Consider the following 72,089-nt stretch of genomic DNA (forward strand, 5'->3'; position numbering starts at 1 on the left):
TCATCGGATGGAAGACTTCTTCAGCGCCGCTTGGAGGATCACTTCATCGGATGGAAGACTTCTTCAGTGCCCCTTGGAGGATCACTTCTGCCGCTCCGGATCTCCTCTTCAGTTCCATCGGTGGCTCGGCTGAGTGAAGACGACTCAAGGTAGGATGATCTTCATGGGGGTAGTGTTAGGTTTATTTAAGGGGGGTTTGGGTTAGATTAGGGGTATGTGGGTGGTGGGTTTTAACGTTGGGGGGGTTGTATTTTTCTTTTACAGGCAAAAGAGCTGAATTCTTTGGGACATGCCCTGCAAAAGGCCCTTTTAAGGGCTGGTAAGGTAAAAGAGCTTTGAACTTTTTTAATTTAGAATAGGGTAGGGCATTTTTTTATTTTGGGGGGCTTTGTTATTTTATTAGGGGGCTTAGATAAGGTGTAATTAGCTTAAAATTGTTGTAATATGTTTGAAATGTTTGTAACTTATATTTTTTATTTTTTGTAACTTAGCTTTTTTATTTTTTGTACTTTAGTTAGTTTATGTAATTGTATTTAATTGTAGTTATTTTTAGCTAATTTATTTAATTAATTTAATGATAGTGTAGTGTTTAATTGTAACTTAGGTTAGGATTTATTTTACAGGTAATTTTGTATTTCTTTTAGCTAGGTAGTTATTAAATAGTTAATAACTATTTAATAACTATTCTAACTAGCTAAAATAAATACAAAGTTACCTGTAAAATAAATATAAATCCTAAAATAGCTACAATGTAATTATTAATTACATTGCAGCTATCTTAGGGTTTATTTTACAGGTAAGTATTTAGTTTTAAATAGGAATAATTTATTAAAGTATAGTGTAGTGTTAGGTGTAATTGTAACTTAGGTTAGGATTTATTTTACAGGTAAATTTCTCTTTATTTTAGCTATGTAAGCTATTAAATAGTTAATAACTATTTAATAGCTATTGTACCTAGTTAAAATAAATTGATAGATGCCTGTAAAATAAATATAAATCCTAAGATTATTATTTATATTGTAGCTATATTAGGGTTTATTTTATAGGTAAGTATTTAGTTTTAAATAGGATTCAATTAGTTAATAAGAGAAATATTATTTAGATTTATTTAATTAATATTTAAGTTAGGGGGGTGTTAGGGTTAGTGTTAGACTTAGGTTTAGGGGTTAATAAATTTATTACAGTGGCGGCGGTGTAGGGGGGGGCAGGATAGCGGTTAATACATTTATTATAGGTGGCGACGGTGTAGGGGGGGGCAGGATAGGGGTTACTAGGTATAATGTAGGTGGCGGCGGTGTCCGGGAGCGGCGGTTTAGGGGTTAATACATTTATAAAAGTTGCGGCGGGGTCTAGGAGCGGCGGTTTAGGGGTTACTAACTTTATTTAGTTGCGGGGGGCTCCGGGGGTGCCTGTATAGGGGGTTAACATATTTATTATATTGGCGGCGGGTCCGGGAGCGGCGGTTTAGGGGTTAATCAGTTTATTATAGTTGCGGTGGGCTCTGGTGGCGGCGGTTTAGGGGTTAATCAGTTTATTATAGTTGCGGTGGGCTCCGGGAGCGGCGGTTTAGGGGTTAACATATTTATTATAGTGGCGGTGGGCTCCGGGAGCGGCGGTTTAGGGGGTAATAACTTTATTTAGTTGCGGCGGTGTAGGGGGGGCAGATTAGAGGTGTTTAGACTCGGGGTACATGTTAGGGTGTTAGGTGTAGACAGCTCCCATAGGAATGAATGGGATGTCTGGCAGCAGCGAACATGAACTTTCGCTATGGTCAGACTCCCATTGATTCCTATGGGATCCGCCACCTCCAGGGCGGCGGATTGAAAACCAGGTACGCTGGGCCGGAAAAGTGCCGAGCGTACCTGCTAGTTTTTTTATAACTAGCAAAAATAGTCAGATTGTGCCACACTTGTAGTGACGTAAGAATCGATCTGTGTCGGACTGAGTCCGGCGGATCGAAGCTTACGTCACTAAATTCTACTTTTGCCGGTCTCTAGCCTTTGATAACTAAGGCGAATCAGCCTCGCCACAAATATGCTGCGCAATTCCAGCGTATTTGAGGTTGACGGCTTGATAACTACCCCCCAATATGTGAAATATCAGCATTTTATATAATGCCTAAAACTGTTAGGCAATGTTTGAAATAAAGTAATCTTTCTCTTGGATTTCATACTTTGTATAGGCAATTTATATAATGCCTTGGCATTATACATAATGACAGAAGCTTTGAAGGCAAAGTATTAAAAAAATGTTTATATTATTAAAAAAAAGTACATAAGTAAATATTTATTTACTTTTTTTATAATTTAATTTTTTTTTTTAATACTTTGCCTACAAAGCTTCTACATCAAACAAAGGCATTATTAGCATGCATATTAAAACATGGACAATTAGACATTGCACAAGAGCAGTATAGGATTCAAGGCAATATATAATGGATGGTTTCATAATTTAAACCAGGCAAAAAGAAACAAGTGCCATTTGTTTTAGAACATTTAGTTTTGTGCATGTACTACTGTCGTTACATTACAAGTGGGGGCTAATTGTTCTTTGGAAATAAGCAAATCCATTCCATTTCCTGTGGAAAAGTGGTAATGTCCCCTAAGACTAAAGTAAACCGATGGACCCTTAAGCACCCCAGTACTATGGCTATTAACTGCCATAGTACTCATCTGCATTAACCACTTTACCACAACTCAAAAGAACAAATAACAATATACAGTATAAACTTGCTTAAATTACAATATAAGGAATAATAAAATACAAAAACAAATGTGATGGTGCACAAAAAAGGATAAAAGTCCCAGGTTATCACGGTGTTAATGCTCAGCAGGTGAACCTCAGGGAAAAAAAACATAGTTGTAATAGCAGCGGACGTTAAAAAGCAGCGTTAGGACCTCTTAACGCTGCTTTTTTTACCTTAACGCACAACTCGTAATCTAGCCGATAGTGTTTATATTGTAGACAACACAGCTGTAAAATGTCCAAGTCTAATGTTTTTTTCTTTTATTATACTGCACAGATACACACAATAGATTTGATATTAATGATAATCTGAGTGCCAAAGAGATATCTGAAGGGTAAGTGTAGAAGAAACATTATAACAAAGTCTGTGGGGTAGATTTATTAAAGTGCGGACAGACATGATACGATGTAGCGCTGTCGGCATTTATCATTGCTGTCGGCATTTATCATTGCACCAGCAGTTCTTGTGAACTGCTGGTGCAATGCCACCCCCTGCAGATTTGCGGCCAATAGACTGCTAACAGGGGATGTCAATCAACTCGATCGTATTCGATCAGTTGAATTCTGTCCGCCACTTCAGAGACGGCAGACAGGTTATGGAGCAGCGGTCTTTAGATCAAATTGGAACAGCCAATAGGATTTTAGCAGCTCTAATCCTATTGGCTGATTGGAACCTTTCAGCCAATAGGAATGCAAGGGACGCCATCTTGGATGACATCACTTGCATTCAAGTTCCAGTTTACGGCGGCGACCGTATTGAAGAGGAGCTCCATGCTGGATGTTTTCAGGATGGACCCACTCTGCACCGAATGGATGAAGATAGAAGAGGCCGCATGGATGAAGAATTTGCCAGATGGATTAAGATGGAAGAGCCCGTCCGGATGAAGACTTCTTGTCTGCTGGATGGATCCTTCAAGCGGAACTTCAAAAACTGTAAGTGGATCGTCGGGGGTTAGTGTTAGGTTTATTCAAGGGTTTTTTGTGTGGGCTTTATTTTTAGAGTAGGGTCTGGGCAGGTAAAAGAGCTAAATGCCCTTTTAAAGGGAAATGCCCATACAAATGCCCTTTTCAGGGCAATTAGAAGCTTAGCTTTTTTAGATAGGCTTTTTATTTGGGGGGTGTTGGTTGGTTGGGTGGTGGGTTTTACTGTTGGGGGTGTTTGTATTTTTTTTTACAGGTAAAAGAGCTGATTTCTTTGGGGCAATGCCCCGCAAAAGGCCCTTTTAAGGGACATTGGTAGTTTATTGTAGGATAGGGTTTTTTTATTTTGAGGGGGCTTTTTTATTTTGATAGGACTATTAGATTAGGTGTAATTCTTTTTTATTTTTGATACTGTTGGTTTTTTTTTTGGTAATTTAGTGGGGGGGTTGTAACTTAGCGTTTTTTTTTTTAATTTAGTAGTTTTTAAAAGTTGTCAGGGTGCCAGGAATCAGACTAGGACGAGAAGTGCAAAAATAATCACACCTTTATTAATAGAAAAAAAATAATAAAAAAGTCCACAAGTCAAATAACAAGCCAGGAGTCAAAACCAGAGCTGGTAGTCAGACGAGCCGAGTCAGGAGCCAAAGCGAATAGTCAGACGAGTCGCAATCAGGAACAAGGAAAACAGCAGAGTCAGGAACAAGCCAGAGATCAGGAACCAGGAAGGACGTCAGGCAGCCAGGTAATACACAGGAACTCTCACAAACAGGTTTGAGACAAAGCAAAGGCAAAGCATACTGAACAGAGGCCTTTTAAATAATAAGTGATGACATCACAATTCTGAGACTGCATCCTGTCACACATGGATGATGCACACCAGTCTGGCCATAAAAGGAAGTGCAGGAATTGAGCAGCATCCCCCACAATGCACCATAATCAGGAAGAGAGGTGAGTAAAATGGCTGCCAGCAGCACATGGCAAACACAACAGGGAAAAACCCCTGACAATAGTAGATTTAAATAATTTGAGTAGGATTAGGTTTTTTTAATATGTAATATAGTTAATTTAATTGCTAGTTTAATAAAATTTTAGTATAATAGTTAGGGTAGGTTAATTAATAGTTTAGTATAGTTTATTTTAATTCTACAGGTAAGCTTACATTTATTATAAGATAGGGATGTTGTAATTTTAAAGTAAAGTTAGCGGGTTGTTATGTTTAGGGGTTAATAGCTTAATTTAGTATATGGCGATGTGGGGGGCTGGCGGTTTAGGGGTTAATAGGTTTAGTTAATCGTAGTGATGTGGGAGGCCAGAGGTTTAGGAGTTAATAACTTTATTTAGTGGTGGCGGGGTCCAAGAGCGACAGGATAGGGGTTAATACATTTATTTAGTGGCGATGGGGTCCAGGAGCGGCCGTATAGGGGTTACACATTTTAGTATAGTGGCGGCGTTTAGTGACAGGGTATAAATAAAGTTGGTATAAAGCCGAATAGCAGCGAGATCGATGACTGTTAGTTAACAACAGTCCGATGCTCATCGCCCCGTACTTGGTGTGCGGCTTTTTGACAGTTTTTTTTAATAAATATGGAGATCGTATTCAGGTCCGCGGCCGCGATGTTAGGCCATAATAGGCGAGCGTATTGGTGCCAGCAAATGCAGTATAGTTGAGGCTTTGATAAATATCCCCATAAGGGTTTTAGGGTAGGGGTCCTTAGGGTAAGGAGTTCCCCTTTAGAATTGGGGTGAATAGAGATAGGGTAGTGGCAGAATGGGGTTAATGCATTTGGGGGTTATATTGACTTGATTTAATGAGATAGGGGTTCCATTGTTATAGGGTATAATGTGATTAAGGACAATGAGGGAGATTTAATAAGCAACAGATGCTGCTTTCTCTACCCGTTTTCGGCTTGCTGATAACATAAGTTAAGTCATAAGACCGCTGCTCCTTAACTTGTCCGCTGCAATCATCCTGATCCGATACGTTTGAGATGATTGACACCCCTGCTAGTGGCCGATTGGCTGCAAAAGTGCAGGGGGTGGCATTGCACAAGCATTTCACTATAAATGCTTGTGCAATGTTAAATGCTGACAACTTATGCTGTCGGCATTTAGTGATGTCAGGCAGACATGATTCGCTACAGTTTAGGGGTTTATGTGGTAGGCGGTAGTTGTGGTAAAGTACAAAAACAAATGTGATGGTGCACAAAAAAGGATAAAAGTCTCAGGTTATCAGAGTGGTAATACTCAGCAGGTGAACCTCAGGGAAAAAAAAGAAGAAACACCTATAGTGAAGTTATGTGGTTATGTGAAATTTACAGCAGAACCTAGAAAGGTACTCACATTGTCTAGAGCTTCAAAATCATGCTCTAGATATAAAGGCACAGGAAGCTCCTAATAGGAGGCGGGGCAAAGAAGGATATTCCAGCTCCAAAGGATGAATCAGAAATGGTTAAAAAGTATAACAAATTTATTAAAAACAAGTCACAAGGCATATACAATCAGCCAATAGGATTGAAGTTCAATCCCATTGGCAGATCCAATTAGCCAATAGGATTGAGTTTGCATTCTATTGGCTGATTGGAACAGCCAATAGAATGCGAGCTCAATCCTATTGGCTGATTGTATCAGCCAATAAGATTTTTTCTACCTTAATTCCAATTGGCTGATAGAATTCTATCAGCCAATCGGAATCTAAGGGACGCCATCTTGGATGACATCACTTAAAGGTACCTTCATTTGTTGTTAGTCCGTCGGATGAAGAGGATGCTCCACGTCGGATGTCTTGAAGATGGAGCCGCTCCACGTCGGATGGATGAAGATAGAAGATGCCGTCTGGATGAAGACTTCTGCCCGTCTGGAGGACCACTTCGCCCTTCTTGGATGAAGACTTCTCCTGGCTGCGTTGAGGACTTTGACCCGTTTGGATGAAGACTTCTGCCGCTTCCTTGAGGATTGATGTTGGATCTTCAGAACAGTAAGTCGATCTTCAGGGGCTTAGTGTTAGGTTTTTTTAAGGGTGTATTGGGTGGGTTTTATTTTTAGGTTAGGGACCTTGGGCCACAAAAGAGCTAACTGCCCTTTTAAAGGCAATGCCGACCCAAATGCCCTTTTCAGGGAAATGGGGAGCTTAGGTTTTTTTAGTTTGGTTTTTATTTGGGGGGTTGTCTGTTTGGGTGGTGGGTTTAACTGTTGGGGGGGGGTTGTTTGTATTTTTTTTACAGGTAAAAGAGCTGATTACTTTGGGGCAATTCCCCGCAAAAGGCCTTTCTAAGGACTATTGGTAGTTTAGTTTAGGCTAGGTTTTTTTTTTATTTTGGGGGCTTTTTTATTTTGATAGGGCTATAAGGTTAGGTGTAATTAGTTTAAATATCTTGTAATTTGTTTATTATTTTGTGTAATTTAGTGTTTTTTTTTTTTTTTGTACTTAAGCTAATTTAATTTAATTTAGGTTATTGTATTTAATTTAGTTAATTTTAGTTAATTGTAGTGTAGTGTTAGGTGTTATTGTAACTTAGGTTAGGTTTTATTTTACAGGTACTTTTGCATTTATTTTAGCTAGGTAGTTATTAAATAGTTAATAACGATTTAGTAACTTTTCTACCTAGTTAAAATAAATACAAACTTGCCTGTAAAATAAAAATAAACCCTAAGCTAGCTACAATGTAACTATTAGTTATATTGTAGGTAGCTTAGGGTTTATTTTACAGGTAACTATTTCGTTTTAAATAGGAATAATGTAGTTAATGATAAGAATTTTATTTAGACTTATTTAAATTATATTTAAGTTAGAGGGCTGTTAGGGTTAGGGTTAGACTTAGGTTTAGGGGTTAATACATTTAGTATAGTGGCGGGGACGTTGGGGACGGCAGATTAGGGGTTAATAAATGTAGGTAGGTGGCGGGGATATTAGGGATGGCAGATTAGGGGTTAATAATATTTAACTAATGTTTGCGAGGCGGGAGTGTGGCGGTTTAGGGGTTAATATGTTTATTATAGTGGCGGCAACATTGGGGAGGCAGATTAGGGGTTAATAAGTGTAGGTAGGTGGCGGCGACATTGGGGGCGGCAGATTAGGGGTTAATAAATATAATGTAATTGGCGGCAATGTTGGGGGCAGCAGATTAGGGGTTCATAAGTATAATGTAGGTGGCAGCGATATTGGGGGCGGCAGATTAGGGGTTAATAAATATAATGCAGGTGTCGGCGATGTCGGGGGCGGAAGATTAGGGGTTAATAAGTGTAAGATTACAGGTGTTTAGACTCAGGGTTCATGTTAGGGTGTTAGTTGTAGACATACATTTTATTTCCCCATAGGAATCAATGGGGCTGCATTACTGAGGTTTATGCTGCTTTTTGGCAGGTGTTAGACTTTTCTCAGCCGGCTCTCCCTGTTGATTCCTATGGGGAAATCGTGCACGAGCACGTATGACCAGCTCACCTCTGACTTAAGCAGCGCTGGTATTGGAGTGCGGTAATGAGCAAAATTTTGCTCAACGCTCACTTCTTGTCTTTTAACGACGGGTTTTTAAAAACTCGTAATACCAGCGCTGCAGGTAAGTGAGCGGTGAGAGAGAACTGCTCGTTAGCACCACACAGCTCATAACGCAAGACTTTTAATCTAGCCGTATATTAGGCTTGTTTGTAAAAGTAAAAGAAAGAAAATATGGTTTTCAAGAAAAGTAGCACATGCAGTTAAGTCTATAAAAATGTAAAGCACACTGGCTCAAAAGAGGCCAAAAAATGACAATGCAGTTAATCAGAAAGGCTAAAGCTGATGCAGCAGAGGGAATAGCACAATCAGTAAAAAATGGAGACAAAACCTCTTTTAGATATATTAGTGAAAAGAGAGAAAATAGGAGAGGGATAGTAAAACTAAAGACTGAGGATGAGTAGTGGAAGGAGATAAACATATAGCATACTATCTAAATGACTATTTTTGTTCAGTCTTCACAACAGATTGTAAAGATAGTGAAATTCTTTTATAGGATGTTACGTTAAATGATAATGGGCTAGATTACAATCGCGGCACAAATTCTGCTGATATTTTAAGTTTAGCGAAATTGCAATTGTGCTAGTGTAATCGCCTTTTCCTCTTCAATCCTTACCGCAATCTAAGAGCTGTGGTAAACTCGGTTCAGAAAATAAAAAGTTGCACAAAACACAAGAAAAATACATAAAAAAGTACACTTACATAAACTGTTATCCCCAAAACCACCACCCCCCACATCGCAAAGTATCTAAATAAACTGTTAACCCCTAAACCGCCATCCACTCAAATCACAATGTATCTAAATAAACTGTTAACCCCTAAACCATCATCCACCCACTTCGCAAACACTAAATAATACTATGAACCCCTAAGCCACCATCCCCCCACATCGCAATGTATCTAAATATATTTCTCACTAGAGAATAAACTACTTATAATAAAGATTATTCAGACAAGATGGATGCCAAAGACAAAATGGCGCCCAAGAACAAGATGGCGCTACTTACGCTAACAATAATTCCTAATAGGGCTATTGGTAGTTTAGTTTATGCTAGGGTTTTTTATTTTGGGGGGCTTATTTATTTTGATAGGACTATTAAGATTAGGTGTAATTAGTTTAAATATCTTGTAATTTGTTTTTATTTTGTGTAATTTAGTGTTTGTTTGTTTTTTGTAATTTAGGTATTTGTATTTAATTTAGTTAATTGTATTTAATTTAGGTAATGTATTTAATTTTAGTGTAGTAATAGGTGTTAGTGTAACTTAGGTTAGGTTTTATTTTACAGGTAAATTTGTATTTATTTTAGCTAGGTAGTTATTAAATAGTTAATAACTATTTAGTAACTATTCTACCTAGTTAAAATAAATACAAACTTGTCTGTAAAATAAAAATAAACCCTAAGCTAGATACAATGTAAATATTAGTTATATGGTAGCTAGCTTAGGGTTTATTTTATAGGTAAGTATTTAGTTTTAAATAGGAATTATTTAGGTAATGATAGTAGGTTTTATTTAGATTTATTTTAATTATATTTGTTAGGGGGTGTTAGGGTTAGGGTTAGACTTAGGTTTAGGGGTTAATACATTTAGTATAGTGGTGGCAACATTGTGGGAGGCAGATTAGGGGTTAATAAATGTAGGTAGGTGGCGGTGATGTTAGGGGCGGCAGATTGAGGGTTAATAATATTTAACTAGTGTTTGCGAGGCAGGAGTACAGCGGTTTAAGGGTTAATATGTTTTTTCTAGTGGCGGCAATGTCTGGAGCGGCAGATTAGGGGTTAATCATTTTCTTTTAGTGTTTGCGAGGGCCTCGGTTTAGGGGTTAATAGGTAGTTTGTGGGTATTAGTGTACTTTTTAGCACCTTAGTTATGAGTTTTATGCTACAGCTTTGTAGTGTACTACTCATAACTACTGAATTTAAAATGCGTTACGAATCTTGACGGAATAGGGTGTACAGCTCACTTTTTGGTCTCCCAGGAAAAACTTGTAATACCGGCGCTATTGAAAAAAGACTATACGCAATTTGCGTAAGTTGATTGTGGTAATGCCAAAAAAGTGTGCGGTGCCCCTAAATCTGCAAGACTCGTAATACCAGCGGTAGTGAAAAAGCAGAATTATAAATTGATAACGCTGCTTTTTCACTATAACGCAAAACTCGTAATCTAGCTGTAAATGATCAGAAAAAATAAAAATTATTCCTATTCTAATACCCTATTTAAAAAAAAATAAACACCCCAAAATAAAAAAAAAACCCTAATCTATAATAAACTACTGATGGCCCTTAAAGGGGCATTGCCCTAAAGTTAACAGCTCTTTTGCTAAAAAATTGCAACAAACACCCCCTAACATTATAAACCAACACGCCCCAAACCCATAAAATTAAAAAAAAACTAACTAAAAAAAAACTAATCTACCCTTTAAGCTCTTTTTCGGCCCATTAAAATAAAAAAGCTCTAATCTAAAAAAAAAAACACCCCAAAAAAACAAAACAAAAACACTTACCCCAAAATCAGTACTCACAGTTGCTGAAGTCTGGCAAACGATCTTCATCCCAGCGGTGAAGCATCTTCATCCAGGCAGCTCCATATTCATCCATCGTGGGACCAGCATCTTCTTCATCTCTGCGGAGGTGGAGTGGTCGATGCGTGGAGGTCCAGACAGAGGTCCATCAGTCCGACGTGGAGGTCCTCTTCATGCGATCATTCGCCACACACTGAGGATTCAAAGCAAGGTAACCCTTTTATATTTAGGTATCGTTGCATTCCTATTGACTGAAAAATTAAAATCAGTCAATAGGAAATAGAGCTGCTTAAATCCTATTGACTGATTTGAACAGCCAATAGGATTCAAGCAGCTGTCATTCATATTGGCTGATTAAAATCAGCCAATAGGAATGAGAGCTGTATAAATCCTATTGGCTGTTTAAATCAGGGCAATGGGTAGATTAGGGTTTTTTTAATTAGGTTTTTGTTTTGTTTTGTGAGTTTAATTACACCTACACATTAACTAGCTCAGGCAATGTAGTCTCAACAGCTGATTGCTTGCAAGACAGACATGGCCACTACCCACCTTGCAACCTGCACTTCACTGCTCCGAACATATCGATCTTGTGTCAATGTGTCCAAAAGCAAAGTGTAGGCTGCTCCCACTAGCATGCCCAGGGCTAACTCCCCCTGAACTGCTATAACTACGTTATGCCTAACCTACACTCCCCCTGCTCCGCCTTGCTACCTCCCACCAAACGCCTATACCCACATCACAGCCCCCTACACTGTCCAGCTGACCACCTTGACTGCCTAAACTTATGACATGCCTAACCTACAGTCCCCTGCTCCATCTCACTACCTCCCACCAACCGCCTACACCTATGTCACAGCTAACCTACACTCCCCCTACACCGTACAGCTAACTCCCCCTGACTGCATACACCTAGGTCATGCCTAAACTACACACCCCTGGAAGCCCACCTAACTGCCTACTATCAAAAAATAACTTACTATAATAAACTATAAGTTAGATTACGAGTTTTAAGCGCTATAGGGATTTTAACGACCGCCACAAAAGCGGCGTTATTTCACCTCCCTATAGCGCTGGTTTTATGAGTTTTAAAAAAGCAGGCTTGCGCAGGCAAAATGGTTGCGTTGAGCACCATACCGCACCGAAAACAAGCGCTGTTTTGGCGTGGTCGTGCACGATTTCCCCATAGACATCAATGGGGAGAGCCAGCAAAAAAAAAAAAAAGACCTGCGATTGCAGAATGAAAAGCTTCGTAACGCAGCCCCATTGATGTCTATGGAGAAAATAAAACTAATGTTTAAACCTAACACCCTAAGTCTAAACACCCCTAATCTGCTGCCCCTGACATCGCCACCACCTACATACAGTTAATAACCCCTAATCTGCCGCCCCCAACATCGCTGCCACATACATAAAACTATTAACCCTAATCTGCCACTCCCTATGTTGCCGCCACCATACTAAAGTTATTAAGCCTTAAACCTCTGGCCTCCCACATCACTACCACTAAATAAATCCATTAACCTAACCCTAACATAACCCTAACCTTAACCCTAACGTAACCTTAAGCCTAACACCCCATAACTTTAACATAATTAAAATACAGCTAAACTAAAGTTACAATTATTAACTAAATAATACCTATGTAAAACTAAATACATACTTACTAGATATGTGCAGCGGCGAAAAATTTGGTTTGGTTCGGTTCGGATCGATTCGGACCGATTCGAATTTCAGTTCGGATCGATTCGAATTCGGAAGAAATCGAATGAATTTGTTTCGGATTCATTCGGATTCTTTCGGATTCGTAAAAAATTCGGTTAGAATCGATTCGGATTTTCGGTAAGTGTTAAGGGGATATGCTGTGTATTACACTGGTATACTGTACAATACTAGTGTAATACACAGCCATCTGAATCCATCCGAATCTACTGAATAAATTCGAATCGATTCAGATTTATTCGGTAGATTCGGCACTACCGCAATTCTGAAATTCGAATCGATCCGAATCTCCGAATTCGACAAATTTGTCCGAATTTCGATTCGGACCAAATCGAATCGCACATGTCTAATACTTACCTGTTAAATAAAACCTAAGCTAGCTACAATATAACTAATAGTTATATCGTAACTAGCTTAGGTTTTATTTTTATTTCACTGGTAAGTTTGTATTTATTTTAACTAGGTAGACTAGTTAGTAAATAGTTAACTATTTATTAACTACCTAGTTAAAATAAATACAAACCTACCTGTGAAATAAAACCTAACTTGCCTTACACTAAAACCTAACATTACAAAAAAAAAATAAACACTAAAATTACTAAAAAATAAAAATAACTAAATTACATAATGAAACAAACACTAAATTACAAAAAATAAGAAACAAATTATCAAAAAATAAAACAGAATTACACCTAATCTAATAGCCCTATCAAAATAAAAAAGCCCACCCAAAATAAAAAAAAAACCCTAGCCTACAATAAACTACCAATGGCCCTTAAAAGGGCCTTTTGTGGGGCATTGCTCTAAAGATAACAACTCTTTTACATGTAAAAAAAAACCTGTAAAAAAGTACAAAACCCCCCAACAGTAAAACCCATCACCACCACATCCAACCCCCCAAATAGTTTTATGTTTTTTTTAAGGTTTTTTTGGGTGGGTTTTATTTTTAGTTTAGGGTCTGGGCATGTAAAAGAGCTAAATGCCCTTTTAAGGGCAATACCCATACAAATGCCCTTTTCAGGGCAATGGGGAGCTTAGTTTTTTTTAGATAGTTATTTTATTTGGGGGGGTTGGTTGTGGGGGTGGTGGGTTTTACTGTTGTGGGGTGTTTATATTTTTTTTCAGGTTAAAGAGCTGTTATCTTTGGGGCAATGTCCCACAAAAGGCCCTTTTAAGGGCCATTGGTAGATTATTGTAGGCTAAGGTTTTTTTATTATTTTGGGGGGGGGGGGGTTTATTTTGATAGGGCTATTAGATTAGGTGTAATTCTGTTTTATTTTTGATAATTTGTTTCTTATTTTTCGTAATTTAGTGTTTTTTTGTAATTTAGTTTTTTTTTAATTAGATACTTTTTGTAATTTTTAGAGTAGTGTTAGGATTTTTAGTTTAGTTTAATTTAATTGGTAGTTAGTTTAATTGTAATTTAATAATTATCTTAGTTTAATTGTTAGTTTAAAATTAATTAATTTAATTTGACAGTTAAGTTTTAATTTAATTTAAGATAGGTAAATTGTAATTTTAATAAAAAGTTAGGGGGTTGTTAGGTTTAGGGGTTAATAGTTTATTTTAGTATATTTCGTTATGGGGGCTTGTGGTTTAGGAGTTAATAGGTTTATAATAGCGGCGGTGTGGGCGGACGGCAGATTAGGGGTTAATAATATTTAAATAGTGTTTGCTATGTGGGAGGGCGGCAGTTTAGGGGTTAATAGGTTTATTATAGTGGCAACGATGTCGGGGAGCGGCGGAATAGGGGTTAATACATTTTAATAGTGGCGGCGATGTTTGGAGCGGCAGATTAGGGGTTAATAAATTTATTATAGTGTTTGCGATGCGGGAGGGCCTCTATTTAGGGGTTAATAGGTGGTTTATGGGTGTTAGTGTACTTTTTAACACTTTAGTTATGAGTTTTATGCTACAGCTTTGTAATGTAAAACTAATAACTACTGACTTTAGATGGCGGGACGGATCTTGTCAGTATAGGGTGTACCGCTAACTTTTTGGCCTCCCAGGCAAACTCGTAATATCGGCGTTTTAGGAGTCCCATTGAAAAAGGACTTTTTTTTAAAGTGTTGTACTGACGTTGCGTGACAGGCTAAAAGGTGTGCGGTACACCTATACCGACAAGAGCTGTAATAGCAGCGTTTGGGAAAAAGCAGCGTTATGGGCCTTAACGCTGCTTTTTTGCTTATAACGCCAAATTCGTAATCTAGCTGTATATTCACAAGAACTGCTGGTGCAATGCTGAATGCGGAGAGCTGTCCGCATTCAGCAATGTCTGTCGGACATGATCCTCTGATCGGATCATATCGGACAGACATTTGATAAATCGGCCCCTAGGCCTTTGTTGGGTTATTGAATCGGCTAATTTTATTAGTGTAAAAGTTCTTATTATTAATATATTTTTTTAACTTTAATTCATTGAATAGGTAACTTTTGTATCTGTTTGGTGATGTTGCTTCCTAATTTAATCCAATATGTATAGATTTTGGGGAATACAGAAATAAGTAAAAAAAAAAGTGTTGTCTGGGGGTTTACCAAATTAATTTAGCTGTGGAATTGGATAAGTGAAAAATTACCCTGAAAACATTTTGATAATTATCAAAAAAATGATAATAACAAACATGAGTGGCACATTTTTTTCGTAAATTAAAAATGCTGATGATAAACAATGAAAATATATGATTATGGTCTCGTCAACATCAGCAGCTGGTAACGTACAAATGATCAAACAAAAGAATGTGATCAAATCAAATATTCGGTAAAAGCAAATGCTTTTTTTTATTTTTCCACAGTAACACACAACTTTATCTCTCTCAAGCCCTAAGTAATGTTACAATGCCAAATAGTGGAGCGTCTCTAAGGAGATGGTCTGGCAACAAGGATGTCTGATATTGGGCCAATAAGGGTTCCCTGGGGTGTTTAACTCAACACTGTAGTATATGGGGCATTGCTATTGGGTCTAAAAGTAACAAAGAAGCAAGTCCCTTTAAGTAGCTGTGCTGAAAATGTGTGCATGTCTTTTGTATGAGTGAGAGCAGAGGAAGCTGGCTATGGTTTAGCTCTGCAAAAGTGCCCTGGCTGTAGCCCTTCTTACTATACCAGCAGCTAATCCATGCTCCCTGGTGACAATGGACAATAAGACACTGTAAGTATGTATTGGTCACTATCTTTTTCCCCATATATTGCCTTAGAGAGAGGTTATTCTAACATCTAAATGCCAGGCCCCACTTCAAATGTATCATATATTATAAACGATTTTGACTACAATATACTGTATATAGAAGAAGGTGTGAGAAAGTAAAGTATAAAAATATGTATTTCATTGTACAAATATGCAGTATAATATTACAAAAATAAAAATGTATGTTGCTAATGTAAATCCAATGTTGCAGAGTTACAATAGTTTAGTCATGCTTGCATATGAATAAATATTATACTATACCAGACAGCCTTGAAAGCATTTTGGTTCAGATAATCTTTTCTGCCCGCTTATAAGAACAGGGAAGGGGTATTTATACCCTTTTAAACAATCCATTGACATTACACCATGAATAGTTAGCAAATAACAATCCTATAAACTTGAGGTAATACACAAGTAGTATATTGACATCTTGAGAGTGTTCATAAGACATAAATAATTGTATAACCTTGAGTAAAAATACAAATAGTTCATTTAACAGTGACATAATTTTACGTGATTCCTTATTTATTTTATTTAAAACTATTATATATATATTAATGTATATCCTAATAAAACATTACATTAAAATAAATGTATTAATTAAGAAATTCAGTTAAGCATTTCCTCTTTGGAATAACTATTTATTGAAAAACTTCATAATAGCTAAATTATATTGCATTATAAACATGATTAAATGATATTCCTATAACACCCTCTCTTACAATTGAAAGATAAATCATAACATAACTATTTAGTATAATGAGAAAAACTGTACAATGTGACATCCAGGGAGGAATCTCTTGTGGCTGATGATGCTGCACTAAATACAGAGGTGAAGATGTCAGAATTAACAGCTCAACTCTCTGTGGAGAGAAATTTCACAAATATTTTGAGTAGACTTTCTAAAAAAACTGTTATCATGAGGCAAAGAGGAAATAGTTATATAAAATATTATTATACTTTAGTATGTAAAAACAATGTGTATTTTTCTACTCCAGGAAATGGATAATATTAAAGTATATTTTAATGGATGCATGATACATGTGTGATAACTATCTCAGTGCTTAAAGCTGGCAGTTTTGTAACAGATATACTGTACAAGGTATAGGGTAGCATATTATAGTTGCTAATGGAAACAGTAGGGTTTATGCAAAACTGATATGCCATGAAAATATATAAATATGACTTTAATTTTAATAATGTATTAATGTTAATGTCTTATATTTAAAAAACAACTGGTAATGTATTTAATCTATACATATATAAGAAATAATAGTACATTAAATCTTACTGCTAATATTCTTTAGGAAATATGTTTAATCTTAACCTTAATACAGACATATAAGAACTGAGGTATTTATGCAAAGATCGAAGTGGGAAAATCACTGTAATGTAGCTATACTTTCAATAGTTTGGCATAAACCTTTTTAATGCATATGTTAATGATTGGTTAGTAGAAATCCAATGTTATGTTACATTAATGTAATCAGAATGCAGACAAATAAAGTCTTTATCATTTGAATTTTTTTCACCAGTAAATATAATGAAAGTTTTATTGACTATATGTTGTTCATATGAATATGATAAAGTAACATGTTATAATATAGTTAGTAGTACAGCGAGTCCCATACTCATCAGTGGTGTATGCTAAAATATGTTAGCACATATCTAATATCAATAATCAATACACTTAACTGTTGCAAATTATTATTCTCAATATTTTTGATGTGTATAGATGTAGTACCTGTAACAGAACTATATATTTTAGAGTGATTGAAAAAGTTACATTATAGTTTCCTGGTTAGCGGTAATAATAATAACAGTAAACAATTATACCTTTACATTATAAACCCCATATTTGGACATTTCAGATTGCTATTTTGTTAAACTCAGAAATGTCTATAATATTTTAAAAAGTAGAATTAATCTGCCCTATTTACGAAGTGTTTTTGTAGTAGACAAGTAATTAGGTAAGGGCAAAGTTTTGAGTTCTTTATTTAGAAATACCAAAGATGACATGATTTCAGTCTTAATTATTATATAACCTTAATAATATTACACCTCTTTTTTATCAGTACCTATATGTTACATAATAGATATGCTGTTCTGTATAGGTGTTCTGTAATGATAAGAATACAAATGTTAGCCATTTTTTTTCATAAATGTCTGTTCTTTCATTTTCAACATAAAAATAAAAAATGTATTAAGTGTAATATCACTAACCCATATAGATTCACTATTAAGCATATTAATAATACTGTACAAGAAACATATTTATCTGGTACATATCATATGCTAGCTTAACTTTAATTTGTGAACATATGTATCTTATAACTACATATCCATAATGATTTTTACTGTTACTGAGACATTTCTGAAACAGGGAGTATGCTTTAATTTACCTTAAAAAATGTGTTACATATCAGAAATCAGGCAGTGCAGCATAATAAATAATTACTTTCCATCAGATCAGCTTAATATGAATAGACAATACATCCATAACTATCAGCATCTTTTCTTAGGTTTTTTTGTTATTTTTATTTTACGAAGATTGAAAAAAAAACCAATGAAAAAATAGACTGTGCACATAAAGTCCTTGTGTAAATAAAGATAAATAAACTTTTAAGTGTCTCTGTTGTAAGTAGGAAACTTCCAAAAGTTCTTAAAGGAACACTTAACACTAAATAAATGCTACATAAAATGATGCATTCTAAGAAAAGATTAGTCTGAGAATAACAGGAAGTTGTAATTTTTAAAGTTCCATTAGCTGCTTAAATAGTGACAAAATAAGTGTAAAGTTTTACGCCTAGATTTAGAGTTCTGAGTTAGCCGTCAAAACCAGCATTAGGGGGTCCTAATGCTGGTTTTGGCCGGCTGCTGGTATTTAGAGTCTTGTAGGTAAGGGTCTAATGCTCACTTTCCAGCCGCGACTTTTCCATACCGCAGATCCCCTTACGTCAATTGCGTATCCTATCTTTTCAATGGGATCTTCCTAACACCGGTATTTAGAGTCTTGGCTGAAGTGAGCGTTAGAACTCTAACGACAAAACTCCAGCCGCAGAAAAAAGTCAGGAGTTAAGAGCTTTATGGGCTAACGCCGGATCATACAGCTCCTAACTACTGTGCTCTAAAGTACACTAACACCCATAAACTACCTATGTACCCCTAAACCGAGGCCCCACACATCGCCGCCACTCTATTAACATTTTTTAACCCCTAATCTGCTGACCGCACACCGCCGCAACCTACATTATCCCTATGTACCCCTAATCTGCTGCCCCTAACATCGCTGACACCTACATAATATTTATTAACCCCTAATCTGCCCCCCCAACGTTGCTGCTACCTTACCTACACTTATTAACCCCTAATCTGCCAACCGGACCTCACGCTACTATAATAAATGTATTAACCCCTAATCCGCCTCACTCCCGACTCAAAAACCCTATAATAAATAGTATTAACCCCTAATTGGACCTCCCTAACATCGCCGACACCTAACTTCAAGTATTAACCCCTAATCTGCCGACCGGACCTCGCCGCTACTCTAATAAATGTATTAACCCCTAAAGCTAAGTCTAACCCTAACACTAACACCCCCCTAAATTAAATATAATTTAAATCTAACGAAATAAAATAAATCTTATTAAATAAATTAATCCGATTTAAAGCTAAATACTTACCTGTAAAATAAACCCTAATATAGCTACAATATACATAATAATTACATTGTAGCTATTTTAGGATAAATATTTATTTTACAGGCAACTTTGTATTTATTTTAAATAGGTACAATAGCTATTAAATAGTTAATAACTATTTAATAGCTACCTAGTTAAAATAATAACAAAATTACCTGTAAAATAAATCCTAACCTAAGTTACAATTAAACCTAACACTACACTATCAATAAATTAATTAAATAAACAACCTACAATTATCTACAATTAAATCAACTAAACTAAATTACAAAAAAAAACACTAAATTACAAAAAAAAACCCCACTAAATTACAAAAAATAAAAAAAGATTACAAGAATTTTAAACTAATTACACCTACTCTAAGCCCCCTAAAAAAATAACAAAGCCCCCAAAATAAAAAAATGCCCTACCCTATTCTAAAATAAAAATGTAACAGCTCTTTTACCTTACCAGCCCTTAAAAGGGCCTTTTGCGGGGCATGCCCCAAAGAAAACAGCTCTTTTGCATTTAAATAAACATACAATACCCCCCCCAACATTACAACCCACCACCCACATACCCCTAATCTAACCCAAAAAAAAACAAACACTAAGCCCCTGAAGATCTTCCTACCTTATCTTCACCACGCCGGGTAGAATCCGTCCAGAAGAGGGTCCGATGTCTTCATCCTATCCGGCAAGAAGAGGTCCAGAAGAGGGTCCAAAGTCTTCATCCTATCCGGCAAGAAGAGGGCATTCGGACTGGTAGACATCTTTATCCAGGCAGCATCTTCTATCTTCTTCCATCCGGTGAGGAGCGGGACCATCTTGAAGCAGCTGACGCGGATCCATCCTCTTCTTCCGGTGACTCCTGACGAATGAAGGTTCCTTTAAGTGATGTCATCCAAGATGGTGTCCCTCAAATTCCGATTGGCTGATAGGATTCTATCAGCCAATCGGAATTAAGGTAGGAAAAATCTGATTGGCTGATTGAATCAGCCAATCAGATTCAAGTTCAATCGGATTGGCTGATCCAATCAGCCAATCAGATTGAGCTCGCATTCTATTGGCTGATCGGAACAGCCAATAGAATGCAAGCTCAATCTGATTGGCTGATTGGATCAGCCAATCCAATTGAACTTGAATCTGATTGGCTGATTCAATCTTCTTGATTGGCTGATTGGCTGACCTCTTCTTGCCGGTTAGGATGGTCACTTAAAGGAACCTTCATTCGTCGGGAGTCGCCAGAAGAAGAGGATGGATCCGCGTCGGCTGCTTCAAGATGGTCCCGCTCCGCGCCGGATGGAAGAAGATAGAAGATGCCGCCTGGATGAAGATGTCTACCAGTCCGGATGCCCTCTTGTTGCCGGATAGGATGAAGACTTCGACTCTCTTCTGGACGGATCGGTGATACCCGGCGTGGCGAAGATAAGGTAGGGAGATCTTCAGGGGCTTAGTGTTAGGTTTTTTTAAGGGGGGTTTGGGTTAGATTAGGGGTATGTGGGTGGTGGGTTGTAATGTTGGGGGGGGTATTGTATGTTTATTTAAATGCAAAAGAGCTGTTTTCTTTGGGGCATGCCCCGCAAAAGGCCCTTTTAAGGGCTGGTAAGGTAAAAGAGCTGTAAACTTTTTATTTTAGAATAGGGTAGGGCATTTTTTTATTTTGGGGGGGCTTTGTTATTTTTTTAGGGGGCTTAGAGTAGGTGTAATTAGTTTAAAATTCTTGTAATCTTTTTTTATTTTTTGTAATTTAGTGGGGTTTTTTTTTGTAATTTAGTGTTTGTTTGTTTTTTGTAATTTAGTTTAGTTGATTTAATTGTAGATAATTGTAGGTAGTTTATTTAATTAATTTATTGATAGTGTAGTGTTAGGTTTAATTGTAACTTAGGTTAGGATTTATTTTACAGGTAATTTTGTAATTATTTTAACTAGGTAGCTGTTAAAAAGTAACTATTTAATAGCTATTGTACCTAGTTAAAATAAATACAAAGTTGCCTGTAAAATAAATATTAATCCTAAAATAGCTACAATATAATTATTATTTATATTGTAGCTATATTAGGGTTTATTTTACAGGTAAGTATTTAGCTTTAAATAGGATTAATTTATTTAATAAGATTTATTTTTTTTCATTAGATTTAAATTATATTTAACTTAGGGGGTGTTAGTGTTAGGGTTAGACTTAGCTTTAGGGGTTAATACATTTATTAGAGTAGCGGCGAGGTAGGTGTCGGCGATGTTAGGGAGGGCAGATTAGGGGTTAATACTATTTATTATAGGGTTTTTGAGTCGGGAGTGAGGCGGATTAGGGGTTAATACATTTATTAAAGTAGCGGTGAGGTCCGGTCGGCAGATTAGGGGTTTATAAGTGTAGTTAGGTAGCAGAGACGTTGGGGGGGGCAGATTAGGGGGTAATAAATATAATATAGGGGTCGGTGGTGTTAGGGGCAGCAGATTAGGGGTACATAGGGATAACGTAGGTTGCGGCGGTGTACGGAGCGGCAGATTATGGGTTAAAAATAATATGCAGGGGTCAGCGATAACGGGGGCATCAGATTAGGGGTTAATAAGTGTAAGGTTAGGGGTGTTTAGACTCGGGGTACATGTTAGGGTGTTAGGTGCAGACTTAGGAAGTGTTTCCCCATAGGAAACAATGGGGCTGCGTTAGGAGCTGAACGCTGCTTTTTTGCAGGTGTTAGGTTTTTTTCCAGCTCAAACTGCCCCATTGTTTCCTATGGGGGAATCATGCACGAGCACGTTTTTGAAGCTGGCCGCGTCCGTAAGCAACGCTGGTATTGAGAGTTGCAGTTGCCGTAAATTATGCTCTACGCTCCCTTTTTGGAGCCTAACGCAGCCCTTCTGAGAACTCTAAATACCAGCGTTGTCTAAAAGGTGCGGGGGAAAAAAACCACGCGTAGCTAACGCACCCCTTCTAACGCAAAACTCTAAATCTAGGCGTTAGTTTCTATAAAATAATAGCAACTGCCATGTTGTAACTTAGGTTACCTTCTCTGCTGTGCCCAATCAGGAACAGTTATAAATAGCATTGTGAGCGATCAAAAAATTCAGTTTGCTTCGTTTTGTTTCGATACGGGATGTAAAAAAATTTGGTTTGAGACATTCATAATAATTTGGTATGTGTCGGTAAATCGGTTTCGGAATTTATTCGTGTCATTCTGAATTTTGAAATTCGGATGCATTCGAAACCGTTACCGAATTATTATTAATGTCAGACTGAATCTTTATTACAGACCGAATCATTATTACTAGCTAATGTTCTGGCGATAGCCGAAACAAAATTATGTTAAACCGCCAGCGCCACCCATGCCACCACTAAATAAAGTTATTAACCCTTAAATCGCCGTCCCCCCACATCAGTAACACTACCTAAACCTATTAACCCCTAAACCGCAACCCCCCACATGGCCAACACTAACTACCTACTAACCCCTAAACCGCTTTTCCCGAAAAACATCGCAGACACAAACTAAACCTATTAACATCTAAACCGCACCCACCCTACATTGCTGACATGAACTAAAACTATTAACCCCTAAACCGCACTCCCCCCCCACATCACCGACACAAACTAAAGCTATTAAGCCCTAAACCGCTCCCCCCACATCGCCAACATTAACTAAACCTATTAACCCCTAAACCACTCTTTACAAACATCGCCAATGCTAAATAAACATATTAACCCCTACAACAATCTAAATTAAACTATATTAACCACTAAACTTAACACACCCTAACCCTAAACCTAACCCTAACCCTAACACCCCCTAAATTAAACATAATTAAAATATAATAAATTAAAGTTACAATTATTATCTAATAATACCTATTTAAATCTAAATACAAAGTAACTTACCTATATTAACCACTAAACCTAACACCCCCTAACTTTAAAATAATTAAAATATAACTAAATTAAAGTTACAATTATTAACTAATAATACCTATTTAAATCTAAATACAAAGTAACTTATCTATATTAACCCCTAAACCTCCCCCTAACTTTAAACCTAACCCTAAACCTAACACCCCCTAACTTTAACATAATTAAAATATAACTAAATTAAAGTTACAAATATTAACTAATAATACATATTTAAATCTAAATACAAATGGCTAGATTACGAGTTTTGTCGGTAAGGCTGTGCGGTGCTAACGAGCAGTTTTGTCTCACCGCTCACTTGCCGACAGCGCTGGTATTATGGGTCCTTACAAACCCGCGTTAGCCGCAGAAAAGTGAGCGGAGAGCAAAAATTTGCTCCACATCTCACCTCAATACCAGCGCTGCTTACGGTAGCGGTGAGCTGGCAAAACAAGCTCATGCACAATTTCCCCATAGGAATCAATGGGGCAGAGCCGGCTGAAAAAAAAACTAACACCTGCAAAAAAGCAGCGTTCAGCTCTTAATGCAGCCCCATTGATTCCTATGGGGAAATACTTTTTATGTCTACACCTAACATGAACCCCGAGTCTAAACACCCCTAATCTTACACTTATTAACCCCTAATCTGCCGCCCCCAACATCGCCAACACCTGCATTATATTATTAACCCCTAACCTGCCGCTCCGGACACCGTCGCCACCTACATTATACTTATGAACCCCTAATCTGCTGACCCTAACATCGCTGATACCTACATTATATTTATTAACCCCTAATCTGCCACCCCCAATGTCGCCGCAACCTACCTACAATTATTAACCCCTAATCTGCCGCCCCCAACATCGCCGCCACTATATTAAAGTTATTAACCCCTAAAACTAAGTCTAACCCTAACCCCCTTACTTAAATATAATTTAAATAAATCTAAATACAATTACTACAATTAACTAAATTATTCCTATTTAAAACTAAATACTTACCTATAAAAAAAACTAAGCTAGCTGCAATATATTTAATAGTTACATTGTAGCTAGCATAGGATTTATTTTTATTTTACAGGCAACTTTGCATTTATTTTAACTAGGTACAAAAGTCATTAAATAGTTATTAACTATTTAATAACTACCTAGTTAAAATAAATACAAATATACCTGTAAAATAAAACCTAACCTAAGTTACAATTACACCTAACACTACACTATAATTAAATTAATTCCCTAAACTAACTACAATTAAATACAATTAAATACAATTATCCAAAGTACGAAAAACCCCACTAAATTACAGAAAATAATAAAATAATTACAAGTTTTTTTAAACTAAGTACACCTAATCTAATCCCCTTAATAAAAAAGCCCCCCAAAATAATAAAAAGCAATACCCTATACTAAATTACAAATAGCCCTTAAAAGGGCCTTTTGTGGGGCATTGCCCCAAAGTAATCAGCTCTTTTACCTGTAAAAAAAAAAAAGTTAAATACCCCCCCACCAACATTTAAACCCACCACCCACACACCCAACCCTACTCTAAAACCCACCCAATCCCCCCTTAATAAAACCTAACACTAACCCCTTGAAGATCACCCTACCTTGAGAAGTCTTCACCCAACGGGGCCGAAATCCTCAACAAAGCCGGGCAAAGTGGTCCTCCAGATGGGTTAGAAGTCTTCTTCCAAGCCGGGAAGAAGAGCTCCTCCAGACGGGCAGAAGTCTTCATCCAGGCGGCATCTTCTATCTTTATCCATCCGGCGCGGAGCGGGTCCATCTTCAAGACATCCGACGTGGAGCATCCTCTTCAAACGACGTCCAACTGAAGAATGAAGGTTCCTTTAAATGATGTCATCCAAGATGGCGTCCCTTCCATTCCGATTGGCTGAAAGAATTCTATCAGCCAATCGGAAATTAAGGTAGAAAAAATCCTATTGGCTGATGCATTCAGTCAATAGGATTGAGCTTGCATTCTATTGGCTGATTGGATCAGCCAATAGAATGCCAGCTCAATCCTATTGGCTGATTGGATCAGCCAATAGGATTGAAGTTCAATCCTATTGGCTGATTGCATCAGCCAATAGGATTTTTTCTACCTTAATTCCGATTGGCTGATAGAATGCTATCAGCCAATCGGAATTGAAGGGACGCCATCTTGGATGACGTCATTTAAAGGAACCTTCATTCTTCAGTTGGACGTTGTTTGAAGAGGGGGCCTTTTGCAGGGCATTGTCTCAAAGTAATCAGCTCTTTTACCTGTAAACAAAAAAGTACAATACCCCCCCACCCACCAGCAAAAAATTTTTTACTAGTGTTTGCGATGTGGGAGTACGGCGGTTTAGGGGTTAATATATTTATTATAGTGGCGGCAATTTCCGGTTCGGCAGATTAGTGGTTAAAAAATTTATTATAGTGTTTGCGATGTGGGGCGGAGGCTCGGTTTAGGGGTTAATAGGTAGTTTATGGGTGTTAGTGTACTTTTTAGCACTTTAGTAACTACTGACTTTAAAATGCAGTACCAGGCTTGACAGGAGAGGCTGTACCGCTCACTTTTGGTCAGACTCGTAATACCGGCGTTATGCAAATCCCATTGAAAATATAGGATACGCAATTGACGTTAGTGGATTTGCAGTATTTTCGAGTCTGGCCGAAAAAGTGAGCGGTGAGACTGTCATTTCAAGACTCGTAATACCAGCGGGCGTTAAAAAGCAGCGTTGGGACCTCTCAACGCTGCTTTTTAAGGCTAACACAAGACTCGTAATCTAGCAGAAAGTAAATTACCTGTGAAATAAAACCTAAGCTAATAGTTATATTGTAGCTAGCTTAGGTTTTATTTTTATTTCACAGGTAAGTTTGTATTTATTTTAACTACCATTACAAAACATACCATTACAAAATAAAAAAACATAACATTAAAAAAAATAAAAACACTAAAATTACAAAAAATAAAAAAACCTACCATTACAAAAAATAAACAAAATGATTAAAAACAATAAAAATTATTCATATTCTAATACCCTTTTAAAAAAAAATTCCTAATCTATAATAAACTACCAAGGGCCCTTAAAAGGGCCTTTTTAAGGGCATTGCCCTAAAGTTAACAGCTCTTTTGCTATAAAACAAAACAAACACCCCCTAACAGTATACAAACCCCTACCCCCAAACCCACAAAATAAAAATAAAGTAAAACCTAATCTACCCCTTGCCCTGAAAAGGGCATTTGTATGGGCATTGCCCTTAAAAGGGCATTTAGCTCTTTTGCTGCGCAAGCCCTAATCTAAAAATATAAAACCCACCCCAAAACGAAAAAAAAACATTACACAAAATAACAAACAAATTATCAAAAACTATAAAAAGTATTCCTATTCTAATACCCATTTAAAAAAAAAAACTACCCCAAAATAAAAAAACTAATCTAATTGCCCTAAAGATATCAGCTCTTTTTCTGATTTTTTTTTACAAAGATCCACAAACTTTACAAACCCCCCCCCCCCCCAAACCCACAAAATAAAAAAAAAAACTATCTAAAAAACCTAATCTACCCATTGCCCTGAAAAATGCATTTGGTTGGGCATTGCCCTGAAAATGGCATTTAGCTCTTTTACTGCCCAAACCCTATTCTAAAAGAGGGGTTAGTGTTTTTTTAAGGTTTTTTAGGGTGGGGTTTTTATTTTTAGATTAGGGCTTGGGCAGCAAAAGAGCTAAATGCCCTTTTAAGGGCAATGCCAATACAAATGCCCTTTTCGGGGCAATGGGTAGATTAGGTTTTGCTTTATTTTTATTTTGTGGGTTTGGGGGGTGGGGATTTGCATACTTTTAGGGGGTGTTTGTTATGTTTTGTAGCAAAAGAGCTGTTAACTTTAGGGCAAAGCCCTACAAAAGGCCCTTTTAAGGGCCCTTGGTAGTTTATTATAGATTAGGGTTTTTTTTTTATTTTGGGGTGTTTGTTTTCTTTTTTTAAAGGGTATCAGAATAGGAATAATTTTTACTGTTTTGGATAATTTCGTTTATTTTTTTGTAATGGTAGTTTATTTTAATTTTTTGTATTTTTAGTGGTTTTTATTTTTTGCAATGGTAGGTTTTTTATTTTGTAATGGTATGTTTTAGTATAAGGCAGCTTAGGTAAGTTTGTATTTATTTTAACTTAGTAGTTAGTAAATAGTTAATAACTATTTACTAACTAGTCTACCTAGTTAAAATAAATACAAACTTACCTGTGAAATAAAAATAAAACCTAAGCTAGCTACAATATAACTGTTAGTTATATTGTAGCTATCTTAGGTTTTATTTCAGAGGTAAGTTACTTTGTATTTAGATTTAAATAGGTTTTATTAGTTAATAATTGTAACTTTAATTTAGTTATATTTTAATTGTGTTAAAGTTAGGGGGTGTTAGGTTTAGGGTTAGGGATATGTTTAAAGTTAGGGGGTGTTAGGTTTAGGGGTTAATAAAGGTAAGTTACTTTGTATTTAGATTTAAATAGGTATTATTAGTTAGTAAGCATAACTTTAATTTAGTTATATTTTAATTATTTTAAAGTTAGGGGGTGTTAGAGTTAGGTTTAGGGTTAGGTTTAAAGTTAGGGGGTGTTACGTTTAGGGGTTAATATAGGTAAGTTACTTTGTATTTAGATTTAAATAGGTATTATTGTAACTTTAATTGAGTTATATTTTAATTATGTTAAAGTTAGGCGGTGTTAGGTTTAGGGTCAGGGTTAGGTTTAAAGTTAGGGCTGTTAGGTTTATGGGTTAATATAGGTAAGTTACTTTGTATTTAGATTTAAATAGGTATTATTAGTTAATAATTGGAACTTTAATTTAGTTATATTTTAATTTTGTTAAAGTTAGGGGGTGTTAGGTTAAGGGTTAGGTTTAGGGTTAGGGGGTGTTAGGTTTACGGGTTAATATTGTTTAAATTAGATTGTTGAGATGTGGGGGCCGGCAGTTTAGGGGTTAATAGGTTTAGTTAGTATTGGCGATGTTTGTGAATGGCGGTTTATGGGTTAATAGCTTTAATTAGTGTCGACAATGTTTTGGAATGGCGGTTTAGAGGTTAATAAGTTTAGTTAGTGTTGGCGATGTGGGGGGTGTGGTTGAGGGGTAATAGGTTTAGTTCGTGTTGGCGATGTTTCGTATGGCGGTTTAGGGGTTAATAGGTTTAGTGTATATCGGCGATGTGGGGGGGTGCAGTTTAGGGGTTAATAAGTTTAGTTTGTGTCAGTGATGTTTCGAAATGGCGGTTTAGGGGTTAATAGGTTTAGTTAGTGTCAGCAATATAGGAGGTGTGGTTTAGGGGTTAATAAGTTTAATTTGTGTCGGTGATGTGGGGGTTGCGGTTTAGGGGTTAATAGGTTTAGTTAGTTTCAGTGATGTCGGGGAACGGTGGTTTAGGGGTTGTACTTAGTGTCGGGGAACTGGGGTTTAGGAAGGAACAATGAAAAATTCTGAATATGAATAATGGATCAGAAAACTCAGAAACATATTTATTCATTTTCAGAATTTTCCGGAATTTTTAAATATATTGCAGAGTTTATATATACAGGTAGCCCTCAGTTTACGCCGGGGTTAGGTTCCAGAAGGAATGGTTGTAAATTGAAACCGTTGTAAATTGAAACCCAGTTTATAATGTAAGTCAATGGGAAGTGAGGATGTTAGGTTCCAGGCCCCTCTCAAAATTGTCATAAGTAACACCTAATACGTTAATTTTAAAGCTTTGAAATGAAGACTTTAAATGCTAAACAGCATTATAAACCTAATAAAATAATCACACAACACAGAATATATAATTAAATTAAGTTAAATGAACAAAAACATTTGCTAAACAGCATTATAAACCTAATAAAATTATCACACAACACAGACTTCACTTGCATTTTTCTGCAAACAGTTCTTTCTATGCATTCCAATCTGGACTGATTTATAGATAGGAAGATCTTGTTCTTTTGAAATCTGCTCGATAGCTCAGGTCTGGTTAAACTGATTAATTTCAGCTTGCTTGGCTTTACTGCAACACAAGCGGACAGCTCCACCTACTGGCTATTTTAATAAATGCACTTCTTCTCAATGCTTTTCAATAGCAGTCACATGACTGGAAAAAAAGGTTGTTATTCTGAAACGGTGTAAATTGAACCGTTGTAAACTGAGGGCCACCTGTATATATATATATATATATATATATATATATATATACACACGATTTATCATTTCATATTTACATCTCAAGTGTATCCAATAGTTACAATTAGCAAGCGGTTAATCTTCTGAGGATTGAACCCTGGTCTCAAGATTCCAAACCGATAGTCTTACTGCTGTGCTACAAAAGGACTCAATAGTAAAACAACACACCGGTGGCACTCAAAAGATGGCAACAGTGCCTTTATTACAGAGCAACGTTTCGGGGCTCCTGCCCCTTTATCAAGCTAACATGTATGAAGAAAAAACACACATTTATGTACATAGGAGACCAATCACAAACTCAGAGGGAGGGGTCACACACCTGTTAAGGTCTCACCTGACCTAACAAATAAGTGAGTAATTCTCACATAGTCAAAATTTTAACCCCTTCAGAGCCTCATGTGAAAAAGACTTCATTTAAAAAACAGATGCAGCAAGTTGCTATATAAACTATGCTATATGGCTAAATATTTGGCTACATGTAAAATATCCATAGTGTATTGATAAACTAGAACAAAAACAAAAACAAAATGAACAGAGGCCTTAAATAAAAGGAAGTAAATCAAATTCCCTATTTAATCCCTTGGGGTGCATAGTTTGTAACTTCCAGATCCATCTGGCCTCCCTATATAGGAGGTCCTTAACCCTATCACCCCCTCTAATCTGTGTAGGGGCCTGGTCTATTACCATGTATCTGAGCTGGTTGATTTGGTGGCCTTTCTCAATGAAATGTGCAGGTACAGGGAGGTTAGCTGTTTTCTCATTTGCAAGAAATCAGTAAGGAACTGATAAAGGGGTACAAATATAGCACTCTGGAACGTGGAAAAGTATAAAGTAAATTTTGAAATGAAAATAAAATATAACCTTTATTAAATCATGTTAAAATCAGGGTTAACATACACTTAAAAATACAAATTGGTTAACTACCATATAGCCATAAGATAGTGGCTATAAAAACAACACGCCCAAATGAATATTCGTGTTGGTTGCAATATGGAAATGGCTAGCTGCGATTACCTAGGAGGGTGATACTAATAATCTGCTGAACTATTTGGCCCTCTCACCCATAATATGGGAACATGAGAATATGGTGAATAGTTTATCTAGAGTAGAGATAGATAGAGTTATGTTGTTACTTCTGTCAGTTTAATATATACAGATCACTGTGACCCCAGATATAAAATATTTCACATATGTTGGTAATTATGAGAATTTTATACTATCCAGTGAGTGATTGGGTAGTAAAGAGATAATTCTCTGTTGGTCCAAAAAATTAAACTAATTACCAATAGATATCTAGTATGAGTAAAGGGGTGATCTAGTCCTAAAGTCAGGAAAAGCCTGACTGATTACCTTCTTAGTACCCTAAATGGTAGAATAATGTATGGATCAATACTTGTATTACCATCAGTAGTCAGGAAAAGCCTGACTGATTACCTTGTTAGTACCAATGTTGTGGAGAATGATATAATACCATCTAGTGGTCAGGAAAAGCCTGACCTATTACCTTATTAGTACCTATGATTGAGATTAAATAATCTGACAAAACTGACTAAATAGTATATAATAATCTTGTAGTAATTTGGGATAAGCCCAAATAATTACCTATTTATTACCATAAGTTATTTGAATTGTCACCATTAGAAATAATTTTTGCTATAATAACGTAGCTCTAATACAGCAGAGTTTCACCGCCTAGGCAGTTATAATTTTAAGTTTAACTAGTCATTTGTATTATATAGTAGTATACCAATTATTTTTTAAAAACAACAAGAAGGGAAAGGGGGATTGCCACTGTTTTCTCATTTCTAATCGTGGATTTATGTTGGCATATGCGGTCCTTGACCATTTGGGTCGTCTTGCCAACATATAACAGCCCACATGGGCACTTTAACGCATACACCACATGTGTAGAATTACATGTGTAATACCCTTTAATTGAGAATTTTTCCCCTGTGTGTGGATGAGAGATGCTACCACCCTTATGACATTTCCACATTGGCCACAACCTAGGCAGGGGAATGTGCCCTCCTTCGGTTTACCAAGGAATCTCTGATCTCCTCTTCTAGTGGCATCAGAACTAGACATGGCTCTAACCAGCCTTTTACCTATGGTCTTACCCCTACGATAAGCTGCTCTAGGGATAATCTGGAATTCTTCAATTTCTGGACAAGCTTCCTTAAGTAAAGGCCAATTCCTCTTGATAATATTGAACACTTTTTGGCTCATGGTGTTGTAAGATGTAACAAAATTCATTCTTTTATTAGCAGATATAGTATGTGACTTATGGGGACTTTTAATAGATTGTTCTACTATATCTAATTGCTGACTATCATAACCCCTTTGGATAAATTTATTTTTCATCTCAGCAAATCTGGCTGTTTTCTTTTGGGGGTCTGTGACTATTCTGTCCACCCTCATTAATTGGGATTTTTGGACACTGTCAAACACCTTGGGGGGATGAAAACTGGTACGATGCAATAAGGTATTGCGGTCTGTGGGCTTCACAAATAAATCAGTAGTTAAGGACCCATTCTGTTTGAGGACAGTAGTGTCCAGAAACTCCACCTTGTGGCAATCATGTTTGCAGCTGAATTTTAGGAAAGGAACAGCATTCTCAATGTTGGTCTGGAGATCCCTTAATTTTTCAGGGGGGACCCGCCACACGATGAACAGATCATCTATGTAGCGGAACCACCCCTGACAATGCTCCTTGAACAAGGGGTCATTGTAAACTTCTCTTTCTTCAATGTGGTCCATGACCAAACAGGCATAGGCTGGGGCCACATTGGACCCCATAGCCATCCCATTCTTTTGCATGTAAAACTGCTTGTCATGCAAAAAGAAGTTATTGGTCAATACCAGGTCCAACAACTGGATAAGCCATTCTTGTTGTTGTCGACTATGTTGGCCATTCTTGGCTAGTGTATTGCTAATACAATTAATCCCCATACTATGCGGTATGACAGCATATAAAGAATTTACATCCCATGTGGAAAGAATAACATCATCTCCCAGTGATTTAAACTTAGAGATACATTCAATGAAGTGACCTGTGTCCCTAATATACAGGGAGTGCAGAATTATTAGGCAAATTAGTATTTTGACCACATCATCCTCTTTATGCATGTTGTCTTACTCCAAGCTGTATAGGCTCGAAAGCCTACTACCAATTAAGCATATTAGGTGATGTGCCTCTCTGTAATGAGAAGGGGTGTGGTCTAATGACATCAACACCCTATATCAGGTGTGCATAATTATTAGGCAACTTCCTTTCCTTTGGCAAAATGGGTCAAAATAAGGACTTGACAGGCTCAGAAAAGTCAAAAATAGTGAGATATCTTGCAGAGGGATGCAGCACTCTTAAAATTGCAAAGCTTCTGAAGCGTGATCATCGAACAATCAAGTGTTTCATTCAAAATAGTCAACAGGGTCGCAAGAAGCGTGTGGAAAAACCAAGGCGCAAAATAACTGCCCATGAACTGAGAAAAGTCAAGCGTGCAGCTGCCAAGATGCCACTTGCCACCAGTTTGGCCATATTTCAGAGCTGCAACATCACTGGAGTGCCCAAAAGCACAAGGTGTGCAATACTCAGAGACATGGCCAAGGTAAGAAAGGCTGAAAGACGACCACCACTGAACAAGACACACAAGCTGAAACGTCAAGACTGGGCCAAGAAATATCTCAAGACTGATTTTTCTAAGGTTTTATGGACTGATGAAATGAGAGTGAGTCTTGATGGGCCAGATGGATGGGCCTGTGGCTGGATTGGTAAAGGGCAGAGAGCTCCAGTCCGACTCAGACGCCAGCAAGGTGGAGGTGGAGTACTGGTTTGGGCTGGTATCATCAAAGATGAGCTTGTGGGGCCTTTTCGGGTTGAGGATGGAGTCAAGCTCAACTCCCAGTCCTACTGCCAGTTTCTGGAAGACACCTTCTTCAAGCAGTGGTACAGGAAGAAGTCTGCATCCTTCAAGAAAAACATGATTTTCATGCAGGACAATGCTCCATCACACGCGTCCAAGTACTCCACAGTGTGGCTGGCAAGAAAGGGTATAAAAGAAGAAAATCTAATGACATGGCCTCCTTGTTCACCTGATCTGAACCCCATTGAGAACCTGTGGTCCATCATCAAATGTGAGATTTACAAGGAGGGAAAACAGTACACCTCTCTGAACAGTGTCTGGGAGGCTGTGGTTGCTGCTGCACGCAATGTTGATGGTGAACAGATCAAAACACTGACAGAATCCATGGATGGCAGGCTTTTGAGTGTCTTTGCAAAGAAAGGTGGCTATATTGGTCACTGATTTGTTTTTGTTTTGTTTTTGAATGTCAGAAATGTATATTTGTGAATGTTGAGATGTTATATTGGTTTCACTGGTAAAAATAAATAATTGAAATGGGTATATATTTGTTTTTTGTTAAGTTGCCTAATAATTATGCACAGTAATAGTCACCTGCACACACAGATATCCCCCAAAAATAGCTATAACTAAAAACAAACTAAAAACTACTTCCAAAACTATTCAGCTTTGATATTAATGAGTTTTTTGGGTTCATTGAGAACATGGTTGTTGTTCAATAATAAAATTAATCCTCAAAAATACAACTTGCCTAATAATTCTGCACTCCCTGTATGATTTTCCTTGAGTAACCATAGGGGATAAAACCTTATCCAGAAACTGGGCTGTGGGACTAAGCAGGGCGTTTATCCCAGCCACAATGGGTCTCCCTGGGGGATCTACCAAACACTTGTGGACCTTTGGCACCACGTAAAACACAGGCACAATAGGATGATCAGGAAGCAAAAAATCATACAATTTCTTTGTTAACAAAACCCATATCTAACATTCTCTTCAAATCTTGGCGGACACTGTTAGTGGGGACACAGTCCAGTTTCATATAAGTGGTTTCATCATCAAGCTGTCGCATAATTTCCTTTTTGTACTTCACTGTGTCCATTACAACCACCGCACCGCCCTTATCGGCGGGCTTAATGGTGAGAGTTTTATTATTTTGTAGGGTTGTGAGTGCTTAGTATAGATTTTTGCTCAAATTGTGTCTATTGTCATCTTTGTGATTACTGATTAATTTCTTAAAGTCGGTTTCCACTAGTTTAATGAAAGTCTCAACAGCCACATTGTCCCCTGAAGGGTTAAAGGAACTTTTTGAGTGCAGACCCAAGGGAGTTAAATCAAAAGCACCTTCATTATGAATGTCCCGTATGTTTTGTGTTAAGGACTGCCTATTGGGATTGTTAAAGAATGCCTTTAGACGTAGACCCCTAAAAAAACGTGTCAGATCTGTCATGATGGAAAATGAGTCAGGAGTGGTGGTGGGGCAAAAAGATAAGCCCATATTCAGTACTGTTACTTCATCTGTAGACAATGCATATGAGGACAAGTTAATTACATTCCCCTGCCTAGGTTGTGGCCAATGTGGAAATGTCATAAAGGCTGGTAGCATCTCCCATCCATACACAGGGGGAAAATTCTCAATTAAAGGGTATTACACATGTAATTCTACACATGTGGTGTATGCGTTAAAGTGCCCATGTGGGCTGTTATATGTTGGCGAGACGACCCAACGGGTCAAGGACCGCATATGCCAACATAAATCCACGATTAGAAATGAGAAAACAGCTAACCTCCCTGTACCTGCACATTTCATTGAGAAAGGCCACCAAATCAACCAGCTCAGATACATGGTAATAGACCAGGCCCCTACACAGATTAGAGGGGGTGATAGGGTTAAGGACCTCCTATATAGGGAGGCCAGATGGATCTGGAAGTTAGATACTATGCACCCCAAGGGATTAAATAGGGAATTAGATTTACTTCCTTTTATTTAAGGCCTCTGTTCATTTTGTTTTTGTTTTTGTTCTAGTTTATCAATACACTATGGATATTTTACATGTAGCCAAATATTTAGCCATATAGCATAGTTTATATAGCAACTTGCTGCATCTGTTTTTTAAATGGAGTCTTTTTCACATGAGGCTCTGAAGGGGTTAAAATTTTGACTATGTGAGAATTACTCACTTATTTGTTAGGTCAGGTGAGACCTTAACAGGTGTGTGACCCCTCCCTCTGAGTTTGTGATTGGTCTCCTATGTACATAAATGTGTGTTTTTTCTTCATACATGTTAGCTTGATAAAGTGGCAGGAGCCCCAAAACATTGCTCTGTAATAAAGGCACTGTTGCCATCTTTTGAGTGCCACCGGTGTGTTGTTTTACTATACTTGTCATTGAAATTTGGTTAGGGAAGTCCCCCTGGTGTGCACCAACTCGAATCACTGGAAAAATTAAGGATTAAGTGAGTGCTGGTCCTGCTTGTCTAAATAACAAAAGGACTCAATGTTAGATGAAATTTGTATCCAATAGTTGCAACTTGCTTGTAGTTAACGTGGCCTTGAGCTACACTAGCTCAAAGGATATTGCTTTCTTTATAAATCACTCTGGAAAAACAGGAATGGCGATCACATATAATTTTATTCCAATTTTCAAAAGAATAGAAATCACTCAGGGCACAAATATTGACTGAATGCTGCGGTAGTCATATGATGTCCCTTCCTGGTGACATATCTTCTTATTACTTCTAATATTTAATAAAGGTAAGCCATTCCACAGTTTTAGTATTTTCCAATTATCCATTAATGTGATCTTTAGCTAGTTTTCTTTCCACAGGGGACTTTCTTTGATATAACAGTTGAATGTAGAGGTACCACTTGTGATTTTACTAACATTTTACACTTAGAGCTAGATTACAAGTTCAGCGCTTAATTATGGAGTGCCCACAAACGGCAAATTTGCCCATTTGTGGTTGCTCGATAAATAACCAGCCATTACAAGTGTCCATACTTCTGGTAAATTTTCTAAATGTCCCTCAATTGCCCCAAATCTTAAGTGATAGTTTTCTTTTAAAAAGATTGATGATTAATTGAAGAACATAAGTATTTGAAATATTGCTATTTAAAAAAATAAAAAATAATAAAAAAGCGAGGGAAGAGAGTGGAAAATTGAGAAGTTGAGAACCCTGTCCATGTGGCGTTTTGTACATTGGGCCCATAGTGTTTGAAATGCTTGTGATAAGTGGGTCTTTTCTAATGGCATAAAATGGGCATTAAACTAAAATAGAAAAATTAGCATTTCCATAACATGCTATTGCTCATCATACAATTATTTTTGTCCTATTGTGCTTGCAGCTCTCTGCAAATCAGTTATTTTATTTGAACCCATAACATGTGCCTGTAAGTGAAGCACTGCCCCTTCATACTGGGTGCGGCCATTTTGTGTGCCTACATAGATCTTTGACATTGCTGGCTCAATAGAGAACATAAGCTTCACATTTTTGCATTTTTTACACAGTTTGAATAACGAGTGCATGCTAACCCAAATGGCACAATACAGCTTTTCAAATGTCAATGCTCTCTGAATGTGCACTTCTTTTGTCATAGAGTGTATGAGTACTCAAGCTTCATGATGAGAAAGCCCATTGTGAAGACTAAGGGGCCGATTTACCAATGTCTGCTGGACATGATACACTGTAGTGTGTCATGTCCGCCAGACATCAATGAATAACCACAGCATATGCGGTTGGCATTTAACATTGCACAAGCAGTTCTGGTGAACTGCTTGTGCAATGGTGCCCCCCTGCAGATTTGCAGCCAATTGGCCGATAGCAGGGGGTGTCAATCAACCCAATCGTATAGGATCGGGTGGATTGATGTCCGCAGCCTCAGAGTGCTGCTTCATAACTGCTGTTTCTGGTGAGCCGGAAGGCTCACGCGGAAACAAGGGTAATCAGGGGCCATTCGACCCTTGATAAATTGGCCCCTAAGGGTACAAAATAAGAGAATTGCTTTGAAAAGAACTGCAGCCACAAGAAGAAAAATAATAACACGATGAGTAGTAACAATAGTTATTGTAGTTCTATGTCCCTTTAACCTTTCTCATAATGAAACATTCACAATATCTTCTTCAGGGCATAGTAAAATCTCTATTTTATACACCATACAGTTTTTAAATAAGAGTTTTTTAAAACAATTCAGCTGGCTGATTTTTATTGATTATATTTTTATTCTCTTATCATTTCAGTCTCTGATAATCATTATGGATCAGTCAAACCAAACATCCCCTGACATTTTTTTCCTCATCAAGCTAACAAACATTCCAAATCTTCAGCCTATATGCTTCTTCATTTTCTTAATCATGTATATAATAACACTATCTGGAAATATTTTACTCCTTGCAGTGGTGAGAGTCAACACTCAGCTGCAGACACCTATGTATTTTTTTCTCTGCAACCTCTCATTCATAGACATCTGCTTCTCCTCATCCATAGTGCCCAAAATCCTTGTAAACACTTTATCTGTGGACACAAGTATTTCTTTATTGGGATGTGCCTTCCAGATGTACATTTCTTTAGTTTTAGGTACCACAGAATGTTTAATATTGTCTGTCATGGCATATGATCGTTATGTCGCCATTTGCAGCCCTCTACACTACAACACTATTATGAACAAGAAACGCTGTATTTATCTGGCTGCTGGATCTTGGATAGTTTGCCTTATAAATCCCATAATTCATGTTTTTTTTATTTTTCAGTTGCCCTATTGCAAGTCCCACCATCTCAATCATTTTTTCTGTGAAGTGCCTGCATTTTTCCCAATATCCTGCAAAGACACTTGGTTGAATAAGTTATTGATGTATATCTCAACTGGGATTGTTGCTATGTGCCCTTTTATTGTTATAATTGTTTCATATGTTTATATCATCTCCACTATCTTGAAGATCAAATCCTCTAAGAGCAGACATAAAACATTCTCCACTTGCGCCTCCCACCTCATAGTGGTTTCTCTCTATTACAGCACCATCATGATCATGTATATGCGACCCCACTCCAGTTACTCTCCTGAAACAGATAATGTTTTATCTGTTCTCTACACAACAGCAACTCCTATGATGAACCCAATCATCTACAGCATAAGGAACAAAGAAGTAAAAAACACTATAAAAAAGAAACTTTCAAAGCAATCGCTTTTATAAAATTTATATAAATTTATTTTCTATTGACACTGATAACTGGAAAGATAAATATGCACATTAATATTGTGTTTGGACTGACACATCATAGAGGCAGCAACTTTGTTTGAAGTTACACCAGACGATATTGGTAGAGAATGCTGAGTGGCAGTCAACGTGTCTCTTCCCAGAGAACTGTCTTAGAGAGCTTTGAGTCTATGTTAGCCTTTTGGTGTCTCGTCCTTTTAACCTTTTAATAAATGTATCTATTTGACATGTCCGACTGCTGATAAGGATTATAAAATACTTAACCCGAGAGCTCAGTTAGCAGCTCCTTACAACCTGAGTAAGGTCCTACTTACCTGGCTGTCTTATGTGATTAACTGTACTTCAATATTTCCATTTTTTTGCTTAAATTTGAGGTATATTTAGGCATACAAAAAACACTCATCTCTCCTTTTTAAAAAAAATTCTACATTTATTGGTCTCAACGTTTCGGGCCCCAACTTGGGCCTTTGTGAACTTGACAAAGGCCCAAGTTGGGGCCGAAATGTTGGAACCAATAAATGTAGAAAAAAACTTTGAAAAGGTGAGAAGAGTCTTTTTTGTATGCCTATACACATTTATGACTCAGGCTCTAAGAATGTTAGAGTGCTAACTTTACATGGAAACATATATACTATATGTATGTATGTATATATATATATATATATATATATATATATATATATATATATAAAGAGAGAGAGAGAGAGAGAGAGAGAGAGAGAGAGAGAGAGAGAGAGAGAGAGAGAAAAAATAGAGCGATAGTGCATATATATGTTATGGGTAAAGTCAGAGATTGGGTAATACTAGGATTACCCGGGTAATCCTAGGATTACCCAGTGGCTGGGGTAAAGCCCAAAAATAAAATCATACTTTGGACATTACCCTGGTAATCCTAGGATTACCCAAATGCTTCTGGATAAAGTTAATAAAATCATTAATTGTGCTTTACCCGGGTAATGCTAGGAAAACATCAACAGTAAATGAAACATTTTATTTTGGATTACACAAACACTTATGTTTCTTATAATGTTACAACAACAGGAAATTTAAAAAAAATATATTTCATATGTGGATTTTTCATATGTTTTGTACCATGTTTTGTTACAACAGGAAATTAAACATTTTTACAACATGAAACATTTTTAATTCATGAAACATTTTTATTTTTTATAATTAAGCATTTTTATTTTTCATGTGTCAATTTTTCATATGTTTTCTACCATGTTTTTTATAACAGGAAATTATTTTCTTGTGTTCTTGGATAGACTGTGCTATCATACTGTGCTGTCGCACATGCATTCTGTCCGAAAAATTTAAAAGCACGTTATTAGGGACCCATGATTAGGTTCCCAGAGGCGGTTCTGGCGCCCAAGGCTCTGATTAGAAGAGAACTCTCAGGAGCTTATCTGCTCTTGGCCGTTAATGCATGATTTGATTGGTCCATGTCTCTGTGAGGTCACTGGATGCACAACCAATCAGATAAGATAATGCATTAACGGCCGAGGACAGATACGCTCCAGAGAGTTATGTTCTAATCAGAGCCTTGGGTGCCACAACCACCTCTGGGAGCCTAACCATGGATCCCACCCCCCACAACGTGCTTTTAAAGGTTTTCAGAAAGACCAGACTCTTATCCAACGGACATTTGTCAGTCAGGTTATTATCTGTCGCACACACATTCTGTCAAAGAACCTTTAAAAGCATGTTGTGATGGGTGGGACCCATGGTTAGGATACCATTTTTATGAAAAATAAAAATGTTTAATTTTAAAAAGTAAAAATGTTTCATGTTGTTGTGGTAAAAATGTTTAATTTCTTGTTGTAACAAAACGTGGTACAAAGCATATAAAAAATCCACCTATGAAATATAAAAATGTTTAAAGGGACAGTCTACACCAGAATTTTTATTGTTTTAAAATATAGATAATCCCTTTATTACCCATTCCCTAGTTTTGCATAACCAACACAGTTATATAAATACACTTTTTATCTCTGTGATTATCTTGTATCTAAGCCTCTGCAAACTGCCCCCTTATTTCAGTTCTTTTGACAGACATGCATTTTAGCCAATCAGTTCTGGCTCTCTGGAACTTCACGTGCTTGAGCTCAGTTTTATCTTTATGACACACATGAACTAACACCCTCTAGTGGTGAAAAACTGTCAAAATGCCCTGAGCTAAGAGGCGGCCTTCAAGGGCTTAGAAATTAGCATATGAACCTCCTAGGTTTAGCTTTCAACTAAGAATACCAAGAGAACAAAGTAAAATTGGTGATGCAAGTAAATTGGAAAATTGTTTAAAATGACATGCCGTATCTGAATCATGAAAGTTTATTTTGGACTAGACTGCCCCTTTAATTTCCTGTTGTTGTAACAAAAACATTGTAAGAAACATAAGTGTTTGTGTAATCCAAAATAAAAATGTTTAATTTACTGATCGTGTGTTTTCCTAGCATTACCCGGGTAAAACATAATTAATGATTGTATTAGCTTTATCCAGAAGCATTTGGGTAATCCTAGGATTACCTGGGTAATGTCCAAAGTATGATCTTATTTTGCACTTTACCCAAAGCCCCTGGGTAATCCTAGGAATACCCGGATTTCTGGCTATACCCGTAACACACACATATATATATATATATATATATATATATATATATATATATATATATATATATATATATATACAGGGGTTTAAAAACCCAGTCGTCCAGTGGTCCCGGACAACCTTGAAATTTCTTGGGACGATTAAAAACATGGTCTATTTTCAACATGTTTCTGTCATATAAACTTTAATTTTTAATAATTTTCTATTTTTATAAAGATTTCTGTTTACTTAAAATATAAAAATGCTTAACATGTTAAAACAATCCACATCCAGTAACGGCTCATGGGTTATTCAAATGGGGGTTCACGGACAAGTTATGTAAAATAGTTATATATATATATATATATAAATAAAGTATGGACACTCCTTTTACTCTATGAGAAAAGTGAACTATATATATATATATATATATATATATATATATATATATAAATAAACACACACAATATATATATATATATATATATATATATATGGAAATCAAAGCAGATAAGAAAACACCAGAATAATGACAACATGCTATATGCACCAACAGTTTTAATCTCTTACGCCTAGATTTAGAGTTTTGTCGGTAATGACCCGCGTAGCTAACGCATGCTTTTTTCTGGCCGCACCTTTTAAATACCGCTGGTATTTAGAGTTCATAGAATGGCTGGGTTTTCAGTGCGTTAGGCTCCAAAAAGGGAGCGTAGAGCATAATTTAACGCCACTGCAACTCTCGATACCAGCGGTGCTTACGGACGTGGCCAGCTTCAAAAACGTGCTCGTGCACGATTCCCCCATAGGAAACAATGGGGCTGTTTGAGCTGAAAAAAAAACTAACACCTGCAAAAAAGCCGCGTTCAGCTCCTAACGCAGCCCCATTGTTTCCTATGGGGAAACACTTCCTACGTCTGCACCTAACACTCTAACATGAACCCCGAGTCTAAACACCCCTAACCTTACACTTATTAACCACTAATCTGCCGCCCCCGCTATCGCTGACCCCTGCATATTATTTTTAACCCCTAATCTGCTGCTCCGTACACCCCCGCCACCTACATTATCCCTATGTACCCCTAATCTGCTGCCCTAACATCGCCGACCCCTATATTATATTTATTAACCCCTAATCTGCCGCCCCCAATGTCGCCTCCACCTAACTACACTTATTAACCCCTAATCTGCCGACCGGACCTGAGCGCTACTATAATAAATGTATTAACCCCTAATCCGCCTCACTCCCGCCTCAATAACCCTATAAGAAATAGTATTAACCCCTAATCTGCCCTCCCTAACATTGCCGACACCTAACTTCAAGTATTAACCCCTAATCTGCCGATCGGAGCTCACCGCTACTATAATAAATTTTTTAACCCCTAAAGCTAATTCTAACCCTAACCCTAACACCCCCCTAAGTTAAATATAATTGTATTCTAACAAAATAAATTAACTCTTATTAAATAACTTATTCCTATTTAAAGCTAAATACTTACCTGTAAAATAAACCCTAATATAGCTACAATATAAAATATAATTATATTATAGCTATTTTAGGATTAATATTTATTTTACAGGCAACTTTGTAATTATTTTAACCAGGTACAATAGCTATTAAATAGTTAATAACTATTTAATAGTTACCTAGTTAAAATAATAACAAAATTAGCCGTAAAATAAATCCTAACCTAAGTTACAATTAAACCTAACACTACACTATCAATAAATTAATTAAATAAAATACCTACAATTATCTACAATTAAACCTAACACTACACTATCAATAAATAAATTAAATACAATTCCTACAAATAAATACAATTAAATAAACTAACTAAAGTACAAAAAATAAAAAAGAACTAAGTTACAAAAAATAAAAAAATATTTACAAACATTAGAAAAAAATTACAACAATTTTAAACTAATTACACCTACTCTAAGCCCCCTAATAAAATAACAAAGACCCCCAAAATAAAAAAATGCCCTACCCTATTCTAAATTAAAAAAGTTCAAAGCTTTTTTACCTTACCAGCCCTGAACAGGGCCCTTTGCGGGGCATGCCCCAAAGAATTCTGCTCTTTTGCCTGTAAAAAAAATACATACAATACCCCCCCCAACATTACAACCCACCACCCACATACCCCTAATCTAACCCAAACCCCCCTTAAATAAAGCTAACACTAAGCCCCTGAAGATCTTCCTACCTTATCTTCACCATACCAGGTTCACCGATCCGTCCTCGGAAGTCTTGATCCAAGCATCGGAAGTGTTGATCCAAGACCAAGCGGGGGGCTGAAGAGTGACATCCATCCTCGGGCTGAAGTCTGGATCCAAGCGGCGGCTGAAGAAATCCATCATCGGGCTGAAGTCGGAAGTCCATCATCGGGATGAAGTCTTCTATCAAGCCGCATCTTCAATCTTCTTTCTTCTGGAGCGGAGCCATCTTCTTTGCAACTGACGCGGATCCAACCTCTTGAACCGACGCCTACTCGCCGAATGACGGTTCCTTTAAATGACGTCATCCAAGATGGCGTCCCTCGAATTCCAATTGGCTGATAGGATTCTATCAGCCAATCGGAATTAAGGTAGGAAAATTCTGATTGGCTGATGAAATCAGCCAATCAGAATCAAGTTCAATCCGATTGGCTGATCCAATCAGCCAATCAGATTGAGCTTGCATTCTATTGGCTGTTCCGATCAGAATATTCCTACCTTAATTCCGATTGGCTGATAGAATCCTATCAGCCAATCGGAATTCGAGGGACTCCATCTTGGATGACGTCATTTAAAGGAACCGTCATTCGGCGAGTAGGCGTCGGTTGAAGAGGTTGGATCCGCGTCGGTTGGAAAGAAGATGGCTCCGCTCCGCTCCAGAAGAAAGAAGATTGAAGATGCGGCTTGATAGAAGACTTCATCCCGATGATGGACTTCCAACTTCAGCCCGCTCCGCTCCGCTCCAGAAGAAAGAAGATTGAAGATGCGGCTTGATAGAAGACTTCATCCCGATGATGGACTTCCGACTTCAGCCCGATGATGGATTTCTTCAGCCACCGCTTGGATCCAGACTTCAGCCCGAGGATGGACGTCACTCTTCAGCCCCCCGCTTGGGCTTGCATCAACACTTCCGAGGCTTGGATCAAGACTTCCGAGGATGGATCGGTGAACCTGGTATGGTGAAGATAAGGTAGGAAGATCTTCAGGGGCTTAGTGTTAGCTTTATTTAAGGGGGGTTTGGGTTAGATTAGGGGTATGTGGGTGGTGGGTTGTAATGTTGGGGGGGGGCGTATTTTATGTTTTTTTTTACAGGCAAAAGAGCTGAATTCTTTGGGGCATGCCCCGCAAAGGGCCCTGTTCAGGGCTGGTAAGGTAAAAGAGCTTTGAACTTTTTTAATTTAGAATAGGGTAGGGCATTTTTTTATTTTGGGGGGCTTTGTTATTTTATTAGGGGGCTTAGAGTAGGTGTAATTAGTTTAAAATTGTTGTAATTTTTTTCTAATGTTTGTAAATATTTTTTTATTTTTTGTAACTTAGTTCTTTTTTATTTTTTGTACTTTAGTTAGTTTATTTAATTGTATTTATTTGTAGGAATTCTATTTAATTTATTTATTGATAGTGTAGTGTTAGGTTTAATTGTAGATAATTGTAGGTATTTTATTTAATTAATTTATTGATAGTGTAGTGTTAGGTTTAATTGTAACTTAGGTTAGGATTTATTTTACAGCTAATTTTGTTATTATTTTAACTAGGTAACTATTAAATAGTTATTAACTATTTAATAGCTATTGTACCTGGTTAAAATAATTACAAAGTTGCCTGTAAAATAAATATTAATCCTAAAATAGCTACAATATAATTATAATTTATATTGTAGCTATATTAGGGTTTATTTTACAGGTAATTATTTAGCTTTAAATAGGAATAAGTTATTTAATAAGAGTTAATTTATTTAGTTAGAATAAAATTATATTTAACTTAGGGGGGTGTTAGGGTTAGAATTAGCTTTAGGGGTTAAAAAATGTATTATAGTAGCGGTGAGCTCCGATCGGCAGATTAGGGGTTAATACTTGAAGTTAGGTGTCGGCAATGTTAGGGAGGGCAGATTAGGGGTTAATACTATTTCTTATAGGGTTATTGAGGCGGGAGTGAGGCGGATTAGGGGTTAATAACTTTATTATAGTAGAGGTGCGGTCCGCTCGGCAGATTAGGGGTTAATAAGTGTAGGTAGGTGGCGGCGACATTGTGGGGGGCAGATTAGGGGTTAATAAATATAATATAGGGGTCAGCGGTGTTAGGGGCAGCAGATTAGGTGTACATAAGGATAACGTAGGTGGCGGCGCTTTGCGTTCGGCAGATTAGGGGTTAATTATTGTAGGTAGCTGGCGGCAACGTTGTGGGGGGCAGATTAGAGGTTAATAAATATAATATAGGGGTCGGCGGTGTTAGGGGCAGCAGATTAGGGGTACATAAGGATAACGTAGGTGGCGGTCGGCAGATTAGGGGTTAAAAAAATGTAATCGAGTGTTGGCGATGTGGGGGGACCTCGGTTTAGGGGTACATAGGTATTTTATGGGTGTTAGTGTACTGTAGAGCACAGTAGTTAAGAGCTTTATGAACCGGCGTTAGCCCAAAAAGCTCTTAACTATTGACTTTTTTCTGCGGCTGGAGTTTGGTCGTTAGATTTCTAACGCTCACTTCAGCCACGACTCTAAATACCGGCGTTAGAAAGATCCCATTGAAAAGATAGGATACGCAATTGACGTAAGGGGATCTGCGGTATGGAAAAGTCGCGGCTGGAAAATGAGCGTTAGACCCTTTCCTGACTGACTCCAAATACCAGAGGGCGTTAAAAACCAACGTTAGGAGCCTCTAACACTGGTTTTCACGGCTACCGCCCAACTCTAAATCTAGGCGTTAAATACCAGAATGCTGCTACATTCTGGCAGCTAAGGGATACTACAGAGCTAAATTGAGTAGACTGTAGTGCAGTTGATGAAATCACAAGGTGGCAATGAAGGGAAATCTAGGTTTCTTCATGCATTTCTAGCTTCATTTAGCCGCTAACTTTCTACTCCATCAAGTGAATGCTCATTTGTTCCAGATGAAAGCATAAGGAATCATGTGCAACAAAGGAATTATGGTATGGGTAATGTTATTTATATGTACTCTTAACTGTTAAAGTGCCCACACGCCACGCACCAAATTCCAACTTGCCCAAAATGAACTTCTCTCAGCTCAACAGCTATCTCCACAATGAGATTTCGTGCCATTGAGGGGGAGGAGCCTCGTCAAGCATCGTCACGTGACTGAGTGATGACGTATCGGAGCACGGCTGAACTGAGCACCACCCCACTCCTACAGGCTGAACTGTGCGATTAAGCCAGTATAGTGATGGGTTGGAGTCTGGGAGCGGCACCTGCAGAGAAATGCATAGATCAGTTTGACAGGCATGTAGGGCTCTACCACACGTGCGGTTAAAAAAAATAAAAAAAAATATTTAAAAAAAAAAAAGTCTGGATTTGAATTTTTTGGGTTACAAATAAAATATAATTTTTACAATGGGGGCTATTGGAAAAAATTATATTTTATTCAGCAAACATTTTTTTTCTTCTTTTGACTGGGGGTTCACGTGTGGCTGTGCTCATTTGGAGGAGCCTCCACTGTCCACATCATGTGGAAAGTGCCTTAAAAACAGAAGATTCCCCCTATAACGTTTTGCAGGCTAAGCCATGTTAATTTTTTATATATATATACTAGCAACAAAAATTATGTGCCAGCAAAACTTATCTAATTTAATTTTTTTAATTATGTAAAAAAAAAAATAATTCCCTGTAATATTTCAAATAAACTTTAAATTATTGTACAGCTACTCCACTCAGTCAGGATGGGTGGTATAAGGGTAAAGCAAAATCTCAGCATTTGTGCACACTTTATAAGAAGTTAAGTGGTTAACAGAAAATATTTGGTATAGTAAGGGATGTATCTATTTTTATACATAATAATCTACAATTTACTAAAAGGAAATTTATGCTTACCTGATAAATTGATTTCTTTTACTATATGCCGAGTCCACGGGTTTCAGCCTTACTTGTGGGATTTATCCTCCTGCTAACAAGTGGCAAAGAGCACCACAGCAGAGCTGTTACATAGCTCCTCCGCTAACTCCTCCCCCCAGTCATTCGACCGAAGGTATAGGAAGAGAAAGGAAAAGCTAAAAGGTGCAGAGGTGACTGAAGTTTTGAAAAATAAATCCTGTCTTAAAATGACAGGGCGGGCCGTGAACTCGGCATATCGTAAAATAAATCAATTTATCAGGTAAGCATAAATTTCCTTTTCTTTTACAAGATATGCCGAGTCCACAGGTTTCATCCTTACTTGTGGGATACCAATACCAAAGCTTTAGGACACGGATGAAAGGGAGGAAAAGGACAGGAACCTAAACGGAATGCACCACTGCTTGAAGAACTTTTCTCCCAAAAATAGCCTCAGAAGAAGCAAAAGTATCAAATTTGTAAAATTTGGAAAAAGTATGAAGGGAGGACCAAGTCGCAGCCTTACAAATCTGTTCAACAGAAGCATCATTTTTGAAAGCCCATGTGGAAGCCACAGCTCTAGTAGAATGAGACATAATTTTTTCAGGAGGCTGCTGTCCAGCAGTCTCATATGCCAGGCGGATGATGCTTTTCAGCCAAAAAGAGAGAGAGGTAGCCGTAGCTTTTTGATCCCTACTCTTTCCAGAATAAACAACAAAAAGAGAGGATGTTTGTCTGAAATTCTTGTTTGCTTAGAAGAAGGATTAGGACACAAGGAAGGAACAACAATTTCCTGATTAATATTCTTATTTGAAACAACCTTAGGAAGGAATCCAGGTTTAGTACACAAAACCACCTTATCAGAATGGAATATAAGATAAGGCGAATCACATTGTAAAGCAGAAAGCTCAGAAACTCTTCGAGCAGAAGAGATAGCAACTAAAAATAAAACCTTCCAAGATAACAGCTTAATATCTATGGAATGCATGGGTTCAAACGGAACCCCTTGAAGAACATTAAGAACTAAATTCAGACTCCATGGATTCACACCAATAAAGATATTTACGCCATATCTTATAATAAATATTTCTAGTGACAGGCTTGCAAGCCTGACTCAGAGTATCAATGACCGGCTCAGTGTCAGGGTGCCAGGAATCAGACTGAGACGAGACGTGCAAAAATAATCACACCTTTATTAATAGCAAAAAATAATAAAAAGTCCACAAGTCAAAAAACAAGCCAGGAGTCAAAACTAGAGCTGGTAGTCAGACGAGGCAAGTCAGGAGCCAAAGCGAATAGTCAGACAAGCCAGAATCAGGAACAAGGAAAACAGCAGAGTCAGGGACAAGCCAGGGATCTGGAACCAGGAAGGACGTCAGGTAGCCAGGTAATACACAGGAACTCTCACAAACAGGTCTGCAACAATAAATTCACAATGCACCATAGTCAGGAAGAGAGGTGAGTAAAATGGCTGCCAGCAGCACATGGCAAACACAACAGGGAAAAAACCCTGACAGTACCCTCCCCTCAACGACCCCTCTGCGGGAGGACAAAAGGCTTATTGGGGAAACGGGCATAGAAGGCACAGAGGAGGGAGGGAGCATGAACATCAGAGGAGGGAAAAAAAGAACGCTCCTCCAGACCGTAGTATCTCCAGTGAACCAAATACTGTACACGGCCCCTGGACATACGAGAGTCAATAATCCTGCTGACCTCATACTCCTCATGGTTGTCAACAAAGATAGGACAGGGATGAGGCAACACAGTGGTAAACCGATTAAAAACCAATGGTTTCAAGAGGGAGACATGAAAAACATTGGAGATGCGCATAGCAGGAGGAAGGTGAAGAGCGTAGGCCACAGGATTAACCCGTCGGACTATTCGAAAAGGACCAATATAATAGGGAGCCAATTTATTGGAAGGCAAACGAAGGTTCAAGTTGCAGGAGGACAGCCAAACTCTCTCACCAACCTGGTATGAAGGTGCGGGCAGACGCCTACGATCAGCCTTGAACTTTTGGCGCTGCATAGAACGATGAAGGCAATCCTGAATCTGCACCCACGTGGAACAGAGTTGCCGGAGATGCTCCTCCAAAGCCAGAATACCCTGAGACATGAATGAATCGGGCAACAAGGATGGTTGAAACCCATAATTCGCCATGAATGGGGATAACTTGGAGGAAGCATTAATAGCACTATTACGAGCATACTCTGCCCAAGGTAACAGTTCAGACCAATTATTGTGGTGATCTGAGACATAGCAACGGAGGAACTGTTCCAGAGCTTGATTAGACCGTTCTGCAGCCCCATTGGATTGAGGGTGATATGCCGAGGAGAAGGAAAGCTGGATCCCCATTTGAGCACAAAAGGAACTCCAAAATCTGGAGACAAACTGGCTACCCCGGTCCGACACTATCTCCTTGGGTAACCCATGTAAACGGAAGACCTCCCGGGCAAAAATTGAAGCAAGCACCTGAGCGGTAGGCAGCTTCATCAAGGGAATGCAATTGACATTGACATTTTAGAAAAACGGTCAACCACCATAAGGATAACAGTATTGCCATTGGAAACAGGGAGCTCGACAATGAAGTCCATGGAAAGATGTGTCCAAGGACGCTCACCATTAGCAATAGGTTGAAGAAGATGCAAAGGAAGACGTTGAGGAATCTTATTCTGTGCACAAACTGAGCAGGAGGCAACATACGCAGTAACATCAGAACGAAGACCTGGCCACCAGAATTGTCGAGTGACAGACCAAATAATTTGGTTCTTACCTGGGTGACCTGCGGCTTTAGGATAGTGGTAAGGGTGCAAAAGTTTAGTTCAAAGATTCTCAGGAACAAAACACTTACCACTAGGTTTCTCAGGAGGTGCATTGGTTTATGCAGCCAGGATCTCCTCCCCCAAGGGAGAAGTCAAATTAGTACATATGGTAGCCAAAATATGGTCAGGAGGTATAACAGGAGTAGGTACAGACTCCTCCTTGGACAGAGGCGAAAATTGTCGAGAGAGGGCATCAGCCCTAACATTCTTACTACCAGGCAGGTAGAAGACCACATAATTAAACCGAGACAAAAATAGCGCCCATCTGGCCTGTCAGGGCGACAAACGTTTTGCTTCAGATAGATAAGTTAAATTCTTGTGGTCAGTAAGAATAAGCACTGGCACGCTAGTACCCTCGAGAAGATGCCTCCATTCCTTAAGTGCCAAAATTATGGCCTGTAATTCCCTGTCGCCAATTTCATAATTGCACTCTGCTGGAGACAATTTCTTAGAGGAGAAACCACACGGTTGCAAGGAACCATCCGGCGTAGGACGTTGAGACAAGAGGGCACCTACTCCAGTCTCAGATGCATCCACCTCAAGAACGAAAGGCAGGACAGGGTCAGGATGAGCCAGAACTGGAGCGACAGCAAAGGCAGTCTTAAGACTATCAAAGGCCTTAATGGCAGTAGGTGACCAATGGAGTGGATCATTCTCTTTATGGGTCATGTCTGTGATAGGTTTGACCAAGGAAGAAAAGTTTTTAATACACTTTCTATAGTAATTGGCGAACCCCAAAAAACGTTGAATAGACCGAAGACCAACTGGGCGAGGCCACTGCAGAACTGCAGATAACTTGTCAGGATCATGGAGAACCTTGCAACAGAGATAACATAACCTAGGAAGGTTACTTGAGTCTGATGGAACTCACATTTCTCGAGTTTACAAAACAGGCCGTTCTCATGTAGTCTCTGAAGAACCCGTGTAACATCAGAACGATGAGCCTCAAGTGTGGGTGAGTGTATGAGGATGTCGTCTAAGTACACCACAACACACTGTTGCAACATATCTCGTAGGACATCATTAATAAATTCCTGAAAAACAGCATGAGCATTACATAGGCCAAAGGGCATTACAAGATACTCATAATGCCCGCTCCTGGTGTTAAATGCTGTTTTCCATTCGTGGCCCTCCTTAATCCTAACGAGATTGTACGTTCCTCTCAAATCAATTTTAGTAAAGACCGTAGCTCCCTTGAGGTGGTCAAAGAGTTCCGTAAAAAGCGGAATAGGGTAAGCATTCTTAATGGTAAGACGATTAAGACCCCTATAATTGATACATGGTCTTAACTCGCCACCCTTTTTCTTCACAAAGAAGAAGCCAGCCCCTGCAGGAGAGCAGGATTTGCGGATGATCCCCTGTGACAGAGCATTGGCAACATACTCCTCCATAGCACAATTCTCTGCAACAGACAGAGGGTACACCTGGCCCCGAGGAGGAATGGCTCCGGGTTGCAGGTCTATGGCACAATCGTAAGACCAGTGAGGAGGCAACTTACCAGCACGCACCTTGTCAAACACGTCTAGGAACTCTCGGTACTCCTCTGGCAATTGAGAAACCGAAGAAGTGCACAAGACATTAACTGGTTTCCGAAGACCAGTGGAAATACATTGCGGGGACCACAACAAAATTTCGGACCTGTGCCAGTCGAGACTGGGATTGTGCTTTTGCAGCCAGGGATAACCCAGAACAACCGGAAAATGCGGAGAGTTTATCACCTGAACTGGAGGGTTTCAAAATGGAGAGCCATAACAGCAATGGACAATGGAGCAGTTTCATGAGTAACGAGTGCGGGCTGAAGGGGCCTGTCATCAATGGCCTCAATAGCAAGCGGAACAGACCGAGGCAAAACAGGAATAGAGTGCTTTGATACAAAAGCACTGTCAATGAAATAGCCCGCAGCACCGGAGTCAACAAGAGCCTGGGTGACTATGGAGGAGTCCACCCAGGAAAGGACAACCGTGACCAAAGGTTTCTCCTTAAGCGGTTCCGGGGACGAGGATAAACCACCCAAGGTCTGCCCCCGACAGGACCTTAGGTGTGAGCATTTCCCGGCCGTTTAGGACAAGACTTCAAAAGGTGGTCCTGTAACCCACAATAGAGACAGAGTCCCTCCCTCCTCCTAAAGGCCCTCTCCACCGCAGAGAGGCACGTGAATCCCAGCTGCATCAGCTCAGCAGTACCTGGTGACTCAGGACCAGGTGGCATGGGAGGAGAGGGAGGCATGGGTGGGAACAAACACGTAGGAGACAACGGAACAGGAGGCTTCCGCAAGCGCTCCTTGAAAGAGGGCCTCTCTCTGAGTCTGATGTCAATTAGGATCAAAAAAGACACCAATGCCTTGAGATCCTCTGGTAAATCTCTGGCAGCAACTTTGTCTTTAATCGCATCAGAGAGCCCATGAAAGAAGGCGGCAACAAGGGCTTCATTGTTCCAACCTACCTCTGCGGCAAGCGTACGGAACTCAATAGCATACTGAGCAACAGATCTTGTACCTTGCTGAATGGACATGAGTCGTTTAGCAGCAGAGGAGGAGCGAGACGGAACATCAAATACCCTTCGAAAGGAGGCCACAAATTCAGGGTAATTTGAAATCACAGGTTTATTAGTCTCCCACAAGGGATTAGCCCAGGCAAGAGCTGTGTCAGAGAGTAACGAGATGAGAAATCCCACCTTAGCTCTGTCAGAGGGAAACGCCTGAGGTAACATCTCAAAGTAAATGCCCACCTGGTTCAAAAACCCTCTGCACTGAATAGGATCACCTCCATATCGTTGAGGTAGAGGTGCAGAACCGGACATGCTCCTGGTAGGCATAGGTGCAGCAGTGGAAACAGGAGCAGCCATAACTTGCGGGACACTTTGGTCCAAATGTGCAGTGCGAGTCAGCAGGGTTTGCAGGGCTAGTGCAAACTGATCCAAGCGGTGATCCTGTACATCCATCCTGGAAATGATGGCAGGTAAAGGTGGATTATTAGCACCATCAGGATTCATGGCCTTTGCGTAATGTCAGGGTGCCAGGAATCAGACTGAGACGAGAAGTGTAAAAATAATCACACCTTTATTAATAGCAAAAAATAATAAAAAGTCCACAAGTCAAATAACAAGCCAGTAGTCAAAACCAGAGCTGGTAGTCAGACGAGCCGAGTCAGGAGCCAAAGCAAATAATCAGACGAGCCGGAATCAGGAACAAGGAAAACAGCAGAGTCAGGGACAAGCCAGGGATCTGGAACCAGGAAGGACGTCAGGCAGCCAGGTAATACACAGGAACTCTCACAAACAGGTCTGTGACAATAAATTCACAATGCACCATAGTCAGGAAGAGAGGTGAGTAAAATGGCTGCCAGCAGCACATGGCAAACACAACAGGGAAAAAACCTTGACACTCAGAGAATCCTCGCTTAGATAAGATCAAGCGTTCAATCTAGAGGCAGTCAGCTGCAGAGAATTTAGATTTGGATGTTGGAACGGACCTTGAATGAGAAGGTCCTGTCTCAATGGCAGTTTCCATGGTGGCAGAGACGACATGTCCACTAGATCCGCATACCAAGTCCTGCGTGGCCACACAGGCGCTATTAGAATTACTGAAGCTCTCTCCTGTTTGATTCTTGCAATTACTCGAGGCAGGAGAGGAAATGGTGGAAACACATAAGCCAGGTTGAATGGCCAAGGTACTGCTAGAGCATCTATCAGTACAGCCTGGGGATCCCTTGACCTGGACCCATAGCGTGGAAGTTTGGCATTCTGTCGAGATGCCATCAGATCCAATTCCGGTGTGCCCCATTGATGAATCAACGATGCAAACACCTCCAGATGGAGTTCCCACTCCCCCGGATGAAAAGTCTGATGACTTAGAAAATCCGCCTCCCAGTTCTCTACTCCTGGGATATAGATTGCTGATAGATGGCAAGAGTGAATCTCTGCCCATCGGATTATCTTTGATACCTCTATCATCACAAGAGAACTTCTTGTTCCCCCCTGATGATTGATATATGCTACAGTCATGACATTGTCCGACTGGAATCTTATGAACTTGGTCAGTGCCAACTGAGGCCACTCCTGAAGCACTTTGAATATTGCTCTCAGTTCCAGAATATTGATTGGCAACTGAGCCTTCAGGGAATTCCAGACTGCACCCCAGCCCAAGAGGCTGGCGTCCGTTGTCACTATAACCCATGATGGTCTGTGGAAGCACATTCCCTGGGACAGATGATCCTGTGACAACCATCAAAGAAGAGAGTCTCTGGTCTCTTGATCCAGATTTATCTGAAGAGATAAATTTGCATAATCCCTATTCCACTGTCTGAGCATGCATCTGAGCATGCACAGTTGCAGTGGCCTGAGATGAAAGCGAGCAAACGGAACAATGTCCTTCGCTGCTACCATTAATCCAATGACCTCCATACACTGCGCCACTGATGGCCGAGGAATGGACTGAAGAGCTCGGCAAGTATTTTGAATTTTTGATTTTCTGACCTCCGTCAGAAATATTTTCATGTCTACCGAGTCTATCAGAGTTCCCAAGAATGGAACTCTTGTTTGTGGAACAAGTGAACTCTTTTCTATATTCACTTTCCAACCGTGAGTTCTTAGAAATGACAACACGATGTCCGTGTGAGATTTGGTCAGATGATAAGTTGACGCCTGAACCAAAATATCATCCAGATGATAGAGCGCCACTGCTATGCCCCGTGGTCTGAGAACCGCTAGAAGGGACCCTAGCACCTTTGTGAAGATTCTGGGAGCTGTGGCCAACCCGAAGGGAAGGGCCATGAACTGATAATGCTTGTCCAGAAAGGCAAACCTTAGAAACTAATGATGATCTTTGTGGATAGAAATGTGAAGGTACGCATCCTTTAGGTCCACGGTGTATTGACCCTCCTGGATCATTGGTAAGATTGTTCGTATAGTCTCCATTTTGAACAATGGGACCCTGAGAAATTTGTTTAGACACTATAAATCCAAAATAGGTCTGAAAGTTCCCTCTTTTTTGGGAACCACAAAAAGGTTTGAGTAAAACCCCTGTCCCTGTTCCAGTTTTGTAACTGGACAAATTACTACCATGGAATAGAGGTCTTTTACACAGTGTAAGAATGCCTCTCTTTTTGTCTGGTCTACAGACAAACATGAAAGATGAAATCTCCCTCTTGGGGGAAAATTTTTGAATTCCAGTTGATACCCCTGGGTCACAATTTCTAATGCCCAGAGATCTTGCACATCCCTTGCCCAAGCCTGAGCAAAGAGAGAAAGTCTGCCCCCTACTAGATCAGGTCCAGGATCGGGGGCTGCCCCTTCATGCTGTCTTGGTAGCAGCAGCGGGCTTTTTGGCTTGTTTACCCTTATTCCAGGTCTGATTAGGTCTCCAAACAGACTTGGATTGAGCAAAATTTCATTCCTGCTTATTGGTGGAAGGGGAAGCAGAGGGGACTCCTCTGAAATTTCGAAAGGAACGAAAATTATTTTGTTTACCCCTCATCCTAAGAGGTTTGTCTTGAGGTAGGGCATGGCCTTTACCTCCAGTAATGTCAGCAATGATTTCCTTCAATTCAGTGCCGAACAGGGTCTTACCCTAGAAAGGAATAGTTAACAGTTTAGACTTTGATGATACATCAGCAGACCACAATTTTAACCATAGCGCTCTGCGCGCCAATATGGCAAAGCCTGCATTTTTTGCTGCTAATTTAGTAATCTGAAAAATAGCATCTGTGATAAAAGAATTAGCTAGTTAGAGAGTTTTTATTCTGTCCAAAATGTCGTCTAGGGGCGTCTCTACTTTCAGAGACTCCTCAATGGCGTCAAACCAGAAAGCCGCCGCCGTAGTTACTGGAACAATACAGGCAGCAGGTTGTAACAAGAAACCCTGGTGAATAAATAATTTCTTTAGAAGACCCTCTAATTTTGTATCCATAGGGTCTTTGAAAGCACAACTGTCCTCAATAGGTATAATTGTACGCTTAGCTAGAGTAGATATTGCTCCCTCCACCTTAGGGACCGTTTGCCAAGAGTCCTTAATGGAGTCTGATATGGGAAACATTTTCTTAAAATTAGGAGGGGGAGAGAATGGTATGCCTGGTCTATCCCATTCCTTTCTAACAATTTCCGAAATTCTTTTGGGAACCGGAAAAACATCAGTGTAAGTAGGAACTTCTAGATATTTATCCATCTTACACAATTTTTCTGGAGGAATTGTAATAGGTTCACAATCACCCACAGTCGCTAGAACCTCCATGAGTAACAGGCGAAGGTGTTCAAGTTTAAATTTAAAGGACGCTAAGTCCGTATCTGTCTGAGGTAATATATTCCCTGAATCTGAAATTTCTCCCTCAGACAATAATTCCCTGACCCCCAATTCAGAGCATTGTGAGGGTACATCGGAAATGGCTACTAAAGCATCAGAGGGTTCAGTATTTACGTTAATACCTGGCCTACAGCATTTACCCTGCAAACCTGGCAGTTTAGATAATACCTCAGTGAGAGTAGTTGACATAACTGCAGCCATATCTTGCAAAGTAAAAAAATTAGAGCCTTACACTGTAAGGAACATATTTTAGGAAATGAAAGTATGTCTAAGGATGATTCTCAGTCTGAAGAGAATCAGGATATGCCATGTAATTTTCCTCAAGTGTCCCAACCTCTAACACCCACACAAGGGACACCTAGTACATCTAGTGCGTCTAAGACCGCTGCTCCTTAACTCATCCTCCAGCTCTGAGGCGGCAGGCAGCAATCTGCCCAATTGTATATGATCAGGTTGATTGACACCCCCTGCTAGCAGCCAATTGGCCACAAATCTGCAGGGGGTGGTATTGAACAAGCAGTTCATCAGAACTGCTTGTGCAATGTTAAATGCAGACAGCATATGCTGTCGGAATTTAGCAATGCAGGGCAGACATGATTCACTATAGCGAATCATGTCCGCCCGGGGTATGATAAATCTACCCCTAGATGTGAGAGAAACTGTGAAGGGTGTTTAAACGTGTGTGTGAGTCTTATTTGTAAGAGTGTGTGAGAGTTAATTTGTGTGAGTGTGTAAGAGAGAGCTTGTGTGCGAGAGTGTTTGTGTGTGTGAGATTGTTTGTGTGTATCTGTGATTGTGTATGTGCGTATATATATCTCAGTGTGTCTATAACCCTGGCTATATATTTATGTGTGCAATTATTCCTGCCTCAGCGTGCTGCCATGTGAACAAGAATATTCTCTTTTAAGGTATGATAATAAGTTTAAAATATTTATTAGTATATAATTGTATACAAAGAGATTTTTATTCTTAATACAAATGTATATAAGAAGCTTATAATGGCATAATACAAGTTTACGTATGACATTGTGAAAATTTTGAGTTGAAAAAGTGGGACCACTAAGAAATTTCATGGGACCACTAGCTCTTGGGAAACTTTTTCATATGTATAAATAAAAGAAAAAAGTTAATTGTTTCATAGCAAGTATACTTAGTCTAAAATACTAGGCCAGAGGGTAGGTAGCAAACGTTCATAGTCAAAATATTAGGCCAATGGTCAGAGAGTCACTGTAATGGAAAAGGGAACTTATAATAAACACTACGATTTACTAAGGACTTAACTGAAGAATAGCTGAGCACTCACTATTGAATTTGAAAGAGTTGGTGCTCCAATGATGTCATCATGAGGGTGAGTCATATGGACACTTATCTAATTAAAAATAGGCTACAGCTATAATGCATACAATGGTCTCCATGTACGAAGCAGTGAAAGCTGCTCTGGAGGCCTTGTGGGGCAGGTTTGCATATGCGAGCCTGCTTCCCACAATGTAATGCAGCGGTCACTAGACCGTTGCTTCTTACACCATACGCCACTTCTGAAGTGGTAAGGGAAAATCACGAGAGCTTGCTCACTCTCGGTGATTGACTGCCCCTTCAGTTGCACGATTGGTCGCGGGAATGAAGGGGCAGGCATTACACACTCTGATGAGTGTGTAATAATACATACGGGCCAGCGGATCAACAGATCCGCTGCCCGTGTGTAGTGAAAGCAGGCGGACAGCTTCACGAGTTGAGAAGCTGTCCACCCGCCTGTTAGTACATGAAGCCCAATGAGTCTTTAAGAAAAGGCAGAGATGTGTATGCACTCCTCAGGAAGGCTGTAGTCAGTGCAGGACAGAGGAACCAGGAAAAGGATCACTGCAGGAGCTGTCTGTGAGTCATAGTTAGAAGTATGGAGGATTTCAGCAGGATCCACAAGAGGCGAAGGGAAGGTAAGTTCTCAAGTTCTCAACTGGAAAAGCCAGGATTCAACTCTGCTAATTTATTTTTCCTATGAGCTCGATTTATCAATCCATGGTGGGCAGGGTGTCAAACATATTTGCCCCTGTCTGCCCAAGCTCTCCTCTGGTGGGCAGCAATCCACTGCCGGAATTTAACAGTGCACATGAGCGCTCCTTTTCGCTCAATTGCAATCCTGCCCCTTCTCGTGCACAGCCAATCATATATGGGCATGAAGTGAAGAACAGGGTAGGGAAAAAGCGGTCTGATGACCGCTTCTTGAGTATCTAATGTTTTTATTGAGGTTGAGGTAAAGTAACAGAAAAAACAATAAGCAAAAGATAATAAGTCAAAAAAAACATATCCAAACAATTTACATAATTATAATAAACATATACAATCTGTTCCAGAAAAAAAAAAGAAAAAAACTTAATTATGCTTACCTCAAAAAAAATTTAAGTTTATACGTACATGGTCGAATAAGGTAATTACCAATCAAAACAATAATTTCTCATTGAAACATTAATTGCAGAAGAAAAAGAAACGAAAAAAAGAAGAAAAAAAAAGACAATTTGCATGATACTTAGTACTACTCGATTAAGTAGCTGTTAATCTAATGACAAAAAAAGTGGACCTTATAAGAGGGCTACTGGGGGGGGGAGAGAGGCCTGGCTGGGGATGGGGAGAAAAAAAAAAAAAACCTATAATAGTTTTGCCCTTTACTTAAATAGAATTTCTATATATTTTAATGAAATCCAACCACTTACTTACAAATTTATTTTGTTGGCTATTTCCAGAATTAACACTATCCAATTGTGATGACCGCTTCTTAATAAATCCTGACTGCAGGTTCTCTTGTGTGAACCTGCAATCAAAGGGATAAATCGAGCCCTGTGTGTCAGAGAGATAGCAGCTGTACACCCCCCCCCTTTTTTCTCTCTGAACACAAAGAATTTGACATGAACAAAACAACAACCAAATCTCAGCAAGAGTTTTGTTTTAAAATTCTGTGAACAGTATAAAGGGACATAAAACTCAAAATTTTCCATTCAAGATTCAGACAAGCATACAATTTTTTTTTTATATTTTATAATTTTTATTGGTAATCCATTTAGGGGTACAAAAAGAAAAAAAAGGATGAGGATAAAGGCAGTAGTTACATAATAGGGGAGTATACACAAACACAAAAAGAGAAGTGAAAGACTAACAGGATTATTCCTTGTTCTTTTCTTTCTTTCGGATCAGGCAAATGAAAAAACAACCAAAAAAATAGAATATAAGGCATTGTTCCAACTTTCGATGTGATTATACACATACATAATAATGGCCTTTCATATAAAAAAAAAAGGAAGAATATTTAAGCCGAAATAGATCTCTCTCTAATTTTGACCAAGCATAACCTAATACCCTAAACCTACAACCAGTTCTCAACCAGTTAACCCCTCAGTGGAAACCAAAAAAGTTTTTCTGATTTTTAGACAAACAGCTGTGGTGCTATTGAATTTCAACCTTAGATAACACGGGCCACAGCTACAGCCAGGGGACAAAAAGATTTTCCGGCCCTGGGGCTGACACACACATAACGACAAAGACAAACACAACACAAACAGAAAGAAGAAAAAAAAAAAAAAAAAAGGGGGGGGGGAAGAAAAACATGGGGAGGTTAGATTATGTTCGCTTCCGGCGGGGACCCTGATGCTTAGATTTTACCATACTCCTAGTAACACTAATTCGCTATCTTTAAAAGGGTAAATAATATATTCAATCTCATTAGCAGGGAGGGCTTTGATAAATTGTGACCATTTGGAAAAAAAGTTTTTTATGTCTTGATCTTTTTGCAGGTTGGTATCCAGTTGTTCAATAATACACTGCTTTTTTAAGCAATTTTTTACTTCGGTTAAGCTCGGGGTGGCTTTTAACTTCCATTTCTTTAAAATCAAATATCTCACCGCGAGGATGGCCATGCTTATAATTTTACTAATCTGATATGGTGGGGTAGGAGTATCGGAAAAGAAGACTATCCTCCTGGGGGAGAATGTGAAGGAAGGTACCTTGACTATTCTATTAAGCCAAAATTGAACCTTCAACCAAAAACTATGAATTTTTGGGCAGTCCCAGATCATGTGCAGCAGGTCAGCAGATGGGAATGAACATTTGGGGCATTTATTGAACTCCAAACTACCACATTTAAAGCCTTTCTTAGGAGTGAAATAAGTCATGTGGAGAAGTCTTAAATGTGACTCCCTCCACGTAGCTGAAAGAGTAACCCGACAGGTTTCCTGAATCGAGAAAGTGAGAAGGTCTGGATCCAAAGAGTTCTGCTGAAGCAGGGAGGACCACTTAAGGTAGAGTTTCTCCAAAACACCAGGGCCTTTAAGAGCTGTTAAAGTTTGATAGATGTATGAAATTGATGTAAGCCCATTCTTAAATATTATCAACCATTTTTCTAAATCTCCCATAGACCACTCCCAGCCATAGTCAGTGACCTGCTTAAGAGCAAAATGTCTCACTTGCAAATATGCAAAGAAATCGTTGTTAGAAATAGCGAACTCCTGCTTCAGAGAGTCAAAGGACTTAATACATTTCCTCTCAAAGTCCAATACCTGTTCCAGTCTTACCAGTCCAAGTAATGCCCATTTGGAGAATACAGCTGACTGGATACCTGCTACAAACTGAGGATTATTTAATATAGGGAGATGTTTTGAGGCTTCAATGTTTATATGAAGAGCCAATCCTATCCTTCTCCAAATGGAAATTGAATTGTAAATGGAGCTCATCTTTTTTATTCCAGTAGGAATCGTGCTGCTGTTGCAATGAGTCAATCCTACCAATGAATAGGGGTGAATCATATTACTGTCTAAGTCCCCATTAGTAATGTAATTACTGTTAGTAAACCAATCTGCCGTAATTCGTGCCAGGAATACTTGATTATAGAGTCGGAGATCAGGAAGAGACAGTCCTCCGTACTCTCTCGGTAGGGTTAGTTTAGTTAATGAAATTCTCGGTTTTCTCTTCTGCCAAATGAATACTCGTAAAGCAGTATTGAATGCAGTGATGTCTTTTGTTTTAAGAAGTAAGGGAGTATTCTGGAGAACATAGAGAATTTTAGGGAGAAGGGACATTTTATACAAAGCTATACGACCCGACATTGACAGTGGAAGATTCTGACAGTTTTTTAGCACTTCTTTAACACTAGCCAGCACCGGGAGTATGTTCAATGAGTACCAATTGTGTGGATTGTCCGAGATCCAGATACCTAAATATTTAAAAGAGTCCTGAACAATTTTGAAAGGAATAGATATAGGTAATTTTTGAGGTTGTTTAATCCAAAGGAGTTCTGATTTTGCAGAGTTGACGGAGTAGCCTGAGAAAGATCCGAATTTTTCAATTATCCAAAGAAGTTTGGGAATATTACTTTGAGTGTTTGACATATATATTAACACATCATCAGCATAAAGTGCAATTTGCAAGGTTTTTCTTCTAATCTTGATCCCTTCGATCTGCTGGCGAACCTGATTAGCAAGGGGCTCAATGGCTAGATCAAACAAAAGCGGCGAGAGAGGGCAGCCCTGCCTCGTGCCTTTTTCTAGTTTTATGGCCTGCGTGGGAGACCCATTCACTATTATTCTCGTATAAGCGTTCTTGTATAAATTATTAAAAAAAGTCAAAAAGTGACCTGTCAAACCAAATTGTTGTAAAGTAAAGGCTATATGGTCATGGTAGACCGAGTCGAATGCCTTGCCTGCATCTATTGATATAATTGCCAGGTCAGGAGTGCCCTCTCTAGCCCCCTCTCGCTGGCCCTCGCCTGATTTAAAATAATCTACAACAAGGAACACCTCCCTTATTTTAGCTGAGGAATTACGTTTCTTTAAGAAACCAGCTTGGTCCACGTGAATAATACTGGGCAAATGAGATTGAAGCCTATGTGCAAGTATTGATGACAAAAGTTTGTAGTCGGTGTTAAGAAGGGCAATTGGTCTATAAGACTCTTTTTCAGCTGGGTCTTTACCCTGTTTAAGAATAAGGGAGGTGAATGAAGCCACAAAGTCAGGGGAGGGGGTGTTGCCTTTGATGTAGAGGTCATTAAATAGTGACGTTAGATGAGGTATTATTTCGGGCATTAGGATCTTATAGAACTCATTTGGAAGGGCGTCTGGTCCCAAGGTTTTATTAAGAGAGAGTTTCTTTATTGAAGCAGAGACTTCAGACTCTGTTATTGGGGCACAGATCTGATCCAACATTTGGGAGGTTAGCCTTGGGTATTGGATTTTCTCCCAAAATTCCTCCCTTTGTTTAAGGTCAGAGGTCTTATGTGCATATATAGATTTAAAATATTCAGTGAAGATATCGATAATTTCTTCAGCTGTCTTATAGGTATTGCCTTCATGACGTAGTGAACTAATTAGTGAAGGGGCCCTATCGTGCTTAACCAGGTTCGCCAGGAGCTTCCCAGTTTTACTCCCAAAACAATACAGTTTTGCCTGCATCTTTAGATCTCTCTGAGATGATTGATAAAGGAGGAGTGAGTCTCTTTCTCGTAAAGCAGTTGTGTACTTCAACCAGTTCTCAGGTGATTTCCATAGAATATACTGATTATAAGTATTTATGACTGATTTCATTACTTCTATTTCTCTTACCTTGAGTTTCTTTGTTCTTGCTATGTTGTATGCTAGGATCTCACCTCGCAAGACCGCCTTAGCTGTCTCCCAGAAAATGGCAGGTTTAGTGGTATGCTCATGATTAAGAAGCATGAATTCACAATATTTAGCTATTAGCCAATTTTTAAACTTGTTATCTGTAGCTAGATGCCGGGGAAACCGAAAGCCCATATTCCTTGGAAGATTAGGACTTGGCCGAAAATATAAAGAGATGGGCGCATGGTCCGAAATAGTGATGGGAAAGATTTCTGCCGTTATATTGGAATTAGCAAGCCTGTCATCTAGCAGAAACAGATCTATGCGTGATAGCGATTTATGAGCCCTTGAGTGACAAGTAAAGTCTCTGGCCTCTGGATTTTTCAATCTCCAGATGTCAGTGACCCTCAAATTATGTGAGATTTTGTTGAACAGCTTTGTTTCGAGATTGTCTCTTTTGGTTTTTATAATGTGGGAGCTTTGCCTAAGTCTGTCCAAGGGATACTTTGGGGCCATGTTAAAGTCGCCACCAATGACTTTGTATCCTGCTGCACATAACATAAGCCTGTTTTGAAGAGCGTCCCAAAAGGACGAATTAAAAACGTTTGGGGCATAAACATTGCAGAATGTATAAAGGATTTTGTTAATTTTCATCTTTGCAATAATGTACCTTCCTTCTTGATCCGTATCTACCTGTATAATCTCATAGCATAATTTTTTTCCCAGGAGGATAGCCACCTGGTAGAGGCAGAGAATATAACTTCTTTTACCCACAAGGCTTTTAATTTAAGCACTTCTTCGGCTTTTAAGTGAGTTTCTTGAAGGAAGGCCAAATCAGCATAATTCTTCCTCAAAAAAGTTAATATTGCCTTTCGTTTAATGGGGGAGGTAAGGCCTCCTATATTCCAGGAAATTAATTTGAATTTATTATCCATAGCCATATGGGTTTAAAAATGCTAAAATAATATGGGAGAAAAAAGAAGAGAAAAAAAACAAACAAAAAAACCACAAGGTCACACTTAAACATAAAACATTGTCCCTATCCAAACAAACTGCTAGGGGAAGTTTAACCCAGCTTCCCCTTTGCTCTATTTTTTGTATTACTCTAGTCACTGTATGATACTTATAGTATCCGTCCTACCTGGCTTGTAGAACTTATTTCTTAGCCTTTTCCAGAGGGGAATATCTCCTCAAAGAATTTAGCTGCATCCTGTGGCGAGTCAAAATAAGAGGTAATTCCCTCCCTTTGTATTTTTAATTTTGCTGGGTATAGTAGAGTTGCTCGTATGCCTTGGTTTATGAACCTCGAGCATATTGGGGCAATCTCCCTTCTTTTGGATGCTACTTCTACTGAGTAGTCTTGAAAGATAAGAATTTTTGCATCGCCTAATAAAATAGGTTGATGCTTACGAAAAGCTTGGAGGATTGCCACTTTATGCTGAAAGTTCAAAACTTTAGCAATTATGGGCCTTGGTCTCGGGTTGTCTTTACTTAATAAAGGTGTGCCTATCCTATGGGCCCTTTCAATTATAATCTTTGGAAAAGAGTCTGGAAATTGCAGTAAATTAGGTAGTGTCTCTGTGAGAAATTTGTCTAGATTCTCAAATTGTTTTTCCTCGGGGACTCCAATGATTCTCAGATTATTCCTTCGGGATCTGTTTTCTAGGTCTTCTAATTTACTTTGCATTTTAGAGACTGTTAAATTTAAGACCTCAAGATTATTTTTGTACGTCATATTGGTGTCCTCTAGATCTGAGATCCTTTGCTCCGCTTCGGAGAGTCTATGCGAGAATTGTTTCACTTCATTTGTCAAGGATGCTATATCTTGCTTAATCTCTATTTTTAAGGCCTCAAATTTAGGGGCTAAAGCATCAGAGATTTTACTTACAATAATTTGTATGTCTAATGACTCACCTACGGATGGATTTGTGCAAGGTGTCTGTACTTCAATTGAAGTTTCATAGCTTGCTTTATTTTTTTTGTCCCTTTGTCTTCCTGCCATTGTTGGGGGGGAATTTTTCGGGTGATTGTGGAAATACTTATCCATGTGTTTAGGGAGTGCTTTGTGAGATTTTATAATAAGTTGTGAAGGGGAAGTGAGAGAGAAAAAAAAAAAAAAAAAAAAAAAAGGGGGGGAGTGAATCAAGTGAGAGTGTGATGTGAGATAGTGAATGGCACAACTAAGAATTTAATCTTAGTAGTGAGTGATAATCAGTGCTTATGGGGGAAGAGAAAAAGGGGGAGTGACAAGGGAAAAGTGAAAAAGTGTTCCTAGTTGAATTTAGGAAGGAGAAAAAAAAATGTGTGAATAGTGATTATAGAGGTGATGGGAATTCCAGTGGGGTGTTTTTCCTTCTTTCCCCCTTACAACAGTGAATGGTCAGACAAAATTAATTAAACTCCTAGACTATTGTATTGTCCTACTTTCTGTAATTTGATATTAATAGTAATTTTTTATTTCTTAGTAGTATCTCAGAATACTTAGCTCCTACCAGTTAGAAGGTTGGGGATTGTGTTATTGATTCACTGGTTAACCCAGAGTATATATTACCCTTGTTCTATTTTTAAGACCTTTTACAGATTACACAGCATATAATAATCATACTAAGTAAGTAACATTAACTTTTTTCTCAAGAAACAATTTTGTGTAAACACAAGAGGGAAGAACAGACAGTAAAAAAAAAACAGGAAATATAAGCATAACATCAGAGTTTTCCTACTCAACAAATAGCTTCCCCTCTGTTTTAATAATATAAGGTTCTGAGTTTATTTATAGCCTGGTTTTTTATCAATAATTCAGTGGATAAACTCAGCTTTCTTTTTTAGAGCTTATTTATGTTTTCCGCCAGATAGCCTACAGCTTATTTTATACCTGGCTCATTTCTCTTTATATCATCTAAGGCTAAAGACAAAGATTAAACAGATCTTTCTGAATTAGCAAAAAAAACAGGGAAAAAGAGAGAGTGAAGTGTGTCTCAGCAGGTTTTAAATATCAGACACTTGCCTCAATATACTGCACCAATATAGCACAAAGTACCCCTTTAGCAATAAGCAATGATAGTAATAAAAAAGGAATGTTCTCCTTTTCCTTCTTCTTTGAATGTCTCTTTTGAGTTCAAAGAAAATTTTGGTTACTGATTCTTTTATGGCTGCTTTTTGTACGCAACCAGGAGCGTGAGTAGTAATTTTCTATCAGAACCTTTACCTTTTAAATAGTAATATTCCATAGAAAAGACAGATTGGGATTATTACCTTCAGATGGTAATGCCAAGCAGAAATAAAAGTTCCCAACTCTGCTTTGTCTATAGGTTACATTTACCTTTGTTCAGGTGTATCTTATGTCTAGCTTTTAAAGGGGTTTGCTAACTTATTTTTGTAAGAATGGAAAAAACAGACAGGGTATCCCCAATATAACAACACCATTCAAGAGCCTTTTAGCAAATCTTATACCTTCTGATCACAGACTAAGGCTACCTACATTAACAGACTGAGACATAGATTAGTGATTATGCAAACTTGTATAATTTCCATTAACAGTTCTTAAATAGACATATTGTAGCTAGTTGGTACATATGTCTGATTTTCTCCTCTTGCTCCTTCGCTTTCCTTCCTGTCCCCTTTTCTATCTGTATCAGAAAACCAAAGAGGATTTTTGTAGGGAAGTCCAAAAAATATAATCAATAATTTTGTATAACAAAAGAAAAACTCCCCTTTTTATATGAAAAAGTACCTGGCCCCTGTCCGTGGGGATCTGATGTGTTGACTCTTTGGCTCAAGGAAAAGAAGTCACTACCGAAGCTGTAGATCCGGAAGCCCCCCCTCGCAGCATTGGTGGGGGGAGGAACCCCGGTGTTGGAAAAGAAAGGCGAGATGATCAGGCTTCCAACCTTCCACCTTCAGGATCAAACAAACAAGCCGTAGTTGGAGCCCCTTCACCTACAGCTCTCCGCGGCACATAGATGATACTGTGTTAATGATCCGGACAGGATTCTGAAGTGCCCCCAGGAGGAGACGTTCAGGTCTCAGTATCTGCAGCCTCTTTCTGCTGCCCAAGGACGGTCACGCCGGGGAGTTTTTCATATGAAGCCGTATCTTCGACCGAGTTGCGGCTGAGTGCCTCAGCTACTCCACCTTGCCTCACCGGACCCAGTCGCAAGGAAGCGGGGTGCAGCCAGCACCGGAAAATCAGGGAACACCTGGTCACCACGTCTCTCAGGTGCTACTGACACTTGCCTGCTCCAGTATGCCCCCTGCCAACTACAGCGGATCAGCTCCGGACACCCAGCGGCGTCTTGATGTTATTCGGGTGAGTCAAGCAGGGATATAGTAGAAAGCCAAGTTCGTAGGGCCGCGTCTTCTTCTGCTATCACAGGTTCGCTGGTGTCAGTGCACAAATGAGAGGGCTAGTAGTCTGGTAGTCAGTATGTTTAGGTATAGCCTGCTCCTCACTGCACCCCCGCTTAGATTGTTTAATCTTTCAGGTTTCGTTTCCCCTTTTTTTTTTCAGGGGTAAAACTTTTCAAAGTCCATAGCTTTAGGTTGCATTGTCTCTAGAGTAAGACATATAATCCGACCATTATACATGAATGTCCTCAGTGCGGTGTCTTAGCACTGTTAGGAGGTCCGGGAAACGGGTGAAAATTGTTTTAACAGCCGCCCAAGGTCTTGGGTGTTAGGCACGTTCTCCCGCTGCCAGTAGCTTGTTAGGTAAATGTGGAGCAGGTGTCTACCTGACCTTGCACCTGAACTCCTCCCACCGGACAAGCATACAATTTTAAACAGCTTTCTAATTTACTTCTATTATATCATTTACTTTGTTCTCTTGATATTCTTTGTTGGAAAACATCCCTTGGTAGGCTCATGAACAGCAATGCACTACTGGAAGATAGCTGCTAATTGGTGGCTGCACATATATGAGCAGTTGTTAGTATAGTGCTTGGTGTAACATTTTCCACAAACTTTTAGTTAAAATAGTTCATCTTTATTAGTGCATTATTTAAACTTAGGTAATTTAAAAACAACGTTCTGCGACCATAAGACCTGAAAAGTCCAAAACGATGTTCCAATCGTAAGCTAGGAGTTGAATATGTGATATGCTGACTGGATATACTGCAATTGGTCCGACTGACAGTTCAGAATCAAGTTAACAAGCTCATAAATTTTTAGTGGAAAACATTACACTAAGCACTATACTAATTCAAACTAGTATTCTTTTTCCTCTTTATGTGGGTTTATGAGAGTGCTACATGTGTAGTCTTTTTGCCTTTTTGCACTCAGAGGATTCTTTCTTTGTCTGCTTTCTGTAAACATTAATATATATGTACACACACATATATATATACAGTATATATATATATATATATATATATATATATATATATATATATAAATAACAAGAGTATTGCATTGAGCAATTATACTATTTTATTGGACTAACTATACATTTATAAGTTGACAAGCTTTCAGAAGAATGTCTTCCTTTTTCAGGTCTGAACCAATACTGACCAATTTGATGGAATTTACAGATTATATCTTAAAACTCAGGCAAAAAAGACAGAAAGTGCAACAGAGGTCTGAATGCAGGGGGAGGAGGGGGTGTCATAAAAATCATGATGGGGGTTAAGGAGACAGGCAGACAGTATCAGTAGAAAGATAACAGGCAGGGGAAATATATGGTTATACTCAAAGCATATTCTGACATAAAGTTATATATCAACATAGAATCAATATGAATAAAGATGGGAAATTAGGTATACAGGGGAATATAAGATAGTCAAAAAAGGAGAAAGGAAAGAGAAAAAAAAAGGGGAATAATAATAATGACAAAAGTGTGGACATAGGCTTACCTGCATACCTATGCATAGAGAGTGTGGAATATACAATGTAATTGACTACAGCATATGAAAGTACATTACAAAAAAATTTGATAATGGGTTAAGAAACCAGAGTCCACATTTAGTCCAGAATTTAGCAAGTTGAATTGCATTATAATTTTCATTTCAAAGGTTTTTCTTTCCATGGTGTTTTTGAAGTTGCCTCTGAGAATCTTGATTTTGAGGTTTTGGATGGAGTGGTCAGGTTGGGTGAAAGGGTGACCAACAGGGGTACAGTAATTTGTTTCACAGTGGTTTTTGATTGAGTGTCTGTGTAAGTTCATCCGAAGGTGCATTGCATTTGCTCCCAGGACCGTCTCTTTCTACGTGTGGAATATACACAACAGAGCCGGTAGGAGTACTCACCTTTCAAAGAAGCCAAGGTTTTAAAAATAGTGCGCGCACTCTAACGGTCATAATTGGCCGGATCCTAACATTTCCACACCACACTGAAGAACCGTGTGAAATAAGCAGGGACGCTGCTAAATGTGAGTAATAATTATCCTTGCTGCTTCCTAATTTCTCACACGCTGTAACAAACAGATGAAGCAAGCAATACACAGCTAATTGGTGTATATACCGAAGATTACACATTTCATTTTACACGGCTAAAAGTTTGACATAGACTTAGACTTGCACAATTTTTTATCAATTTTTTATCAAGTGAACCGCTCTTAACTTAAAAGTTTCCATTGGATTTAAAGAGACATTTGAATGACTGCAACAAGCTCACTCAAAGAACTCACAGATTTATGAGACAGTATTGAATCCCAATTTATATTGCTGAATTGGGACATTGTACCAACCGCAACTGAAGTTTGCAACAAATTTGTAGCTGAGTCTTCTTTAATCAATTGTAACAACTACAAGAATTACTATAGGCATTTTTATCTGCTGATATATATATTTTATTTTATTTATATTCAGCTAATCTTTTATCGACACACCGGTGTGAATACTTATTTTAAATTTAATGTGAATGCTTATTTAAATTTATTGTGAACCATTTATTAAATGTTTATATATTTTGAACATATTGATTCATCCGTTATTGCTTAAACATCTGTATCTTGCACATTTAATTTTTTATTAGCTAGCCAATATGGACTACTAGTATCACCCTAGAGTAATATATTAACTCTTGATTGGCAGATATAAACTCTTCCTATCTTTCACATTTATTATAGTTAAATACGAGTTATTCACACACTATCCGACTATTGCACATACAGTCAGCCTCCGGCGCCACTGATATTCTGTTGTCCATTTTTTCTAAATTAATTCACAACTGTTAGAAGTGTGAATTTGTCAGTCGGCTAGTACTGCTTCATATCCAGAGTCCAGTGTTAACCCCTTTTTTTCCGAGTATGTATTGTGTACTTGCACTTCTTGCGCGTCTCAATAAATTACCCTGCACTTGAATTGGGCTGCGCCTGTCTTCTACTTTGTCCTAGTTCCTGTTCCTGACCGGGTGTAACCTGAGAGCACACACCTTCCACTACGGGCAGCAGCACACCCGGATCTGAACTGCAGAGGTTCCGGGTTCATCAGCTGGGTTGTCCATACCAGCCAGCCTGTTGATTCTTGCACCTCCAATTTCCAAATAACAACTACCGGCTTATTGTTTGCCTTCTACTAATCACCAGGACTAAAGCGCTGATACCGGTAACTGTTTGGGACTTTGGGAGAGCCTTTTTCAAATCTGGTGGATGACAACTTGATGCTTCCAGCAAGGAGTTTTTATCTGTCGGTTTCTTATAGAGAGTCATCTGCAATACATTGTTATCCTTGAAGATTTTTAAGTCCAAAAATTAAATTTCATTACTGTTCCAATTCATCTTGAAATGTAAAGACTGGTGAAGCTGATTCAATTTTTGAAACCATTCCTGTATTGCAGCTGCACTCCCTCTCCATATGACAAAGAGGTCATCAATATACCTTTTGTATATTATCACTTTGGGGTTCTCAAAGATGTACTTGTTGCATTGTTCAAATTCATCCATAAACAGGTTTGCTTAAGACATATTTGACACCATCGTGGCCCCTGTTAATTTCAGATAATACTCTTTCTCAAATCGAAAGAAATTAATCCTTAGACAGCATTCCAGTAGATTCAATATGAATTCACCAGGTGGTCCGACATAAAGGTATCTTTGCAGATGCCTCTTTATTGACTCCATACCTTCCTCATGCGGTATAACTGTGTATAAGCTTGTAATAACTGTTCTTCAATAGGTCCAAGGTTCCTCAGTTGTTCTATCACATCACTAGAATCTTTTAGGTAGCTGGCCATCTGTAGTACCATAGGTTGTAGTACATTATCAACATATACTGCCAATCTTCAAGAATAACAATGTATTGCAGACGACTCTATATAAGAAACCGACAGATAAAAACTCCTTGCTGGAAGCATTACGTTTTTGAAAAAGGCTCTCCCAAAGTCCCAATTTATACGGGCGAAGAGGAACAACCCAAGAGAGGATAATGCAATAACTCAATTGAAGGAGATGCAGCGATGCTTCAGTGAAAGAGGATATAAGAAAAAGGCCCTAAAGAAGCAGTTAGACAGCAGAAGGAAAGCCAAGGAAAACCAGAAAAGATTAACCTTCACAACCATGTACACTGCTGATAAGAACGAGTTCAATCGGATTATGAGTAGTGATGTCGCGAACAGTTCACCGGAGAACAGTTCCCGGCGATCTTAGCTTGTTCGCATTCGCCGCGGCGGGCGAACATATGCAATGTTCGATCCGCTCCCTATTCATCATCATTGAGTAAACTTTGACCCTGTATTTCACAGTCTGCAGACACATTTCAGCCAATCAGCAGCAGACACTCCCTCCCAGACCCTCCCAGCTCCTGGGCAGCAGCCATTTTAGATTCATTCTGATCTTGCATTCTTAGTGAGAGGAGTGATAGTGCTGCTGCTGGTGATTTTATAGGGAAATTGATAGCTAGGCTAGTGTATTCAGTGTCCACTACAGTCCTGAAGGACTCATCTGATCTCTGCTGTAAGGACAGCACCCCAAAAAGCCCTTTTTAGGGCTAGAACTTCAGCCCAAAAAGCCCTTTTTAGGGCTAGAACTTCAGTCGTTTTTTTTTTTTTTTAATCTAATTGCATTTGCCTGCCTGTCAGCCTGTGTGTCTGGCTCACAGCATATACTGTGCCTACTTGCTCACTGCCACCACTCATATCTGGTGTAACATTAGTGTAAATTTAAAAAAAAAAAAACTTTTACATCAGTTTGCTAGTGTAATCTAATTTCAGTTGCCAGCAGGCCTGTGTGTAAGGCTCACAGCATATACTGTGATTAATTGCTCTGTGCCACCACTCATATCTGGTGTAACATTAGTGTAAATTTAAAAAAAAAAAACTTTTACATCAGTCTGCTAGTGTAATCTAATTTCAGTTGCCAGGCCAGCCTGCCACTGCCAGCCTCAGTGCCACCACTCATATCTGGTGTAACATTAGTGTAAATTTAAAAAAAAAAAAAACTTTTAAATCAGTCTGCTAGTGTAATCTAAT

The 72,089-nt window shown here is 38.6% G+C and overlaps 1 protein-coding gene across 1 annotated transcript; it reads left to right on the forward strand.

The window, feature by feature from the left end:
- Positions 1-37,425: 37,425 nt before the first annotated feature.
- LOC128642986 (olfactory receptor 5AS1-like) lies at positions 37,426-38,346 on the forward strand (the record flags this gene model as incomplete). The annotated part of the gene is made up of 1 exon (XM_053695901.1): positions 37,426-38,346. A coding segment is annotated over exon 1 (921 nt), but the record flags the coding sequence as incomplete, so codon positions are not given.
- Positions 38,347-72,089: the final 33,743 nt, after the last annotated feature.

The sequence above is a fragment of the Bombina bombina genome, chromosome 1, assembly GCF_027579735.1.
Source record: "Bombina bombina isolate aBomBom1 chromosome 1, aBomBom1.pri, whole genome shotgun sequence".
Lineage (NCBI taxonomy): Eukaryota > Metazoa > Chordata > Amphibia > Anura > Bombinatoridae > Bombina > Bombina bombina.